Source organism: Mus musculus, chromosome 9 (genome assembly GCF_000001635.26).
Source record: "Mus musculus strain C57BL/6J chromosome 9, GRCm38.p6 C57BL/6J".
NCBI lineage: Eukaryota > Metazoa > Chordata > Mammalia > Rodentia > Muridae > Mus > Mus musculus.
In genome coordinates, this window is record NC_000075.6 from 104,511,719 (window position 1) to 104,583,807 (window position 72,089).

The 72,089-nt window shown below is 42.8% G+C and overlaps 1 protein-coding gene and 1 long non-coding RNA gene across 3 annotated transcripts in view; both read left to right on the plus strand.

The window, feature by feature from the left end:
* The first annotated feature begins 35,572 nt into the window (after window positions 1-35,572).
* LOC108167682 lies at window positions 35,573-42,963 on the plus strand. The gene is made up of 3 exons (XR_001779277.1): window positions 35,573-35,968; window positions 41,249-41,396; window positions 42,700-42,963. It is a non-coding gene; the product is annotated as an uncharacterized LOC108167682 (long non-coding RNA).
* Window positions 42,964-54,982: 12,019 nt separating this feature from the next.
* Cpne4 (copine IV) overlaps window positions 54,983-72,089 on the plus strand; it is a 467,844-nt gene continuing 450,737 nt past the window's right edge. The window contains exon 1 of one of the 2 annotated variants that reach the window (NM_001357439.2): window positions 54,983-55,182. In NM_001357439.2, the coding sequence (NP_001344368.1) occupies window positions 55,130-55,182 (53 nt within the window). In that variant the 5' untranslated portion in view covers window positions 54,983-55,129. Of the gene's footprint in view, window positions 55,183-57,936; window positions 58,384-72,089 lie in introns of those variants that run through there. The other variant, NM_028719.3, reaches the window with a different exon arrangement.

The following is a 72,089-nucleotide window of genomic DNA, read 5'->3' on the forward strand; positions in this document are numbered from 1 at the left end:
AACAGCGACAGTGGAATGGGTCTTTGGGTATCAGTAATAAAGCAACAGCTATGGAGGGGCCAGGCACGATGGGCTGCTCGTTGTATCATGTTTGATAACTGAAAGTTAGAACTATAATGTTTTTGGTGTGGTTTGCAATGCCTTCAAACGTAATTGCTATTATTTTGTATGCTGGAGATTGAATTCAGGCCCTCCCATACGCTAAGCATGCTCTCTCCCGCTGGGGTGCATTCCATCTCTAGCTCTTAGGAATGTAACATCTAAGACAATTATGTGGTGTAGGACATAAAGGGACTTCAGTGATGCCAAGGTTCTTACCTCCCACCAGAGGTAATAAAGTATTCGTATTGCCAGATTGGTAAATTATGACTATATCCTTACATTCAGAGCAATCACTAACCTAAGTTCATACACAGACAAAGAGATGCACGCACACGCACACATGCACCTAAGAGCATCCATCCTTCAAAACAATGCAAATAAGTGGGAGAGGAGTGAAAAAATGGAAGAGAAGACAGAAAGATTGTAAGAGCCAGAATAACAGGACATTCTCTGTGAACCCGTCTCTTGTAGAAATGGTTGTAATCAAGATGTAACAATAGCAATATCAATAGATATGGTAAACCTGAATGGGGGAAATCTCACTGATTTACATCTCCGGACAAAGAACTCATGATTGCAGAGAGGAGAGTTAGCTTCTCCCAGGGATGGGTCCCCTAACTGGTTGTCCAATGTAGACTGGTTAGCTCTGAAGCCATCACACACACACAAGCAACAAAAATGGACTGAGCAGTCATTATTTATATATTTGGGCAGATATATATATATATATATATATATATATATATATATATATATATATATCCCCTTCCCGTTCCCCTTGCAGTGTTCTTCACCCCCCACCCCGCCTTGCGTTGAGTCTCTACAGGATTAGGCTCATCCTCTCCCACTGAGGTCAGACAGGGCAGCCCTCTGTAATATATGTGCTGGGGGAGTGGGGGAGGCCTAGGACCAGCCCCTGTATGCTCTTTGGTTGGTGACTCAGTGTCTGGGAGCTCCCAGGGCTCCAGGTTAGTTGACACTGCTGGTCCTCCTATGGAGTTGCCATCCTTTTCAGCTCCTTCAATCCTTCCCCTAACTCTTCCATAGTTGTCCCCGACCTCTGTCTAATGCTTGGCTGTGAGCATCTGCATCTCTCTTGGTCAGCTGCTGATAGAGCCTCTCAGAGGACAGCCATGCTAGCTAGACTCCTGTCATGCATGTCCTTCCAGGTCTAGAAAATGCCTTCCTGAAATTCACAGGAAGAAAGGGAGGGGGAAACAGGACAGGAAAGAGAAAAAAATTTAAAAATGATAGGTTTAAGTCTTAAAATAACAAAAATTATGTAAGAATATATATGAAAATATGTTCTCATTGTGGTTTTAATTTTCATTTTTTACTGTTAACTAATAGTACTGAATCTACATTCATGTGCTTGACATCACAGTTTGATCTTCAGCATACTTTCTATTCATGTCTACTGCCTATTCTCTAGCTTTTAAAACGTTTTTAAAATTAGCATATGTTAATTATACATAATGGGCTTCATTATGGTATTTTCAGACATGTACATCATGTATTTGATTATATTCACTCCACAATTAACCTCTTCCCCACCCTCTCATCCTCCTTTTTCTTCTCAACTAGGCCCTTTCTGTTTTTTCTAGTTTTATTATTATTATTATTATTATTATTATTATTATATTATTTTGTGAGTAAATGTATGTGTGTGTGTGTGTGTGTGTGTGTGTGTGTGTGAGAGAGAGAGAGAGAGAGAGAGAGAGAGAGAGAGAGAGAGAGAGAGAGAGATCCAATGCATTTCATCATGGTTACTTACAGCACATGTGTGAGAAGTGATTACAGATATATGGATAACTCCGGTGGCTATAACAGTGAAGAAAGTTTCCCTTGCTCAGCAGTGATCAACTTCATATAAATCCTCAGGCAGGGGTGAGCTCTCCTGATTAGCCCACCCAGCCTCTCAGATTTGCAGTTAATGATAGCTGCCGTGGCTCAAGCGTGCACTGGCCATGTCGTGCCTGGACAACAGGGTTCCACACCATTCTCTGGCTCCCTCCAGCTCTCAGATGATCGCTTCTCTGATGTTTCTGGAGCCTTGGAGGGTGTGCCTCAGATGTTTTATTTAGAAATGGATGTTTACTAGTCATTTATTCTTAGCATTTTGAAGTCATGAGTCTCTGTAGTTACCTTTGCCCATTACAAAAACCAGCATCTCTAACCAAAGCCGACAGGAGCAGTAATCTGAGGGCATAAACACAATTATTTAGATGAAACTTAGATAGGCATATGATTTCCATTTTGTAAAATAACCATTGTTGCTTCCCTACTAGAGCCTATGATCTCCCTAGCTATGAGATTTTGACCAGGTCAGATATAAATTCCTTCTTGTGGAGTGGGACTCAAATCTAATTTGTTTTGTTTTGTCTTTTTATTATTTTACTTTGGAGGTTTGAAAGTTCTTTGTATGTTCTGGAAACAGAATCCCTGCCAAATCTATAGTTCTCTATTTATCTCCTAGTGTGTGGCTCATGTTCAAGTCTTACCCCCAAGTGTGTACTTCATGTTTTTATTGTCTTCACAACATTTTTCACACATCAAAAATGTTCTTAATTTTGATGTAACACATTTAACATTTTTACAGTTGGCGAATTTAATATCTGTCTTAGGGTTTTCTGGTGTGAAGAGACATCATGACCAAGGTAAGTCTTATAAAGGACAACATTTAATTGGGGCTAGCTTCCAGTTTCAGAGGTTCAATCCATTATCATCATGGCAGGAAGCATGGCAGCATGCAGGTAGGCATGGTGCTGGAGGATCAGAGAGTTCTACATCTTGATTTGAAGGCAACTAGTAGAGAGTCTATCTCTTCTACACTAGGAGCCCTCAAAGCCTGCCTATACAATGACACACTTCCTCCAACAAGACCACATCTATTCCAACAAGACCACACTTCCTAATCGTGCCGCTTCTCATGAGTCAAGCATATTCAAACCACCATAATACCTTTCTCCCAATAATTTGTAAACTCACTAGCTAGAGAGTCCGAAAGACTAGAGATAGCAGCACAGGCTCATAAAGACTGTAGGAAGATATTCTGTGACCAACAATGCTTGAAGAAAAATATACAAGTAAATTCCGCAGAGATAGGATGAACTTTCAACAAATACAGCACAATAACCAATAATTTCTTTTCATTTCCATCACACCCTTGAATGGATGTACCGTATTCTATTTATCCATGCATCCACTGAAGTATTTATCATATAGTAATTAGGAATAAAGTTGTAAAAATAAACATGTGGGTTTTAGAAAGAACATATGGTTTCATTTCTTGTAAGAAATACTTGGAGCCGGATTGCTGGATCGCAGTTAGGTGCACAGTTAGCTTTACAAACAACTGCTGAACTGTTTCCTACAATGGCTGCCCCTTGTGGGATTTCTGTAAGCACTGCACACCGAGTATCATCACCTGCACTTGGTGTTGGGAGTATTTTTAATTTTTCTCTCGTACTGTGAGTGAAGTAGCATGTCTTGGAGTTTGTCTGAGGGTGTGTGTCTGTTCTGGGGATGGAGCCCAGGGACCATGCTAGAGAAGTGGAGCTTCATCCCTAGGCCCCAGTGTGGCTTTCATTTTCAGTTTTCTAGTGTGTAAATATTTCGAGCAATGATTTGCATGGATGACTGTTTAACATCTGGGGCAGTGTTGTTTCAAATCTGTTATTCATTTTTTTGGTGACTTTCTTCTTGTTAATGAATTGTGTGTGTGTTCATTCCGTTCCTCGGCTTAGAGTCCCACGTCAGAGATATAACTTGTGGCTCCTTCACTGGGCGTGTGGTCTGTCTTCTCATTATGTGCTCTGTGGCTTTCACTGGGTCTCACACGTGCACAGCAGAAGTTACATGTTCCGATGAAGTCCAACTAGTCAATCATTTTATTAATATTTGACATTGGAGTTGAGATGTTTGCCTAACCACATGCCAGAATTATTTTCTGGTATATTTTCTTTTCATTATTTTACTAAGCTTAGTTTTTACTGTTAGATATATTATCCATTATGGGTTAGCTTTTTTTCCCACAGTGTGCAAGGTATAAGTCAAGTTGTTTTAAATATGGATTTGCAACTGCTGCTAGTTTGCCGATCTCTCCAGCTATAGCAACACCTTTTTCTCTTTAATATCTTCAATGAGTTTGTTTTACTTTTTGCCGATTCTACCATTTCATTCCTACAGCTTTAGTTTGACCAGTTTAAGTCTTTTCGGTATGCTTGTTTTTATTTGCAGGGTTCTGTGTTTATTCACTTAAACATTCTGGCTCACATTATTGTGTAGAAGACAGCACTTACAAGACAGCACTTACGGTTTCATAGTCTAACTCACGGTGATTTCTAATTTTGTGCATTGGTAACTTTAGGCTATGACATCATATTTAACTTACCTTATTTTTTGAGGTGCCACGACATGGAGTTGCTGCCACCAACTTCCTTTGAACTTCCTTTGAGACTCTGACCCTGGTGGACAGGGTGTAGGCCTTTCATCCTACCTTGTTTTAGGCTTCGTTTGTGTTTTGATGGCTTCGATATTTCCCCCTCAACCAAATGCTGACTTTCGCCTTTTTTCCTATTCATCATTCTGGTTTTATCTTCCTGTTTCCCACCCTGCCTTCACCGAAACCAAACTCTTTGGTGTCCTGCCTTGCTGTGTCATGAGCTCAGCAGTGCTTTGAAAAGATTGATTGTCTGATTCACCCCTGATCTAGTTATACTTTAATGAGTGTACTTTGCAGAATATTTATTGGCCCTATTGCAGACAGCCAGGATCTGTTTTACTCCTTCACATTTTCCTTTTTTTTTTTTCTTTTTTTTTAGTACCGTGCCTGGAAACAGTTGCGAATGTCCCATCTGAGTATTTTAGTTCTATTTAGTGAGGACAAGAAACATGTTATTTAGGATCTAATCCAAGTAAGTCTTGGGTGCCTTTCACTTGCCTTCCCAGATACACAGTCAATCAAATCATCTTTTAGGAGCACCATAGAAAGGAACCTTCTACAATTTGCAAAACACATGAAACTGAAGAAGAACGAAGACCAAAGTGTGGATACTTTGCCCCTTCTTAGAATTGGAAACAATCACCCATGGAAGGAGTTACAGAGACAACGTTTGGAGCTGAGACAAAAGGGTGGACCATCTAGAGACTGCCATATCCAGGGATCCATCCCATAATTAGCTTCCAAACGATGACACCATTGCATAAACCAGCAAGCCTTTGTTGCAAGGACCGTGATATAGCTGTCTCTTGTGAGACTAGGCCGGGGCCTAGCAAACACAGAAGTGGATGCTCACAGTCAACTATTGGATGGATCACAGGGCCCCCAACGGAGGAGCTAGATAAAGTATCCAAGGAGCTAAAGAGACCTGCAACCCTGTAGGTGCAACATTATGAACTACCCAGTACCCCGGAGCTCTTGTCTCTAGCTGCATATGTATCAAAAGATGGCCTAGTCGGCCATCACTGGAAAGAGAGGCCCATTGGACAGGCAAACTTTATATGCCTCAGTACAGGGGAACGCCAGGGCCAAAAAATGGGAATGGGTGGGTAGGGGAGTTAGGGGGAGGGTGGGGGGGCTTTTGGGATAGCATTGGAAATGTAATTGAGGAAAATATGTAATAAAAAATTATAGAGTGAAAAAAAAAAGAAAAGAAAGGAACCTTCTGGAACCACACCAAGGGATGGTAGAGCACAGGTTATCTTCATCCTCCCCTGGGATGAAGAGAGGTAACTTCTTTATACTTAGTTATCATGGTGAAAAGAAAACTATACTATCCCACCGTAAAAAGCTCTCGTAACTTTGGGCCTTTTGCTTCTATGAAAGGCAAATATGGTGAATAGCTGGGAATCTGAAAATGGCTTCCTACAATAGAAATGTAATTCTCCTCCATCTTAGAGAAGCCACAGAGGGCAACCAAGAATGGATTCCAGGGTTGACTCTGGAGCATCGTGAAGTGGTAGTCAGAGCACAGGGCTGAAGCACCGGTTCAGTGTCCATCTTTCCGATAAGCAGGATTTTTCTCTCCATGTGTTTTGTATTTGGTCTTTTCAAGTCTTGCTCAGCACAGAGCTTCTGTTTCTCTATAATAAAGTCAAGCCTCCCGTTCTGAGAAAAGAATCGTTAATCGATTGAGTGTTCATTTGCTTTGAAATTTCTATCGTATCTCTGTTCCCTCTTCCTACGAATGGACAGAAAGGGCTAGCGATTTTAATAAAGATAACACTTTCTAACATTTGCTTCAAGTGTGCTGTGTTGCTATAAATAGATGAAATACAGAGTACTAAAAAAACCACCTACCCTCCAAACAAACAAAACCAAACAAGTAAACAACAAACAAAACCCAAGCAAGATGGATCCTGGGAAAGACCAAATACAAAACACATTGAGAAAAAAATCTTGCTTATTAGAAAAGCGGACACCGAACCAGTGCTACAGCTCTGTGCTCTGCCTACCATTTCAAGATGGTGCAGAGTCCACCCTGGAATCAGTTCTTGGTTGCCTGGATAACAACAAAACCCCCAGTGACCCTACACAGAAAATGTGTGTGGTATTTGAATGAGAATGTCTTCTACGGGTTCCCATGTTTGATACTTAGTCCCCATGTTGGATCTCTTTGGGGAGGATTGGAAGATGTGACCTTGCTGGAGAAGGCATGTCATTGGATGTTGGCTTTGGTCCTTCCAACATTCCTAATGGTCTCTCTCTGTTTTGTGCTTTTGGTTTGAAGATGTGTGCCCTCAGCATCTACTCCCACCACCGGGTTCCTGCCATCTGTTGCCTCTGCTCCTCCATCATGGACTTTTATCCCTCTGGAACCCTAAGACAAATAAATAATTTCTTCTATAAGTCATGGTGTTTTATCACAGTAATAGAAAAGTAACTGATATAAGGTCTAAGACATTGTTTAAATATGTATTATATTTTATCTTATGTGCATGAGTGTTTTGCCTCTAGATGCACAGTCAGTGCTGGAGGAGGCCAGAAGATGGCCAGAAGATCCCCTGGAACTGGAGGTAAGGGCAGTTGTGAGCTGCCACGTAGGTGTTGAAAACTATACCCAGGTCCTCTGTAAGAAAAAAGAATAGCAAGTGCTCTTAACTGCTTTTACAAGCTTATCTTGAATATTTACCACACTTCTACAAGGTTGGAGCTTGATAACCATCTTGGAGTTTGAATCACTGCCTCTTGTTCCTGAGTGTAAACACTTCTGCTCTGTATAACCTTGACCCCATTGAGGGTATACAGAAGGTTCCCCAATCTCCCTAGGGAAGGAGGCACAGCTTTCCTAGGACCAAAGTCTCTATGCACAGCCAAGCTGGAGCCCTAGAAGCTGTCAAAAGGCTTGAATATCCAGAAGAGATCAGAGAGAAAAGCTTACATCCCCTTGGCCATTTCTTACTCCCTCAACTTGACACATAGCATGTGACATGCTATGAACCATGACACCTGTAAGTGGCATATCTGGGGCAAAATTATGCATAAGAAGCTGTTTCGCCCTTAGCATTCAATAGCAATTTTTAACAATCATCTCTGGTTTCTTTTGAGCAAATGCTTTATAGCTTAGTAGTTTTTCAAGTTAAAGAGAAGCATGTTGTCCAGTTTTCTCTTCCTTTAACATCATGGACAATTTATTTCAAATAAAGCCATAGATGTTGTCACATGATAGTTGGGAAAGTTAAACATGGCTTTCTCTCATGAACTGATCTGTGGGGACTGGCCCTATCCAGACAGAAAGCTGTGTCTGGAGATCTGATGTGGCCTTCCCATTGGTTCAGTATAATGGCAACAGTGACAGATGATTTGAGGGCAAATTGTGTCAGGGGTGGGATGTCACAGCAGCTCATACATTGTCAGAAGGCTTGGGCAGTTTAAATACTGCCAACTCATTTTTGTTTTGCCATATCTTTAACTTGTTTGTATTTTTTTATCTTTCTTTACATGAAGCGTTTTTTTCCCACTAAAAATAAGCTTAGCCTTATGCTAAGCAATATAAACATATGACTTATCAAGTTTGGACTCAAGTTTGGAAAGTCATATGTTTGTTTTAAGGAAACATTAAATCATACACATTTTCAATTTAAAAATATTTCTGCCTGAGTAACCCCAAATCAGGAGTCTAGCCAGGCTTCTTGTGCACACAATAATTGGAGAAATACTGGTTTAGAGCAGGGGTCTACAAACTTCCAATGACTACCTGTAGAAACTGTGTTTTATGCACATAGTCAAGTCCTTTTGTTACTGTAATGCCTTGTCTGCCTTTGAGCTATGACAGTAGGGTTGAGTAGGTCCTATAGACATGCGTGCTCCATAGAGCCTGATATGTTTAATAAGTGACCCTTTAAGCAAGGATGGAAGGGACATTTCTTAGTTTGATTTTGTCTACTTCCATGATCAAGTCTTTAATTGTGCCTTCTGAATGTGTATATGGTAGGTGATGTATCTATGTGCATGTGTGTATGTGCAGGTACATATGCACATATGTGTACATGCATAAGCAGGCCAGAGGTTGACTGTGGGCATCTTCTTCCATCACTCTCTATATACTGAGGCAGAGTCTCTAAATTGAACCCAGAGGCCATCTATAAGTTAGCCCAGCTAGCCAGCTAGCTCCAGGAATCCCCTGACACTGGAGTTAGGTGGGCCACATGCATGCCTGGCCTTTTCATGGGATTCTGAGCATGTGACCTCCAGTCCTCCCTCTTGCAGGGTGCACCCGCTGAACCCTGCTCTTTAGGAGTATCTTTCCTGAGGTGCGAATGCTTTGCTTTTTGTGGAGACTGGACTAAAGAGATCCCATGTATGCAGATTGGACCCACACACAGTACCTCTGTTGGCCGGAGGAAGATGCACTTCGATCTGCTTTGGGAGCTAAGCTGTCTCATTATTCTGCAGCCAGCTGGACTGCATGTTTTGCACTTTCCCTCTCTCCCACGATCAGAACAGTAGCGACACAAAGTAAGGTTTGAAACTTGAAAGCTCACTAAAAATATCTAGCACTGGTGTGGCTGCCATGTTATCTCCACATCTAGATACCCAGAAGATATAGGTATAGGCATATTCTGTTGGAGGTAAAGCCAGTATATGTAAAGAAGAGGAAGAAAACCATGGAGTTTTGTGACTGTGTTATGCTGTCTGGAAATTTTGTTTTTCAACTATATATCTCTCTATCTCTATCTGCCACGGCACTCCGGTCAAGTCAGCTTGACAGGCAGTGATGCCTAAAAGCCACTCATGAGGCAAAGAGTTTCAAGGAAGCTCTCCTCCTGGAGTTTTGGCACTCTCATTCTCATACTCTTTTCCCAAGTTAGTCTGGTGTATGGATCTACAAGCTCTCTTTTAATATTTTATTATAAATGCCTCATAAGATTAATTCTGTTATTGTCAGTTTCCCCAGTGTTCCAAAATCTCAGAAGCCACCAAGTTTAGAATCCTGTGAGAAGGCAGCAAGGAAGTTAACCTATTCAGTAACTAATTAAGCATTACAATAGACGGAGCCAGTGGCTCAACTGGTCTGTAGAAAGAGCCAGGGAATCTCACTGAGATAGAAATCTTTAGTACAGGCTACATTGCATACCAAAAGCAAGTTGGTATACTCTCCTGACAAATGGAGATTCTCCAGATAAGATAAGAATTTAGCAAGGCCTAGGAATTTAGGGGTCTGTGACATTGTACTATTCTTGAGGCCTGCCAAGAGCAGAACCCCCTGGTACTATTAACACTAAAGTGTGAAATTCTTGCCTGTCATTAGGCTGATCCTAGGCAGGACTGCTTATCTTTATTGTAAACATTTACCTGGTTCCTGCAATTCCTTTCAAAGTCATTCCTTTGTTTTGTATCTGGTAAACTTCAATGTACCTTGCCTGATGTGACTTCCAACCCCTTGTATTTTCTGTACTATAAAAGTCTGATGCTCGACCTGACTAATACATTCAGATTCTACAAACCTCTCCTGTGTGCATCTGTCTGTCAATTCATCCAACGCTTTGCCCACCTGCCCCAGAGACCCGTTCCACACAGACACAGGGACCCAGAGGGTCTGCGGCATCTATCATCATCTCTATCTGTATCTCTAGATGGTTGAAATATATATTATATATCTAATATATACAACCAATATATCTATCTATCTATCTATATTATACACACACATGTATATGTATATGTATATGTATATGTATATGTATATGTATATGTATATGTATATGTATATGTATATGTATATGTATATGTATATGTATATGTATATGTATATGTATATGTATATGTATATGTATATGTATATGTATATGTATATGTATATGTATATGTATATGTATATGCACACACACACATACATGTAAATTCCTTACATTTAAGCAAGTGAGAACTGCCAATATTGAATACTAAAGCAAAATGGCTATGTGTATGTGTATTAGCAATTGCTCTGGAAATATACTTTATTTCTCATTACTATGGTTACAATCATCAGGTACATTAAGATATTTAGCATGTGTCAATAATGAGATAAGAAGTTATGATTAAACACTTTTAGAGTAAGCCTATTTTTTTTCAAGACAGTTGTGGCTTGGCTAACTGAGTTATGTATCAAATATTGACGTGTTACAGAGAAGAAAATGTGTATGTGTGTGGGGGGGGGCTGTTTGGAAAGTTTTTATAGAGGAAATTTTGTTTGAGTCATGATGGATGGGGAGGAGCTGTCTCTGTAGAGAAGCATTCCAGGCAACAGGAATTGTCCTCACAGGGAGTGTGTGACAGTGATTGGACTTTGCCAGAGGTGTCGGCTACATCATCACTGTCCAGAGCAAGCTTAACCTGTGGGAAGCTTTTGGGAACACTCTCAGGAAAAAGTGCTTCTTTGTTTTGGACACACACACACACACACACACGCTTTCATTTTGGTACACTGTCTCATGGAGTCCAGGCTGTCCTCAGTCTTGCTGTGTAGATGCCTTTGAATATATGAGCCGCCTACCCCTACCTCCAGGATGCTAAGGTTACAAGCATGTGCCACCATCTCTGGTTCATGTGGTGTTGGGGATCAAGTCCAGGGCTTTGTGTACACTGAGCAGGTGCTCCACCAGCTGAGCTGCTCCTTTTTTTCTAATTATCGGTCCATTCGTGTGTCTTATTAAACTACATGTGCCTTCTGTGACATGTGTGCATTGAAGATATAGAAGGTCAGATTTAAAAAAAGGAAATAAGACTAGACCAGTTGCATGATTGCTGGAGGAGTTTCCTCCCTGGGTGACTCCCACACATCTTCCTTCAGATATAGTATATACTTTGATATAGCATCTTGCTGACCTCTCCCTCACAGCTAGCTCTCCATCTCCCCTGCAACATGAGCAAGGGTCCCACAGAACTAGGACCTCAGGTTTCCTTTGGCTTAGCACCTACCACTTTCTTAGAACAGTGTATTTTATTCTTTTGGTGTGGGAAAAACAGACACATTCCTGTTCATTTCAAGGACCCTGTATCCAAGAGCAGAGACGCTCATAGGACCCTTTGCTGACATCCATCATGGGCACAGTTTATTGCTTACCAAGTTCGGCAGGGGATTTTTTTATGGTGCTATAAACAAAAGATACCAAGGGAGTAAGGTCAAGGCAGAAGTGTGACCCTTACAGTCTAACCAAGGTTCATGGAGTAATAATCTCTAAATTTGGCAGAGACATATGTGTTGGCTTCTCATGAAGAAGCCTCTGGTTGTGTAGCCTGTGCATTGGAGGTGGGGTGGGGTGATGGGTGCACCAGCATCCAGAAGATCAGTGTCATCTGGAGGAGGGCTGAGGTGGCTCAGCCACAGTCTAGCAGCCTTCCTACTTGTTAGGAGACTTTTGCACTGTAATAAAGTCCAAATGTTCTTTATATCTTTTCTGAACTCCTTCGGCTTCACATAATTCACAGAATCCCTGAATATAGAAGTGGCAAGTATGTTACTGTCATCTGCTTCAGCTTTTCCATATTTATTTATGTGTTTATTTATTTATTTACATTCTGATTGCATCTTTCCCTCCCTTCTCTCCTCCCAGTCCCTGCCTCTCCCTACTCCCCTCCCCCTCTCCCCACTCCCCTCTCCCCACTCCCCTCTCCCCTCTCCCCTCTCACCTCTCCCCTTCTCCCTCTCCCCTCCCCATTCCCATGGATCTCAAACATCCTTGGCAAATCTAGTTGCAGAAAGACTAGATGTGTCTTCTCCTATTGAGGCTAGACAAGGCAGCCCAGTTAGGGACAAGGGATCCAAAGGCATGCAACAGAGTCAGAGACAGCCCCTGTTCCCAACCTGTCCCCACGGTTAGGAGTCATACATGAAGAGCAAGCTGTAGAACTGTAAAGTATGTGAGGAAGGCCTGTGTGTGCTCTGGTTGGCGGTTCAATCTCTGTTAGACCCTTCGGGTCCAGGTTATCAACTCTTGCACTCTCTTTCCATATAGAAACTGAGGTCCAGAGAGTGCTTTGTTGCAAGATGCTGGTCCTTGATGCTGCACTGTCTCACACTGCCCTGCCCTTCCCCCTTTCTTTTCTTCCCTTCATTCTCTCCACTTCTTTTTGCAAATACATCTTAAATAGCTCCTATGGATTCTACCAAGTAGTTGGGAAATGTCAGTGAACAAAATGGCTTTACGAATTCTACATGCTTTTTTTTTTAATTAGGTATTTTCCTCATTTATATTTTCAATGCTATCCCAAAGGTGCCCCATACCCACCCCCCCAATCCCCTACCCACCCACTGCCCCTTTTTGGCCCTGGCATTCCCCTGTACTGGGGCATATAAAGTTTGCAATTCCAATGGGCCTCTCTTTGCAGTGATGACCGACTAGGCCATCTTTTGATACATATGCAGCTAAAGACAAGAGCTCCCGGGTACTGGTTAGTTCATATTGTTGTTGCACCTATAGGGTTGCAGTTCCCTTTAGCTCCTTGGGTAATTTCTCTAGCTCCTGCATTGGGGGCCGTGTGACCCATCCAATAGCTGACTGTGATCATCCACTTCTGTGTTTGCTAGGCCCCGGCATAGTCTCACAAGAGAGAGCTATATCTGGGTCCTTTCAGCAAAATCTCGCTAGTGTATGCAATGGTGTCAGCATTTGGAAGCTGATTATGGGATGGATCCCTGCATATGGCAATCACTAGATGGTCCATCCTTTCGTCACAGCTCCAAATTTTGTCTCTGTAACTCCTTCTATGGGTGTTTTGTTCCCATTTCTAAGAAAGGGTAAAGTGTCCACACTTTGGTCTTCGTTCTTCTTGAATTTCATGCGTTTGGCAAGTTGTATCTTATATCTTGGGTATCCTAAGTTTCTGGGCTAATATCCACTTATCAGTGAGTACATATTGTGTGAGTTCCTCTGTGATTGGGTTACTTCACTCAGGATGATACCCTCCAGGTCCATCCATTTGCCTAGGAATTTCATAAATTCATTTTTTTAATAGCTGAGTAGTATTCCATTGTGTAAATGTACCACATTTTCTGTATCCATTCCTCTGTTGAGGGGCATCTGGGTTCTTTCCAGCTTCTGGCTATTATAAACAAGGCTGTTATGAACATAGTGGAGCATGTGTTCTTCTTACCGGTTGGGACATCTTCTGGATATATGCCCAGGAGAGGTATTGCTGGATCCTCTGGTAGTACTATGTCCAATTTTCTGAGGAAATGCCAGACTGATTTCCAGAGTGGTTGTACAAGCTTGCAATCCCACCAACAATGGAGGAGTGTTCCCCTTTCTCCACATCCTCGCCAGCATCTGCTGTCACCTGAGTTTTTGATCTTAGCCATTCTGACTGGAGTGAAGTGGAATCTACATGCATTTTGAGGACACACACACACACACATACACACACAGTGGTAATTATATCATGTGATACAATTGAATAATTGTAATAATTGAGGAAAAATTAGAGTGGAATTACTAAAGGCAGGAGAGAGAAAGAATGCAGTTTCAACAAAGTGCTCAGGGGCCGAGATTTGTTCTAGAGATGATATTTGAATGAGGGCTGGAGTCAGAGTCTGCTGTGTGAGAATCTGGGAGCAGTGTATTCTAGGTAGAGGGACCAGCTGGTGTAAAGGCCTCAAGGTGGGAGTGTGTCTGGTGGGAATAGCACAGAGCCCACAGAGACTGGTGAGAGCAAAGGATGGTTGCAGAGTGGGGGATGAAACCAGGGGAGCAGCCAGCTTACAATCCCGTCATCACTGGTTGTAACAGAACCAGCTATTTTTCTAGGTAGGAGAGGAGACCACTGCAGGACATTCTGACAGTGGAGTAACACAACTTGATTGGTGTATATGGAGAGTAAGTATGAATGTAGATTGTAAGAGGACAATTAGAGAATCAGGAAGTCCAGGTGGGACTCTGCATAGAAAGAGAAGAGATTATGTTTTACATGAGTATTGAGGCTGTGCAGTGATAAAAAGAGAGATGCCATGAATAATTCCAGAAAATTTGACCTCCATAGCGGGAAAGATGGAGACACTATTAGCTGGGACTGTTAAATCTTGTAATGGATGGATGGAGTGGGTTTGAGAGACAAAACCAGTTAAGTTTTAAGCACATTGGCTGGGGAACATCGCTGAGATATTCAGGGCAAGGTAAGCAGAAACCAGATGCCGAATCCTGGAATTAATAGAAAGCTTTTTGCTGAAGACATAAATTGTAAAGTGTATGTGGAGTGCTTAAATCCATGAGACTAGATGAAATTTTCAAGACAACGTAAAAAGGAGAGAGAAAGAAAGCAGAGAGAAAGAGGCGACAGTGATTGTTAATCTTGAATGTCAACTTGATGGGATTCGAATTGTCATGGAAATGAATCTCTAGGTACATCTATGAGGGATCATCTGGATTAGTTTAACTGAGGTGGGAGACCCTTCCTGAAAACAAGTGATAATATTCCCTGAGTAGGTGTTCAGGACTGAATTAAAGGGAAAAAAAAAAAAAGAGTAGTAACCTGGGGCATGCACATCAGGGCTCTCAGCGTCCTAACTGTGGACATGTGACCAGCCTCCCCTGTTCCTGTTGCCATAGCTTGCTAGGCAGGATAGACTGACTGTGCTCTCTGGAACCATAAAACCCTTCCTTTCTAAAGTTGTCTTGCTGAGTATTTTGTTGCAACAACGAGACAAGTAATTAACATAGTGACCAGGGTCCCAACTCTGGCACATCACAGTTTTAGAAGTTCAGAAAACAGAGAAGAATGGAAAGAAAACTCAGATAGTAAAACCAAGGAAGTAGCAGGAAGCCAGGAGGATGTGCTGACCTTGAACACAGGGGGACAGTATACTTAAAACAGAGGCAGTGAGGAGTTTGTGAACGTTTCGGATGGATCAAAGGATATGTCGACAGAAGGCTTCATCTAACATGCCTGGGAGATGTAACTGGGAGAACGGCAGTTGGGAAAGCTGAGTTGGAAAGGATTTCTGCAATACCAATGGCCCCAGCAAGGTCAGAATCCACGTAAGATGAAGCAAAGCTGAAGCAGCCTTACAAAGCCTTTGTGCTGTGGAGGGAAAATAATTCCTCTGGCAGCAGCATCAGTAATAACAATAACTACTATTAATTGTAACTGTACTGATGACAATAATTATAACATTAACTAAATTTGCCAGAGAACCATCTATATGCCAAGGACTTTATAAAAAAATGAACTCTTTGATCTTGAGACCCACTGAGTAATGTAGGTGTTTCAATTCTTATATTTTTAGAAGTCAAAACTATAGTTAAGAGATATTAATTTTATAGAGATCTCATGCATATTAATAATGGAACTGGGATTTGAACTAGACAGATCTGATACAATAACATATGCTCACCCCGCACCATCCTTGTTTTTGCCCTGGGGAGCTTTGAATGACTACTGTGAACTTCAGACCCATTCTTGGGAGATGAAGGTGTTGGAGGTTTTGGGTGTCAAGGATTCTCAGGACTGAAGTAATCAGCTAATTGCTGATGGTTCTCTTTTCAAATTTTTTGAACTAGAAATTTCAGGGTGACATGCAATCATACAGAGTGGGTGGATTATCTGTTCCCTGGGGAGAGGAGCTCCCTTGGGGAAGGTTTCAGTTCAGCTGCCCTTTGCTGCTTGGGTCTTACAGCTGGAGCCTTGAACGCTGCCTGGATGGATGGAAATAATTCATCCTGTCTCCTTTCAATCCTGGAGCATCCTAGATGAACTCTTTTCTAGACTGCAAATGATAATTCATGAGAGCTATGTGAAATCCATGTTCGTGAACACCCCACCCTTTTTTCTATTCGCTTTGCTTCAGACACTATTAGATTTTTTTCCTCCCTGCTTAATTATAGCCTTTTAAGTCGGTATTTCAAGTATTCCTTTTTATCAGAGGCTTACATAGTCTCAGGTTGAATAGCATTACAGAATTTGTGATGAAGAGCAGGAGTTTGTACTTTCTACAGATTTCTCTCTCTTAAGGAATCCACACTTTATCGACTGAACTACGGCGTTTTGTAATGAGTGGAAATTTCCACATTCAGAGTCCATTTGGCAATGTCTGTGGGTGCCTTTTCTTATTTCAACCAAGGTACTGAGTTGAGGGTAGAGATCATGTTAAATATTCTATATCATAAAGATGATTCTTCAACAAAGACTTGACTGAGCCAAAAATGTCAAAAGTGCTGAGATTGAGACACTCTTCTGTAAAGCATCTTTAGAGGATGTTACATCCGGAAGTTTTCATGACTGCAAAGCCAGGGACATTACACCCCCAAACCTCAATGAACAGGCGTCCTTTCTCCCACCACAAGCTCTCAAGTACATTGCTGGTGCAATGTGATACCAATGCATTCTGATTTTTACGAGATCAAGTGCTAGACAGACTGTTAAGTAGGTGAAGATAATGGAGTAGCTGAGATTTCTCCTTAGGTCACTTGGCTAGGTTGTTGTTGTTGCCTAGGTAGTTCTGTTGGCTGGATATGAACTCTACTTTCTAAGGCTGCCAGAGACAATGAGTGCATGTTCCCCTTCATTTTCTTTTCAGTGACACGGGTCAAGTCTTGTTTTCTTGAAACCTTTGTTCTATAAAGTCAATCTACTATCCCAGTCTGGCACCTTGGGTGGCAGCTGCAGGAGCAGGAGCAGGAGCAGGAGCAGGAGCAGGAGCAGGAGCAGGAGCAGGAGCAGGAGCAGGAGGAGGAGGAGCAGGAGCAGGAGCAGGAGCAGGAGCAGGAGCAGGAGCAGGAGGAGGAGGAGGAGGAGCAGCAGCAGCAGCAGCAGCAGCAGCAGCAGCAGCAGCAGCAGCTCAGGGACCATTGGAATGATGAATATGTCTTTCTCTGCACATATGTAAAAACCTAGACCACAGTGGCTGGCTTTTCCCAGCAACAATGTTTAGATTATTAGAATAAGACAGTCTCTCTCTCTTTCACAATCTTCAGGTTTTTAAACTTGGTTTTTATAAATCTTCTATGTGGGTATTTTGCTGGCATGTATATGTGTGCATCATATGCATGTAGTATCTGAGGCAACCAGAAGAGGGAGTTAGATCCCCCTGGAACTGAAATTACATGTCTCAGCTCCCATGCAGGGCCTGGGACCTGAACCTGGGACCCTCAGGTTCATTTAATAGCCGAGCCACCTTTCCAGCCCCAATCAAATAGTCTTTACATTAAAACTTCTCTTGAAGCAGAATACAAGTAACTCAGAATTAGTGTTTAGTATTCTCCTTGGTTAGAAGGCAGTTTTGAAAAGGGAAGAAAGAAACTGAACTGGTTCTCATGACAGTGTGTTGATTGGACGGCAAGGGTGTTGGGTAACAGTTCATTTGATTGTTGAGTGCCCCTTCAGAATACAAGTAGATGACCAATATGTTTGAAACCTGAGACATGGAATCATCTTTTAACATGTTGAATTTCTTGTATAAGCGTGGGTGTTCCAGTAGATGAAGTAGGGAGAACTCAACAGTTTGTGCATCAACATGGGACCATTTCTGTCATCACATTTGGTGACTGTATACATTTTCTTCATGTGCTTCAGGTAACAACTTTCTCCTGTGGGCTTTGCCTGGATCTACAGAAGTCCTGTCAGAAGAGATTCCTAGATACAGATCTTCTACTTTGCTTACTGAGGGTTCTGGTTATTTTGATTTGACTCTTACGTACAGTTTCTCTTTCTCCTAATTGTTGATATTTAATCATTGTTGAAGACAGTTAATCATTGGCTTGCTTATTGTTCTATTGCTGTGAAGAGATACCATGACCAAGGTAGCTTATAAAAGAGCTTACTTAGGGCTTGCTCACAGTTTTAGAGGGTGAGTCAATGACCAGTGGAGCAGGGAGCATGGCAGCAGGCAGGCAGGCAGGCACTGAGGAAGTATCTGAGAGCTTACACCTTACCCACAAGTTGGAGACAGAGAGAAAGAGAGAGAGAGCTAACTTGAATGAAATGGGCCTTTGAAACTTCAAAGCCTGTGCCCAGTGGCACACTTCTTCTAGCAAGGCCACACCTTCTAATCCTTCCCAAACAGTTCCACAACCTTGGGACCAAACATTCAAACATGAGCCTTTTAGGAGTCATTTTCATTCAAACTACCACACTCATGGCCCAATCTAAATAGTGAAGATCTTGCATCTGTTACGTCTCAGCTCTACCACTGATTGTGGAAAAAGTTCACTCACCCTATGCTGTATGGTTGTCACCTATAAAAGAATAGGAACTTACCATGGACTTACAGGGTGCCATCAGAGATACTTGGCTATAATTGATAAAGCTGAGATTTTCCTAGGGACTTCTATATGCACAACTTCTTAACACTTAATCTGTGACAATGAGTGACACAGGTATCCCTGGTCCCATGGAGCCACACATGGTAGCTAAGACCAACCAATGGGCTATTAATACCTGAGCATTTCTCCTTCTTCTCAGTTTTCATCGTCAAATCTGCCTTTTATGAGGGGACATTCAGGATCCTTCCAGAGTTTGTCATCTACACTGGTGGGAGACAGCCTCTGAAGAGAGAAGCTCACAGTGTGACGGTGTCTCTGCAAGGGACTTGCATGTGAAGGGGCACAAGCTTGAATCCAGGTTCCTACATTTCTTGTTAGTAAATAGGTCTCATCATTGGAAAAACAAAATGGTAGGAGAGAAATTTAACAGGTGCAAGGTTTATCCTGGGGCATTAAATAACTCACATCCTATAAGAACACCACGTCACACATGATTGATTGCTAGGGCCAGTCATTCATTTTCTTGTTTATCACACATATATTAACTACCCATCATGTGCCTGAAACCCAGCCTAATACATTTCTCCTGCTTCTGTGAAATTCTTCAGCCATTCCATTTCCAAGGTGCATACTGTGTGTCACGGCCAGATGTGAGGCCAAGGGGTTGAACAGGAAGGCTTAATTTTCAAGCTGTGCTGGTGACTGGGAAATGACCAGGACAATTAGATTTACTCTTTTTCCCAGTGGCCAGCTGTACAGTGTGAGCTGAGCTCTTGTAGAGGTGGCATGAGCATGGAACTCAGGTCAGTGTGTCAGGAGCCCCCTGTTGAAAAGACAAGTGAGTCAGAGCAGGGAGTCAATACCTTGACTTGGCTCATGGCTGTACCATTTAACATTCAGCAACAACAAAGGTTATATTTGTTTCTTATTTGTGTCTAGGAGCACACATGTGATGGCATATGTATGGAAGTCAGAGGACAACATGCAGGCATCCATTCTCTCCTTCAACCACATGAGTCCTGTGGGGAGAAGAGAGGATTGAACTCAGGTCATTAGACTTGACAGCAAGCACCTTTACCCACTAACCTGTCTCACTGGCTCAAATTCAGAGCATTTAAATGAGTCTAAATAATAATTTTATACTTATTATAACCTCATTTCTAAGCACATTCTTGTAAATAAAATGAGATTTTACACATATAAAAATATATCAAATGGCACCTACCTATATTTTACTGTTTATACACAGATTTACCATAAATAATTATATATATACATATATATGTATGTGTATATGCATATAAATGTATATATATATATATATGTGTTGAGTAGGGCATCATGTAGCCCAGGCTGGCCCCAAACACTCTATGAAGCTGAGAATATTATAAAACTGGTCCTGTGGACTGAGATTCTCAGCTTGCTGAAGTTGGGCAGATGTTTCCTTTATGGCAAGACATCTTCCAGGCTGTGTTTACAGACAGGTGTGTCTACACTGAGGCCAGGCTGAGGGTTGATTGGACAGCACCACAGATGAGAGTATCTGCTTCTTGGATTGAGCTAACAGCTTATAGAACGGAGCTGATTTTGGAAGCCAGAAGAAGGTGAAGTTGAGCACAGAAGATTGTATCAAGATAATAAGGCACCCAATACTGCATAGTATGACAACACTGGGTGGGATGGAAGGTGGATTTTATCAGGAAATAATGGCAGCACCTTAACAGGTAAGTCCAGCATAGGGTGGAAAGGGGTGGCTGGGGTGACCTAACCATGGCAGTTAGTAGGTCACTAAACATGAACATAGAGACTAGGATGCTAGTTACCACCTAAAAGACAATGGTGGGTAATGGAGTGTTGAGGCCAAGGGTAACCTCCTGGACAAGCTGGTGATCGAGAGGTCAGAAAAGGCCCTGCAGTGGAATGGAGTTATTGTGCTGTGGTCAGCTGGGTAGTCTAGACTCCAGACTCTGAAGACACTGATAATGCAGTTTCTGCTTTGTCTTTGTTGAGGGTCACTGTGGCATCTTTCGGATGTGAACACTGGTTATGAGGACAATTTTAATCTGTTTCTCTTGTCTTCCTGTTTTGCGTGCATCCTCTGAAAGTGAGCAACTCCATGTCAACCCACGGGGGCTGGCTGGCTGGGAATGCATAGCAATCCTCCTGCTTCAGCCTCCCAGATACTGGCCTTACAGATATGAGCCACCATGACCAGTTAGACCACTTATCTTTTCCAAAGCTGTTCCCCCAGGTTGGAGCAGTATTCCATCAAGCACAGTGTTTACCCAGATCATGGCAGAAAAACTTTGTGCAACCAGGACTTGGAAAACAAAAGAAAAGGCTTTGAATTTAAGGGGGCCTCACTGCTGTCTGTCCCCATTCTGGTTAAATACTCTGCTCTGCAGAGGCCCTGCATGCTGAATGGTGGACAGAGCACAGGCTAGGAGGCCGCCAAAACCAGACCATGACTCCCAGCTGAAGTGTATGTTAACAGAACTTGGGAACCAGGATTGTTTGGTGTGTTTCTGGAATAAGAAGCGGATATGTTCTGTAGCGTGAAAACGTGGTACAAACAAAAATTGCAGTTCTGAGTATAAGGACAATTTAAATATGTATCATTGTTCATCTGCCACCTCCAACCCTAACCTTGTCCATAATTGATGCTCAAGCAAAGAGATGTGTTGAGATGCCCAATCTCCTGAAACTAAGCCCATGAAAGGATCATTCGCTCAGGTGCCTATAGGCCAAGGAAAGGGAGGAGACGGCCTATTTTCCAGTCTCTTAATTAGGGCAATATTCTTAGAAATAGGGAGAGGGAGAGGGAGAGGGAGAGGGGGAGAGTGGTCCGGAGTGGGAGGAAGATGGAGAGAGGGAGAGAGTGAGCTCCAGCACGGGTCACACTTAGTTTTTATCCACAGAGTGCTCAGCAGCATTCTAGAGTTTCCATCGTGCTTTTATGTGTGCTGATATCATTTGAGCAGCTGAGCTTTTCTATTCCCTAATACAGTTTTTATAAAACAGAGTCCTCAGGCAGGAGTTCTTTATCCTTAGCCGCACCCAGAAAGCCACGTTTTCATGGACACCAATGTAGCTGCAGCCTAGACATGACTCAGCGGCACAGAAGGAGATCTCACATCTCTACAGTCCTACCACACTGACGCTTCTTCCCTTTGTCTGTTCCCTCCTCTCTATGCTCCTCAGCACCTCCCACATTACCGCATCCATCAGGCTGAGGTCACAGGATGTCCATACTACTTTTATTATGACTTACTAGGCGTCAGTAGCATCGAGGTGAAGAGGGTCGTCTAGAAGGCTTGAAGGCAGCCTTCTTCTTGGCTGCTTAACTCACTGTCCTGTGAGATGCTGCTGGACCCCGTTTCTGTCTGGTGTGAGTATGTGATCGTCACATAGGGTCTCCAGAATGGCTACCTTAACCCTTTGGTCTGTCCAGCTTAACTTAGAGGCTCTCCTTTCTTCATGCCTATTTTAACTTGTGTGTTGAGAGGAAATGTATAGGTCTACTAAATGCCTCCAAGCCACTCTCCCCATCGCTGTGTGCTTGTCTTTGCCACTCTCATGTAAGCATCAGGGCAGACTTTGCTGCACTCCTTAGCTAGCCTTAGTGTTCATCCACAGCACTGAGTTTCCTGCTGCACCCGGCTGCTGCAGTCAAAGCTTTGATGAATGGGTTTGCTCTCATGTTCTGCTCTGTTTCTGTGGATTTGTTCCATGGCAGGTGTCCTTGTTATTAAAAAATTGGTGTGAGAGGGAAAAATGTTGCTCCATGGGAAGGACACCGCATGATTTTTAAATTTTTTGCACATTGGAAGCTTCGGAGAGTGAAAAGGCACATGGGGGCTGTTTCATGATTTCACAGCTCCCAGTTAAAGGACAGGAGTAAGCAGCGGGGAGGAAGTTAAAGGACACAAAACTCCAGGTGGGACAGTGATGGTATGGGGTGACTTTCTTTTTATCCATTTAGAGATGGTGTGCTTTGGGGGACTATTGTTTGAGTCTCATTTGTCTCATGTGTAAAATTGAAATAAATACACCGACTAGCATTTGAGAAGAAAATGTGTGATTAGCTAGCTATACAGTGGTGTGGATAATGTCCTTGATAGTTCAAATAGAAATGGCTTTGGCAGTTTCCTGGATTTCTGAGTTGTTTTTCTGTTCGTCTCTCATCCTTGATTAGATGCTCCATAAACATTTAATGTGGAATGCTGGGCTTTAGCAGGCTCCTGGCAGACCATCTGCTAGGTGATTTCTAAGAGTTGTTCAAGATGGGACAAAAATGCAAGAGACCAAGGCACACAGATGTATAAATCAGCATGCGTGAAAGCACACACTCACACCACATGTGTGTGCGCACGCGCGTGCGCGCACACACACACACACATACATGCATACACATACACACAGATCACACACACATGCACTTACGTACATATACACTCACACCGCAACCACATGCACACTTACATACACACATACACACACACCACACATGCACACACACATTCATGCATATGTCTGTGCACACTCACAGACACCTGAGTGTGCCTAGACATTACACAAGTGCACACAGACTCCTCTCTCCCCTGAAAATCAGAACTGTGATTTCTTCAAGTTGTGCGATGAAAAAAAAAGTTTGATTTTTCCCACGGCTAATTATAACTCCACCTGGGAAAGCAGTGCTGGCACCTTCAGAGCTGGAGTCTTCAGGCTGACTCAGGAGTTCATGGCAGAAACAGGACACCTCCGCAGAGAGGGTGGCCTTGTCATAGAAAGTAGGGCTAGGATTCCAAGGAGAAGAGCTTTGTCATCTTCCAGTGATGGACTCTCTGGGGACCAAGCCTTTAGCATTGTTTCCACCAGTGTGGTTTTCTCTATCACCCTATGGGCTGGCTGAGAAGACAGCGATACCCTATATAAATCCTTGGGATGTTCTGTCATCCTAAAAAAGGCAAGAGCCAGCCTTTAGGACCATGCGCCCGGCTCTTAACTGTCCAGAAAATTGTTACTCAGGAACTGCGAGGAAAGGCCCTATCTGAGAATTTTACTGCTTAGCTTAGTCCCGTATGGTTCAAGCCAGATGAGCATATGTATGTAGGCAGGCTCCAAAATTCTTTCAATTCTTTCAGATTTATTTTTTTAAGGTATATTTGAGTGCAATGCCCTCAGAAGCCAGAAGAGGGCAGCAAAGCCCGTGGAGCTGGAGTTCCAGAAGGTCGTTTGCTGCCTAACATGGGTGTTGGGAACCAGACCTTGGTCCTGTGCAAGAGCAGTACAAACTCGTGCCAGCTGGTTTTGTGCATCAACTTGACACAAGCTAGAGCCATGTGAGAGGAAGGAGCCTCCGTTGAGGAAATGCCTCCATGAAATCCAGCTGTAAGGCATTTTCTCAAGTTGTGATCAATGAAGGAGGACTCAGATCATGGTGGGTGGTGCCATTCCTGGGCTGGCAGTCTTGGGTTCTATAAAATATGGTGAGCAAGCCATGTGAAGCAGGCCCAGTAAGAAGGCCTCCCAGTAAGCAGCATTCCCTCCATGGCCTCTGCCTCAGCTCCTGCCTCCAGGTTCCAGCCAACCTTGAGTTCCTGTCCTGATTTCCCCCATTGATGGACTATGATCTGGAAGTGTAAGCCAAATAAACCATTTTCTCTATGACTTGCTTTTTGATCATAGTGTTTCCTGGCAGCAATAGAAACCCTGATTAAGACAAAGCTCTTAGACATCTCTCCAGGCTTCCTTTCATTTTTCATCAGGCAAATCTTGGGTACTGGGGTTCAAATATGAGTTGGAAAAGTTAGCTGTTTAATTACAGTTGCTCTCTACCTTAGTTTTTAGACTCTTCGTAAAATGGAACCAGACAAGCTCAGATTCAAATCCCACAACATAAATGTGGATGGAGATGAGCATGGTCTGACTGACGCTCTGCGGTTGTGCCTTCATCTGTAGTGTGGATCTTGGTCAGCACAATCCTCAGGGTTCTCATAGAGCAGCAGAGAAATAAATACTTACATCTGTCTGGGCTGTTGTGGGTGCTGTTAGTTTTCCTTCCCCAAGCCCCATCACTACTCCTGGCTCCCTGTGGGGTTTCCTTCCACTCCTGTTTTTTTTTTTTTTTTTTTTTTTTAGAGTGTTTAGGAGTCTTTTAGTTGTTTGTTCAACAGTCTTTAGGCTAATCTAGATTATATTAGTAGCTGCTGGTATGTTTCTCATGAATTCATTGCACAGAATAAATGGTATGTTGCAGGTAAAATAGCATGGGGCTTGGCTAACAGTAGGTGAATATACATCAGCTAAAAGGGTTTTTTTTTTCCTAATGAAGGGGAGAAAAATTAAGGGACATACCTTGAGCCTCATATTGACTTCACCTGCAAAACTGTCTTTTGGGGGCAAAGAGTAAGTCAGAGTCTGAACTGTTCATCTCCAGTAATCGATTATCTCCATTCCCTGACACTATAGAAAATTCTCCAGCCAGCTATAACCTTGACTGTATTCTGACCCAAATTGTTAATTGGATTTGATGAGACCATTCTCCAAGATAGTAAAGTGTTTCTAGAAATTTCTCCCATTGCTGGTTCTGTACTCAGAGAATAAAATGAAGACAGGGATGGTATAGGGATAAAGGTAAAATGGGTGACCAAAGAGGAAGCATGTCTTCATTTTAGCCTTTTCTGGCCACAGCCAAGAATGTGTCCCCCAAGTCACCCATAGCAATGTAGGACAGCACATGCTTGCAAATTACAGCTCTAGGTGCCAATTCCTCAGACTCTTGATTTCTTTACTTACTGATAACATTGAAATTTTGGGGTTTTCATCTCAAGAGAACAAAAAATTAATAACACCAATAAAAAGGTAGAAAAGCCTATATCTAAAAATATATTTGTGGCTAAAGAAGCATGTAGATCTTTTCACATGTATATAGAACTGGCCTATTTAACAAGAGAATACTGTTTACAAATGCTTTCTTTGGGGGGCATCCCTCAAGTTCAGTATGTAGAGAATAAATGTGTGTCATATGACTAGTGAAAATCTTTCTTTTTCCTTTTTCTGCACTATGGAAGTAAACTTGCCATTTTAAACAGCAGGAGAAATGAGCATTGCCTTTTGCCGGCTAAGGATGGTTTTGTTTTACATCACAGAGGAGAGAACATTTACAGGTCTACCTCAATGGCTTCTTGGCAGGTAGGAATTGAGTGAGTTTGTTTTCTCCCAGGGCATCATTTGAAGGAAAAAAATGGTAGAAGAGACAGAGTTATTCTGCACACTAAACCAAAACCAAAGCAGGGCTTTTTAATGTGACAGGGCCACCTAGAAGATGGTCTGTGGGCGAGAGGTAAGGAATAGGAGGAGATGGACAGAGTGAGGAGAAGCTACAGAGGACCAGATGTGGCAGGAAGCTGATGCCAAAGAGAAGCATCATAGCCAGCAAGAGAGCAGCAGAAGAAAGGATGCTTTGTTGTTGTTGTTACTTAGCACAAATGTCATAGTTTTCAAGTTTTAGATGAATGGTTGTAGTCTCCATTCTATAGCTTCAAACCTCAAGTTTTGTGTAACATAGGAGAGTTCAGAAAGGAAGACCTAAGATCCAGGAGAAGACCACCCAGCATCATTCTTAGGCTGATGAAATGTCTATCTGTTCAGGACTGTGATGAGGCAGGGGAGTGCAGACTAATGATAATACACTATTGTGGACCTAGCACAGCCTGCTTGCTGATTCTCTAAAGAAGAGGGCAGAATACTCCCTCCCCACTCCCGATGAAGCAATTGCTTCTGGGAAGAGGGAGTCTAATTTCTATGATCTGTTTTGGTGAAGAGAAATTACAGTTTCTGGTTTGTTTCTTGGGAGGAAGAGGAGGGAAACAGGGAGGCTGAAGGTCAGACTGACTTCTGAGGCCTTTTGATTCAAGAGCTAAACATGGGGAACTTCTCTGTACTGCCACATTAGAAGCAATCTACGTGAACAATATGCCAGGTTAGGGGGAAACTAATTGTGCGGATAAAAAGAGGAGCCTTTTATAAAAGATCAGTTATATTGCACCTCATATCCTGGAGATATGCTATAGACTTCTTTCCAGGGCTTTCCAGACCTTTCCCCCTCCCTCCTTGTCTGGACTTCAGGTGGGCACCTGCTTAGAGCAGGGAGTGGGGAGTTGGCCTCAACTTTATTCATCTTAGGTCATGTCACTTGTCACAGCTTAGTGTACTGATCTACTTTCAAGCCTTGTCCTTCACTAAACGTTTAGCCTGCTGAGAAACCAAAACCTTAATCAGGAAGAAGTACCTACACTTAGCAATATATAAAATACACATAGACCGAATGCTTGTGTGCATCAAAATTCCCGTATTCGAATCCCAACCCCACGTTGTGATGGCATTTGTAGGTGGTAGCTCATTAAAGCAAGTTAAGTAAATGTGCAACCCCAGAGTACTCCTTCACACCTTCCACTGTGAAGGCACAGCCAGAAGCGACCCCTGATGACAGACATTGAATCTGGCAATGCCTTGGTCATGGGCTTGTCAACCTTGAAAAGTATGAGAAACAAAGTCTGGTTTGCTTATCATCCATTCAGTGTATGGCATTTTGTTTGCACAAAGTCCTAACTGATTGGATACAGGAGCCCTCAGTTAAGATTAAATGAATGAGATTCTGTTTCTTGGGGTAAAGTTGCCATGCTATATCTCCTGTTAGATGGCTGTGAATTCAGGCACATGGGTGCTGCGTTCTCTTCAGACTGTTTATATCCCAACCACCATCTGAAAGGTGCTTCCTACAAAGCTGTTGTCCCTCTCACTTTACCCTCTCTAGAAATTCTCGAGCAGACATGCCTAGAGATCCATTCCCTGGGTGATTGATTCTAAATCCAGACATTTTACCAGTCAAGATCAACCATCAGATCCTCTTTTCTAGAAAAAAAGAAGGAGGCAGGGTTGTTCTCCAAACACAACTTTGTTGGAAAATGTGCCGACTCTTTTGATTTAGAATTGAGCCATATCTTGAGTTATACCCAGGGATAGGTGTCAAATTAGGAACTGGTTCATGGTTGCATTATATGTAATAAGACTTTAAAAGTCATCCTCTCTGATTTAGTGCTGACTAGGTGCAACAGTTCATACCCTCCTTCAAGAATCCCAGAGGTCCATCCGGTCATTGCACATGCGTCCAATCCTCCAGAAAGCCCAGTGTGGTTGTCAGGTACTGTTGCTGGCTCCCATGCACTCAGGCTGTGCATGGAAATTTACCATCGATGCTTTTCTTTTCTTTTATTTCAGAGGCAATTGTATAATCTACATTTCATTCACCAATGGGAGAGGACTGTAAAATTAAAGTGAGATTTGATAATTAGTAATGGGTTTTTTAATATACTTATTTTTTTCTCACTTTCTGCTTCAGGGGCAACCTGAGATGTACTCTTTGACTCTGGGAGAATTCTTCTTGATTTATCACCACATTCAACCATATCATGTAGAAGCACTGAAAAACATGCTCAAAGGAGAGTTTCAACAAACTGGGAGAAAGCAGGTGTTGTATGTGCCCAGCCACCTGAGAATCGGGACTTCAAAGTCATCCTTGCTACGTAGTGAGTTTGAGGCTGCCTGGGATACATGGGATGCTATATTGAAAGAGGTGGGACTGAGGGACTTCTGTCTAGGAAAGGACTTTAAAAATGATACATCATCTTTTATAAGGCACAGATATGATAAGCAGAGTGGCTGCATAATTTCAAAGGATATGAAAAGTCCTAGTACAGACTCGTTTGTCAAGTTCCCTAAGACACTGAGAGAGCTAATTTCTGGGTCTCTAAAGCCAGGCTTGATTTCAGGCAGGACCCACGTGAGACTTGTACAAGACAGCCCAGGATTGAAAGACTATTCCTCTACCTGGAAATAGCTGAGTCCTTGCTGATGATGCTCTGCAGAGTGACTGGAGGAGGCAAGGTGGTGGGGCTGAGTATCACATGACTGACATCAATGGAGGTTGCCATGGTCTTCCAAACGTGAATGGGTCATACTAAGAAGCTAAAATCTTGACAGATTGATCATGTCCATGAATTAAGTTTGTTGTTATGGATACCAATAACCTTAATATTCTTAAAAGTGTTTCATAGGCTCATTGTAAGAGACTAAGGAAAAAAACTGGAAAGTTTGTGTGTGTGTGTGTATGTGTGTAAGATACCCTCCAAGGGTTCTAATTCTTTAATTATTTCATGGCAGAGGTAACTGTTTGTTTATACTTGCACAGCACCCCAGTTGGCCAAGAAAATCTTGGGTGAGAATTTCTTAAACTCAGATATCTGTAGATGTAGGAGGATCCAGTTCCATGCTGTTTAGATTTGTCAACTCGATACAAACTAGCATTACCTGCCAAAAGAGAGACTTGATTGAGAAATTGCCTATATGATTGGCCTGTGGGCAAGTCTGTAGGGCATTTTCTTGGTTTATAATTAATGTGAGAGGGCCCAGTCTACTGTGGGTGATGTTACCCAAGGACAATTGGTCCTGGGCTATATAAGAAAACATGGGGAGAAGCCAGCAAGTAGCACTCCTTTATGGCCTCTGCTTCAGTCCCTGCCTCCAGGTTCCTGCCTTGAGTTTCTGCCCTGTTTTTCTTTGATGATGGACTGTGTGTGATATGTGTAAGCCAAAACAAACCATGACCCCCCCCTCCCCGCCCCCAGTTCTCTTTTGGTCATGGTGCTTCCCACAACAACAGAGAAGTAAAGTAGGTAAACTTAATTCTTTAAAATTTATACTGGGGAGTAGGAAGCCAAAGCCTGATGGCTTTGTTTCTTACTAAATATATGGGGAAGTTTTCTTGTCGTCTCAGAATTCAGTAACTTAACTATGATTCTAATAATTTTCTCACTGTTATTACCTTTTACTGGAACATTCTGAGTATTTTTAGAATATAGATTGTTTTTTTTTTTTACTTTATTTCAAGAAAGGTCTCTCTTCTATATATTTTAATCCATTTTCTGAGCCATTATTGAATTCTCTATTTTGGTATGATAATATGCCTTAGGCTGAGTTGTTTGCTTTTCTTTCCTTTTCTTCCCATCTGTTCCCGTCTCTTTTCTTCATTGTTTGAGGCCATCGGTCTTTTTCTGTCTGTGCCCTCTGTGATTATGTTCTCATATATTTGTAATTGTTTTCAGCTGTGTCTATTATACTCAGATGTTCCACCGTGGGATGTTATGGTTGGTGACTGATTTTCTTGTATTTGCAATCTCCATTTTCATCTCAGCCTCTCCCTTTACCATCTTGTTTGTGGTCTTGTTGATGTTCTCTGTAAACCTACAGAAACCAGATGCACAGTGTCCTTACTACCTGGGGAATTTTCTTCTATGTTATGTTTTTGTGAAGTTTGGGGTTATTTATAACTTTGACCTTTTGGCTCTCCTTTAGCACTCTCATTTGGTTGAGGTATATTCTTGTGATAACACATCATTTCCTTCTGATTTTGTTTATGAGCACCATGGACAGACAACCGAAATTCCCATTTGTCCTAACAGTATAGATAGATTCTGCTTGAGTATCCACTCTGTCAGTGAGTTCTTTTTTTTCTCTTCTGAGCTGCTGGGTACATGTGTTTTGTGTGTTTCTGTATTTGCACATGTGTGTGTGTGTGTTATGTGCTCACATATGTATGAGATGGTGTGGTGTGTGTGTGCAGGTGGAAGACCGAGGTCAATGCTGAGGGTCTTCCTTTATCCCACTCCATCTTGGTTTTGAGACATACTCTCTCAGGGAACTTGGAGCTCATCAGACTCTATAGGCTGGCTGTTCAGTGAACTTCAGGGCTTCTCCTGTGTCTGTGCCCCATCCCTTGTCAGAGCTGAAGTTACAGAAACAGGCAGCTGCATTAAGTTTTTAAAATATGTTATGAGATCAAATTCGGGTTCTTATATAGCAGGCTCTGTATAAGTCATCTACCAATCCCCTGAACTACTTTTAATTGTGATTTTTTTAAAAATTATTTTTAAGCAGCGTAGAGTTCTGGTAAAGATTTTGGAGAGTTCTGCATGAGTTGACCTATGGCCTGTAAAGGACCTGGCATCTTTCTTCCTTGGAAGCTCTTTCAGATATCCTGTGACCCTCTCTGCCCTGGGGATTGTGGGTGGACATCAGTCTACAAGGGCAAATGGAACAGAGAGTGCAGACGATGGGGGTGGGGTTTGGGGATGGGGGTGGGTTCAGAAGCCCTGTGGATTTGTGCAGTACACACTGGGACCAACTGTGGGGGAGACAGATTGCTTTACTTGGAGTCATTTAAGGATTATATACTTTTGGGGATGGAGGTCAAAACATCCATGATGGGCAAAGGTCATTGGCTGAAGGTGTAAGGTACTGAGATGCCTTATCAGCCTAGAGAGGCATTCCAGGAATCTCAGGAAAAAGGAAGTTGAAACTGTAATCTTAACCAAGGCTATGTGACATTCCTGTATGGGAGTTAAGCTCAGAGGAGGGGAAGCCCTGCTAGTAATGGGACTCTTCTATGTTGCATCCAGAGAGCCTAGAAGACTCTCTGTGAGACTTCGACCTTAATTGGCAGGGCAACAATATCCTGCATCACAACTTATGATCCTTCCCTGGTTAGAGCTGCATATTTTCTTGCACAGATGAGTGGGACGGAGTTATCATCTTTCTTTGCATCTGCCTTCCAAGTCATCACGGACCATGGTAACACGAAGTTGGTCATCCTGCTGGTTCATCTCATCATTTCTGCTCACTGGCCTTTTCCTTAGAGCGGTGTCTATTTTTGTCAGTAGAGGAAAAAAACTAAAACAGTGCCTGAAAAGTTCACCCCTCTTTCATACCTCTGAGGAAAAGGTGAGTTCTCACCTGGAGATCTGGGCTACCACCTATACCTCAAGCAAAGAATTTTGCCACTTTTGTGGGTGTCACTGCTGTTGCTAGTTTTCTTTTCTTTTTCATTTTGTTTTGTTTTTGTTGTTTGTTTCATTTAAGCCTCCCGTGTGACTGGGGGTGATAGACATTCCATTTTATATTCCTGTCTCTTCTTTCTCTTGGTGGTGCCAAGGCTGAGTGCTAGCCATCTCCCTGTTCCTTGGGGGAGCCTCCCCCACGTCTCCCTCACTGCTGACTGTGCGCTCCTGGGGCTGTTAGGATTGATGCTCAGGTTTGCTGATTCATAGTCTTTACCCAATACGCTGTGAAAGGCACAGAAGCTCCTTGGCTTTCACTGGTGCAGCTGCCATTTTTAAAAATACTTTATTTAATATTCATAATGCATAAAATGTATATTGATCAAACACACTTTCCATTCCTTCATTTCCAATTCTTCACCTGTCTCCTTCAGCATATAACTCCCAACTCTGTGTGCTTGCTTGCTTGCTTCCTTCCCACTGAGTCTACTGAGCTACTGCCTGTAGTTTGGGTATGGACTATCTACTGGGCCATGAGTAGCTTCACAGGGCCTGCATCCTTGTGGAAAACTTTCTCTTCCTCTCCCAACAGCCATCAATTGTCAGCATTTCCTAGAATATGGGATATGGGTGAAACTTTATCAGTCCCTCAAACATCCGTGCTGTTACTTTGGCTGACTTGATTTTGTGAAAGTCTTGTGGATTCAGTGCTAGCCCCTGTTAGTCCATGTGTGCAACTGTGCTGTCCTGTCTGGCAAAAAATGGTTTCACTGTAGGCATCTATACACAAAGTGCTTTACCCCCTGAGCCACGTCTCAACCCAACACTAAGGTTGGTGATGCAGTTCCCTGTGGGAGTGCCAGATATTGAGGAATACACTAACTGAAAGTTCTGCCATAAAATTAAAAAAAAATGTTCTTTAAAGAATATGCACATAAAATAGTAAGAACAAAACAAAAATTAAAAAATGCTTGAAATCAAAAGGTATGGGAAAAACATGAGATTTCCCCCCCAGACTGTCCACACCTTTCAATTAGGGTTAGGTTAAATCTAGCCTTTTTCACATGAACACATGTGATGTTGGCCAAGGGCTTTAACCTCCTTAAAGTTTAGATATGAAAAAAAAATCCCTTATTATGCAAACTCATGAGGAGAATAAAATGAGAAGACACATTTACAACATCTATCACCCACAAGAGCTCTCTCTGGTGTGGGAAATGGTTGTTCCTGTCCCCCCACAACTCTTGTCCCACCTTCCTTTCTGATATGCAGACCTGGTCATCCTAGTTGAGCTAATAGGATAGAGAACACTTGGCTCAGGGATGGAAGGAGTCTGGGAGCCTGAGACAAAGGTTGCATTTCATGGAAACCTTCTTACCCTTTAACATGAATGAGTGGAGATTAAGTGGTAGGCAGGAGGTAAGACATCTGCTTTCAGATCTATTCTCTAGACAGTGGGTACAGCTTTCCTTTAGAATTCAAGGTGTGTGAAATACAGGACACCATCAAGGGCAATTGGAGACTAAGCTAATTATCTTTCCAAGGTAATTACTTGACAAGACCCAACAAGGATGTATACATACTAATAAAATGTAGATACCTAAAGCCAAGATTCTTGGCTGAGGTAATAGGAGTGGGTGTATTTCCTTCTGGTTGCTCACAGCCATTGCAAAGAAAAGGGATGTCAGGTTGAGAGCTACATTTCCTTACTGAGGAAGGCAGGGGCCTGGATGAACTAAAATAAAATTTTTTGCAATACCTCGAAACTTGTGCATAAGTGGGGGTATGGCTGTGATGACCTCTGCTGGCTGAGAGCTCATTCAAACAGTCATTGGAAGGTCATTTGAGGGACAGATAAGGGGCCACAATGACTAGTTTGTAGCTGTGGAGGTGATGATGCAAGGTGAGTTCCTGTGGAAACATTTCTGCCTCCTTCATATGGGGAGATGATGAAGGGAACCAGCTATGGATAAGGGCTCTTGCTCTGCGAAGCTACCCTTACTTTCCCCACAGCAGTAGCCTGGGAATCATAGGGAGAGCTGCTGTGTACAAAGACTCACAGACTACAGCAAACAGAACCATTCATTAATCAAATCTTAGATAACAGGAGACAATCATGACCAATTACGTTTATGGTTAACCAGTGGATCACCTGGTGACCCAGTTTCTTGTTTCCAAAAGTATATGACTATAATCATAGAATTGCTATTACTAGGATTTGGATTTTTTGCTGTTGTTTGAGACAGGGCCACTAGCCCAGGCTGGCATCAAACTCTAGGGTAGCCTAGGATGACCTTAAACTTCTAGTCTTCCTGCTTCTACCTCCCAAGTACTAGAATTACAGATGTACATCACACAGCCATTTTATATGATGCTGATATCAAACTTAGGGATTCATGCGTGTCAGGTAAACACTTTACCAACATAGTCTATGTCTCAGTTGGGTTCTTAATTCAGTTTGAACAAACACCCTCAATGATAAAAGTGTTAAAGATGTAAAGTATTATAGATTATTTTATGGGGCTATACTACACCCTTAGAAATGTTTTGTCTTTCTTAGCATATGGATTTAGTGGGTTCTCCTGAAATTTGTATGTTAAAATTTATAGACTAGACTCTTATAATGTGGTTGAATTTAGAGATAGGGACCTTGAAGAGTTAATTAAGTTGAAATGTGGTTATGAGTATGGGCTCTACTTCAATAACACATCTGATCATGTTTTCCTCTGCTAATTGTCTTTATAAAAGTAGGGAAGTAGACCCAGAAGTGCACACATAGAATGGTGGTGAGCAAAACATAGAAAATTATTTTAATGCAAACCATGGAGAAAGGCCAAGAATGGATACTTCTCTTAAAGCCCACATAAGAGCCCTGATCACATTTAGCTTTAAAAACCAAGGCAGCCAATGGCTGTTGGGTTTGTTCCCAATCTGATCTGCAATGCTTTATAAATGTAGCTCTCACCAACTGTTGAGGCTTGGTCTGTTGCTATGTATTGTAATGCTAAATTCTGGCCCTGGATGCCTCAGGGACAAGGGGATCCTCATGTGCATCAAGTGATGCTATGTAACCTTCCCCCCATCCCCAAGTAATCCCTGATTGGTGAATAAAGATACCTACAGCCTATAGTTGGGTAGAAGAGAAATAGGTAGGGGTCTGAGGAGAGAGCATGAGAAGAGAGTGGAGGATGGAGAAGATGCCATGGGGTAAGGGGTCATGAGAACTGGCCATGAGGGCTAGTTAGTAAGAGCGGCCCAGGCAGAACATGGCAAGTCATATCTCAGAGCTACTGGCAGGGAAGGAGACATAATATCATAGAGGGTAGATATCTGTCTAGCTCTGTTGCTGATTAAAGCTTATTATAAATATAAAAGTTTTGTATCTTTTATTTGGGAACTGAATGATCAAAGGTGGGGAAGAAACCCACGATTGACATTAAATGTTTACTACAACAATCAATGAGCACACTCGTGTTTCAGTGTTCCCACTCACACTGGCTTCTTGGGTCTTGTGCCCTCTCCCCTCTCTTGACCTTGAGTCCTCTCTGATAGCTACCCTAACGCATGCCGTTCTTTCCATGGTAAAGTGCAAACATCTGGAGCAGCAATATTGAAGGTTGGGAGGGATTTTTAACTCTTGGAAGTTCTGATTGGATGAGAGGGACAAGAGATAAATTCATTTAAATATTAACTTCCCACCGATAGCCACATGATAACATAGCCACTACTTTCATTGAGAGTGTGGGAGCCTCCTGGGGACCCCGTGGTTGGTCATAACAGCCAAGAGCAATGTGGGGAAGGAGTCAAATTGATCAAAGTGTGATGTCATAATGAACCCATTGTTTTGTGCAATGAATACACTCTAATAAAAAGCTTCAGACCTTGGAGCATTTCAAACATCTTAGTTTTGGAGTCTGGATGCTCAATCTCCATAAGCAGTTTTTGCTCCCCACTTTCATAGAACTTTAAGTTAACTTGTCTGAAATAAGGAGTAGAAGGGGAGTTATGACAGCTGGATCTTAAGTCATGCAGACCAGACCCTCTAGCCACTCCCTATGCCCTGTAGGGTCATGAAGTAGAATAGAAAGCTTAACCTAACACAACAGATTAATGCATTGCTCTGGCCACAGAATTGGTTTTTTATTTGCCACATGACCAAAAGATCCAGTCAGGGTTCATGAACCACCCTTGGCAAATTGCTTCTGCTCCTCCAATCCAGTGCTATCTGCAAACTCATAAGCCCAGCTTTAGATCCACAGCCCAGGATCTCTCTGATTGTGAGCCACCTTTGCTTGGTAAGTAACTGCTTTCCTTCCCAATCGTCCCTCCTATCACATGGTCAACTCTGCACCCATAGGCATAGGTCCATATTGGTGACCTTTGAACTTGCTCAAGAGACATCTTTAACAGGTAAAATGGTTCTGCCATCTCTCATCCCTCTACGTGCTGCTATTTTGCCTGGTCTGATTAAGTCACTTATCAACCAGCTGAACTCTGGTCACACAGCTCCTACATTGTACCAATCGAAGGAAGAAAGGAAGGAAGGATTATCAATTATCACATCAGATGTATAACCAAAAAATGATGTTCACATACCCAGGTCAAATCTCAAAAACAATATGAATGGCCAAGACAGCGCATCTTCCATCAAACCCACTACTCTCCAAGAAGTTTTCTCTAATGAAAACTACCTATGAAATGGCTTCCCGCAGCTCCTGCCAAACCTTAGCACAGCTGACACTGTGTTGGAAGCACCATTCTGACCTTAAAACCCAGCACGTAGGCCCTAACCCCTGCCAAATGGACCCAGTCTATTAAAGACATGGTCCATACTTCCAGGATCCAGGAAAGCCCCTAAAAGGACTAACCTTGCTTTTTTTTTACTTCTGCAGTTTCACCTTTTGCTAACTGTTCTCATTACTGAAGTATGTCAGCAAGGATATAGTGTTTGTGCATAAAAGACAAAGAATAATGAGGCTTGGGGCTACATGATTTGAGCAATACAGACTTTCTAAGTCAGCTTTAAGGATAACCATGTGTGTTCTCTGGTGGAATTGCCTCAAAACACCTAGATGAACCTCAGGGCACAGAATGTAAGAGAATGACCCCAAATGTTATCAAAGAATTGAAGGCACATCTAAACATACAGTCAAGTGAAGAAGAAAACCACAGAACGGGAAAGAATCTGTGTCGGCTGAGCATGAGGTAGAGCATGAGCATGAGGTAGAGCATGAGGTAGAGCATGAGCATGAGGTAGAGCATGAGGCTGAGCATGAGGCAGAGGACTAATATCCAGGACGTCCAAAGAACTGAAAGAAGAGTCAAGGAAACCAATGACCCAATTAAAAACAGGACTAGACATTTAAACAGAGTTCTTAATAGAAGAAAAAAGTGACCAATAAATACCACAACACGTGTTCATCACCCTTGGCAGGTGGGGAAATGCAAATTAAAACAACTTTGAGATTTCCTCTTATTCCAGTCAGAATGATTGAGATCAACAAAATAACTGAGAAAAGAAGATAGCAAGGCTGTGTTGTTGGTGGAAATGCAAATTGGTGTAGCCACTGTAGAAATATGTATGAAAATCCAAAACGAACAAACACCAACAAATAAATAGATCAGATATCCCACCCATACCATTCCTTGGTGTACGCCCTTACCATCTTATTCCAGAGATTCTTGCTGGGCCATCTTCACTGATGCTCTCCCCTTACAAGAGCTAGGAGATGGAAATGGCCTAAACGTGCTTCAACAGATGAAAGGACAATGAAAATGTTTTTCATTGACACAATGGAATACCATTCAGCAGTAAAGAAAAAAAATGAAATCTCAAAATCTGCAGGTAAATGGATGAACCTTGAATAGAGTATATTGCAGACCCAGAAAGACAAATGCACATGTTCCCTTCTATCTGCAGTTCCCAGCTCCAGACCTCCAGACCTGTGAGTATCTACATGATGCTGAGAAACTCAGAAAGTACAAAGAAACCATCGGTGGTGGTGGTGGTGGTGGTGGTGGGAATATGGGACTGGGACTGGGTTGAAACAGCAATAGCAGGATGCAGCTGATGTGAATTAGCTGTGAAAAAGTGACAAGGATCCTGAAGCTATGACAGAAAGGGACAGAGGTCAATACAGAAGGAGATGGAGGAAGAATGAACATACATACATACATACATACATACATACATACATACATACATTCATACATACATTCATACATATATATATATACATACATATATATGATATAGATGATATGTGTGTATGTGTATAGATATATGTGTGTTTCCATGTGTGTGTCTATTAAAGGAAGTTACTGTGCTTGGGCTTATCATTTTCCCTTTAAGAACTAATAGAAAACTCCAGCACCAAACACAAGAAACATCCTTTCAAATGGTTGGTCAGTGTAGTCCACATGGCTCTCAAAACAATATAGACCATTGCTATTTCCCTTGTTTATGCCTCAGAGGTTGAAGGTAAGCCCTTTTTGCTGAAGAAACCACATACTTCAGACACAGGACTTAGATAATTCGAGCTGCATGAGACCTGAAAACCTCCTTCCTGAGGTCTAGCTTCCATGGTACCGGAAAAATACTATGTAGGCTGTCAAGGGAGTGAAGCAATTGAGAATCCTCCCCAGCAGCAATACCATGAACCATAGGAAGGACCAGCATGGCAAGATGTACATGGAGTTGCAAAAGGTGCATGGTGGTACCCAGCAGCTACGTGGACGTAAGGCCCCCTCAACAGGAGGAAACTAATCCCTGGTAGTAGACCCCTCACTAACTTCCCAAGGCCAGTGAGCTCATGGATCTTAGAATAGAATCTGTTACTGACAGTTTGCTAGGCAGCATAATTCCTTGCTACACTAAATCTTATGCCTATACCCACAGGTTAAGTGTAGCTACCATCTCTCATCAAAGAAGCCTCTTTAGAGCAAATAGAAACCATCACAGAAAACTACTACTGGACCCACGGGAGAGAGATCATGGGATCACTGGAGCCCAGCCTCAGTGGATACATCCACATCAGTGACCCTTCATCGACAGCCCAGGGAACATGATGGAAAAGGGGGTGGAAAGAGGCAGAAGAGCCAGAATACCAGGCAAACTGTTGCGAAATGTCACAATGAAGTAGAGGAAGTAATCAGTTAAAACCAAGAAAAGAAGTTAACACAAGTCAGGGAACAAGGCTGCCAGGATCAGGCAAATGGTTATTAAACAGGCTTTGACAGATGGACACAATCAGAAAATCTACACAGGAGCCAAAGGGGGAGCAGACAGATTGGAGAGAAACGTGACAGGCGTGTAAGCCCGTCTTAGGTCAACTTGACACAAACTAGAGTTATCTGAAAGGCAAGAACCACCTCAGTTGAGAATTTGCCTCCATAAAACTCAGCTGTAAAGCATTTTCTTAATTAGTGATTGATGGGGCAGGACCCAGATCATTGTGGGTGGTCCTATCACTGGGCTGGTGGTCTTAAGTTTTATAAGAAATTAGGTTGAACAAGTAATGTGGAGCAAGCCAGTAAGAAGCGCCCTTTCATGGCCTCTGCATCAGCTTCCGCCTCCAGGCTCCTGCCCTGTTTGAAGGCCTGTACTGACTTCCTTTGGTGATGGTGGAAGCCTATGCTGAATAAACCCTTTCATCCCCAACTTGCTTTTTGGTTATGGTGTTTGTTGAAGCAATAGAAACCTAACTAGGACAATAGGAAAGAAGTGGGGACAGTCTGATAGAGCCTCGCAGAGAGAAAGGAATGGGGCTGAGTGGTCATCCCCAGAGTGACAGTGACCTAGCTTTAAATAAGTTAGAGCTGCATATGTAGCAGAGGACTGCCTTGTTGGAAAGTAAAGGGAGAAGAAGCCCTGGGTCCTGGGGAAGGTCCATGTCTCAGTGTAGGGGAATGCTAGGGAGGTGAGGTGGAAGTGGGTGGGTGGGTGGGGAGCACTCTCATAGGAGCAGGTGGAGGAAGGATGGGATAGAGGGTTTCCAGAGGGGAAATGGGTAAAGGAGATAACATTTGAAATGTAAATAAATAAAGTATCCAATAAAAAAATAAGTTAGATTGGCAACAGCAAGCCACTTGACATCACGAGCTCGTTACAGCAAGATGAACACAGTTGATTTTGACAATGTTACTGATATAAAAAGCAAAGATAGTTTTCTCTCACCCAGCTCATCTTCAACATCAAATAGATATTCTTCACACAGATGGGAGTGTGCTCATTGCAAGTCAGCAGACAGCTAGGAAAGCCACTTAGGTTTATATCATTTAAATAGCAGCAACATTTTTCTTGTGTTTTGTTTTTCTTCCTCTCTCCACTCTCTTAGCAGTGGTTGTAGTGGAAAGAAAGGGGACCTTGGACTTAAAAAGTCCTGGAATGGAATTCTGGCCATGCTAATTTACTGCCTGTGAGGCCCTGGGGGAAGGAAGCTATGTCATGTTTTTGAGCCTTTATTTTCCCCCTCTTCATAAGAGGGAGATTATTTTGTCTCAATTAGTTATTGCTTTTATCACAGACTACTTTCAAAGTTCAATGGTTGGGCTAGTGAGAGGGTTCGGTATAGAAAGGTGCTTGCAGACAAGCACCTGACCTCCATCTTGGGGACCCAGATGGTGGAAAGAGAAAACGGACTGTTCTCTGATCATCATATGTATGCTACACACACACACACACACACACACACACACACACACACACACACACACACACACACCAATAAATTAATGTAATATTAAGTTCAATGGCTTATAAAGGAAAAAAATGTTCATTATGCCCTCATTCTGTGCAGCCCCAGTGTCCTGTCCCTTTGCATCAGGATCAATGTGACATGAACTTAGATGGAGGGAAGATCTAATTGGGTTAAATTTCAGAGGTTTGTGACTCAGCTTCTTTTATGGAACATAATTTATAGAATAAAGATATATTACAAAGGGGTTTTATTAGATTGGCTTTCATGCTGTATGGGCTGGTCAGCCAACAATGGCTGTGTGAACACTTGAGAGGCTGTGAAGCCAACATGAGGCTCCATCTGAGGGGGAAGGCCTTGGCAGCCCCAGTCTGGCATTGAAGGTTTGGAAGATGTCTGAAGAGCCCACTGGTTCTCAGTTGATGTTAGGAGGGCTGAAGAAGCTGGGCTGAGGAATCAGTGGAGGATAGCCGCAGGGTAAGACACAGTGTGGATACACTTGCAAGTGAGTGGTGAAGGCAGGCAGGCAAAATGCAAGAGCTTTTACATCCGACCTCCTTTATATCTGGGCTACAACTGGAAGTTGCCACCAAGGGGAGGGTTCTTCTCTTGAGTACTCCCTCTGGGAACTACCCTAGCTTCCCTTCCTAGAGATGTGGCTTAGTTGTTTCCAGATCCAATTAAGTTGTCAAACAAGATTAACCATCATGAGCAATATCAAAAAATCATGGCAAAGAGAACACAGCAGAGCAGAGAAATTCACATCATGACCACCAGAAAGCAGAGAGAGGGGACAGAGGACTCAGTGCAAGATGTAATTCCAAAGATTTGCCTCTAGAGACCCCTTGCTCTAACCAGAGCCCACCTCCTATCTTTCAGCACCCCTCAGTAATGCCATCAGATGAACAGACTGAACAACAGATGGGGTCAGAGCCCTCGTGACCTAAATCATCTCTGGAAACAACATCATAGGCACCTTCAGAGGTGTCTTATCTTCTAGGACATTCATTTCCTCAGGCTGGCAAGGGTAGGTAGAACATTGTGCACTGGTGTGTTTATGGCCAGTTGAGGGCTGGCTGGGGTCTTGGTCTTGCCTGGGCTTTCTCACACATGTGGGCTTCCACTGCACTGGCCCAGACAATTTTCTAGACATATACCAGGTACCAAAGTTAAATCAGGATCAGATAAACCATCTAAACAGTCCCATAGCCCCTAAAGAAATAGAAGCAGTCATTAAAAGTCTCCCGAACCCCCAAAAGCCCAAGACCAGGTGGGTGTAGTGCAGAATTTTATCAGACCTTCAAAGAAGACCTAATACCAACACTCTTCAAACTATTCCACAAAATAGAAACAGAAGGAACACTACCCTATTCTTTCTATGAAGCCACAATTATGTTGATACCTAAACCACACAAAGACCCAAAAAGAAAGAGAACTTCAGATCAATTTCCCTTATTAATATCAATGCAAAAATTCTCAATAAAATTATTACAAACCAAATCCAAGAACACATCAAAATGATTATCCATCATGATCGATGAGGCTTCATCCCAGGAATGCAAGGAATGGTTCAATATATGGAAATCCATCAACATAATCATTGTATAAACAAACTCAAAGGAAAAGAAAACCCATATGATCATCTCATTAGATGCCGAGAAAGCGTTTGACAAAATTCAATCTTCTGCATGGTAAAAGTCTTGGAAATATCAGGAATTCAAGGCCCCACCTAAATATAGTAAAAGCAATATACAGCAAACAAGTAGCCAATATCAAACTAAATGGAGAGACACTTGAAGCAATCCCACTAAAATCAGGGGCTAGACAAGGCTGCTCACTTTCTCCCTACCTATTTAATATAGTACTTGAAGTTCTAGCCAGAGCAATTAGACAACAAAAGGAGGTCAAAGGGATACACATTGGAAAGGAAGAAGTCAAAGTATCACTATTTGTAGATGATATTATTGTATACTTCATTGACCCAAATATCCCACCAGAGAACTCCTAAACCTGATAAACACCTTCAGTAAAGTGTGGCTGGATATAAAATTAACTCATTTCTCAAACAAGAAAGCCTGTGTGTGTTGTCATCATGGTGGCTGAGTGGAAATGCACAGGATATTTCTCAAGCCTAGGCTCAGAACTGGCAGAGCACTGCATCTGCAGCTTTCTGCGGAGCAAAACAGATCACTACGCCCTCTGAGAATCAAATGAGTGGAGAAGAAGGAGACTTCCTTCCATGAAAGGGGCTTGGGAGGCACGGTGGCGCAAGGGGCATTGGCAGTGGTCATTCTTCAGATTCTTCCATTCTTTGCTCTTCATTGTTGTAGAGATTTTATAAGAATAAACCCGGAGTTGCCTACGGCAGCAGCCTGCACACAGACGCGCAATCCTTGTGTCAACATCTCCCTTCATACAAAAAAGCTAAGAGCAGGACCAGACGCGATAGATCGTCCAGGTGCACAGCGATAGGAAGCTGCGACAGGAAGAGAACAGATGAACTTTTCAGCGCGTGCCTGAGCATTGCTTACGCCTGTTTCATCAGGCAAGTGTTTTCAAAAGAGATTTCAAAAGAGCGAAATTATAGGCCTCGCTTTTAGCAAACCTTGGCAATGTGGTGTCTCTCTTGCTCTCCTTTCTTTCCTCCCCCAAGAATACCCTCTGGAATGATAGGACTTCACCTTCTCATCTCTAGAGGAACAATGCGTTATTTTGGTCTGCCTTTGATCACCAGTGATTCACTTTAAAGGCAGCGCTGCTGGGAACGCGCACAGGAAGTTGGGCTGCAATCAGAAAAATGACTATGTAAAAATGGCCTCCTCTATCTTTCTGCTCTTGTATTTCCCTAGGAGGTTTTTTTTTTTTTTTCCCCCTCCTTCCCCTTCACTTCCTAATTCATTGGCCCGTGGAGACCCAGCCTGACTGAGAAGGTAGACTGTGTGGTGTTTATCTGGCTGTTCTCGCCATATCCTCTCTGAGTTCTGCCAAGGAATTAACTGGAGATTATATTATTATGTAATTTGCCAAAACAAAATTTGACTTAAGGCTGCCAAGCAGCTAAAGTAAGATTTTATTTTATTTTATTTTTTACTTTAAAAAGTAGTCAGAAACGATGCATTAAATTACGATTACAATGATGGTAATTTCACAAAATGTATTGAAAACCTGAACATTTGTCAGAGCTCTCAATGCAACTGCCTGAATTTTATGATTCAAAGGAAGCAAGTGAAAAACTTGTGTTTTTTTTAAAGCTGAAAGTTGAGAGCCAGCAAGATGGCTTATTGCTTACAGGCAGAGTTCCGTTCCCAGGAGCCACATGACAAAGAGAGAAACTATCTTTCAAAGATGTCCTCTGAGATCCACATGCGCATTGTGGCACACGCCCACCTACTCACACTCAAAAAATCAATAAGAACATGTAAAACCTATCTGAATGAAAGCTGGATTTGTGATAGTTTTAGATCTGTGGTGAGGGTTTTAAAGACAGGCAGGCAGAGGGGGAGGGGGTGCCACCTAATCGCCACCCATTTCCCCTGGGCTGACATGACATCATCAGGGAGGAGTTGTTATAGTTAGTTATGTGGCCAACTTAACTAAGCCCAGACTCCATGTGACTCTTGCTTTTCCCTTGAACACTTTCGCTTTGTTCCCAGTACAATCTAGGGCATTATGCTTCATCTAATGATCACATCTCCCTTCCAGCCTCTGCCCTGTGATGCTTTCTCAGTCTTGATTTTAATGATGTGGACAGCTTTGAGAAGGGCTAGTGGGGATGTTACAGAACATTTGGGTCCTGTTGATATTTTCCTCATGGTTATACTGAATTATGTGGGGACTTTGGGATGAATATTACAAAGTTGCTCTTCTGGACATTCTTGTCACCACGCTGGTGGCTTATGACATCATGCTGGTGGCTTATAACATCATCATGGTGGTGGCTTATGACATCATTTTTGCAGCTTATGACACCATCATTTTGGTGACTTATGACATCATGCTAGTGGTTTATGACATCACCTTGCTGGTGGGTTATGAGGTACATCCTTGCCAGTGGCAGCACTGGGTCAAGTACTGAAAAATTGGAAACCAAGGCTTCACAGCAAGAGATTAGCTTAGCACGTATTCTTACATCACCTTGTTTTTTTTTCAGTTTTTAAAATTAATTAAATTGTGTTTATTGACAATTTCACACAAACGCATGATTTAAATGACGTCTCTTATCCCCACAATCTCCCATTTCCCTGTTACTTCTGTCTTTCTCCCTGTTCCCTACAAATCTCTTTCTCGTGCCCTATCTATTCCTTTTGTTTTGTGATCTGCAGAGTTTAACTGGCGCCTTCTGTGCAACCATGGGTTGCGAGCTCTCCTTTGGAGCCTGGATACACAGGGGAAGACAATAGTTCTTCCCCCAGATTCTCCCACTTGCTAATAGTTTGGTAGTATGGTAGAGGCCCATGAACCCTTCTGCTTCCTCTGACTGTTTACAATGTCAGTTTTGTGCCAAGCAAGCCCAGTGCACGTAACCATAGTTATGAGTTCATGACTGTAATGTTCGATCCCGTCTAGAGTGTGGCATCTCACAGCCCTTTCTCTCCTGGCTCATATATACTTCCCACCCTTTCTTCTGCAGTGTTCCCTGAGCCTTGGAGGGCGTGGTGTAATTGTCTTGTTTAGGCCTGAGCCCTCAGTTTTCATGCATCCCCAGCACCTTGAGCAGCCATGGATCTCTACATTCACTGCACAGGGAGGCTTCTCTGATCAGTGCTGGGAGCAGCTTTGGTCTACAGGTACCAAGTAGACATTTAGAATGCAATTGGATGTTACATCAATTTATTTCAACAGCATGTGTTAGTTTCTTTCCTATTTTTGTGTCAAACTACCCTGGCTGGAGCAACTTAAGAATACACAGCATTTAATGGGGCTATGGTTTCGGAAGATGAGAGTTTAGGATGGCAGAGCAAAGGCACTGTAGCAGGAATAGTTGAGAGCTCACATTTTGATCAGTAAGAAGCAGAGACTACATTGAGAATGGCAGGAGTCTTTGAAACCTCAAGGCCCCCCAGGGACACATCTCATCCAGCAAAACCTCACCTCATAATCTTTCCTGGATAGTTTTACCAGCTGAGGATATCCTCATTCAAACCACTACACAATGATAGCAAAATTCCCACTTGGACTACGGCCTCCTCAGGCACAGCTTGTTAACCAAGGTTCCAATTCCAGACATGGGTTCTCTCCTACAGAGTAGGAATGCAGATCCAATCAGAGGAGTTGCTTATGGTTTCTGCAGAGCAAACAGTTGTGCTCCTATTGTATAGGTGGACACAGCTTGCCTAGAAGTTTGGTTTCTTGGGTCATAGTGTTCACAGCTAGGTAAGACCATGGAGTCCCCTCTCACCTCAGCCCCTTGTATATAACCCACTGTCTGACACTTTGCCAGTAGTGAGGGAGTTTCCAGCTCACGTCCACTTTGCTATCCTACATCTTGTAACCAGAGTATAGATAAGAGCAAGCAGTATCTACAAGTTCTGGTAGGAAGCCAAGAGGGCAGACAAGAGCCTACATTGTCTTAGGGGTCTTTGGGGACCCCATTCAGGTATTTCACAGGGAATTGTGTTTAGTAGCCCTCTGTGTCTGAGAATAGCTCTATATCGTCATGCCCAGTAGTTCCATTTATTCTCTCTTTTGTATTTTATTTGGGTTGTAAGATAGCAGGTTTCCATAGAGGTTTTTAATCCGCCTTTTATTTTGGTTAATTTCCCTCCTACAGCTTTATCTCTTCAATTCCCCCATCTCCATCCCTGCGTAAACCTTCCTAGCCCAATGTTCTTGCTCTCTACTTCCCCTCTACCCATGGTCTCCCGTGCTCCCTCCCTCCCTCAGGAACCATCTTCCATTATATTCCCTTTTTAGTTCCCTGGCCTCCATAGACACTCCATGCTGAACAAACAAAGCTAAGGAACTGAGGTTATGATCCACAAATAAGATTCAATGTGCAGTGTTTGTCTTTCTGGGTCTGGGTTACTTCACTATCTTTTATTTTTTAGAATCCATTTACATGGGAATTTCCTTATTTCAAGTTTTCTTTTCAGACAAAGAATATTCCGTTGTATAGATGCCCCACATCCCTTAGCTATTATGAATAAAGTAGCAATGACTATGTGTGAACAAGTGTCTCTGTTGTAGGATATAGATTCCTTTGGATACATGTCAACAAGCTATACTTGGGGTCATATGAGAGTTTCATTTCTGGTTTTCTGTGAAAGCTCAAGACTTATTCCCAAGGTGGCTATAGTTTACACTCCCACCAGCAATGCACAGAGGTTAACTTTCCCCAGGTCCACACTAGAATCTGTTGTCATCTGTTTTCTTTTGATTCATCTTCCTCTGCCTCTATATATGAGGGCTGCAAGTGTGTGCTACTGCAGCTGGTTTATGGAGTTATAAGAATCACTCCTAGGGCTCCGTGCAGGCTGGCAAGCACTGGGCTCACTTAACTACATCTCCAGTGTCACCGTTTATTTTGTCCTAGCTGCTTATTGAGGTATTCTCTAGCTGTTACAAGTTATGATTAATTTTAATCCACTTATGATCATCAGTATTTATTGCTCTAAAAGGCATATTGCAAAGTAGGATATGAAGAGGTTTCTTAATATTTACTCATTCACGTGGTCTTAGAAACTCCACATACTACATCCTCTCAACCCTACTGGGAGGACATTTTCATCAATCCTATGATGAGGGCATTTCCATCCTGAGCCTGCCTTTGACTCTTGTTTACTGTTCTTTGGTGTTTCTCATTCCAATCAAACCTACAGGGTTAACCATTGCAAAGGGCAACCTGCTCACATCAGGAAAATGCCACTCCTCTTGGGTGAGCCACATTACTCCTCAAAGGCATGCTCTGCATAATGAGGTTAATGGTGCCTCCTAGACTTATTGTTGAGAAAAAGTATAACACACATCCAGATAACACACAGGAAAGAATTTGTGCTTGGTGTAAGGGAAGATGCTGGTCAAACCCGAAGAGTCATTAAGAAAGCAAAAATTATGGGAATGGTGGATCATACTGGGGAAGGGAACATGCCGAGGAAAGTCCCCTTCTTCCTTTGAATCTTTGTGTGCACACAGGGACACCCTCCTCCATAAATAACCTCCTGCATGTTGGTTTCCATTAGGAAGAAGAACAATGCCTCTTTTCTACTGATGTTAATGAGAGCTACTGTCTCAGTAGTCTACGCATGGTATTCAGTTCTAGTCAGAGCCTCCTTTGGGTTTCAATTTCCGAGGTTCTAAAGACCAAGATGATGCTCTGTGAGTCTTGGCATCTAAATTGGCGTTTGGCCCAGACTAGATGCTCAAGCTATCTAATTAATGAAACCAACAAATCCTCACTACCAATGACTCCATCTATCTTTTGTCCTCCATTCCTCTCTACCCCCTTAACAGATTTGGCATAACTTCCTCACCCTCTGTTGTCTGAGCTGTTATGATGGGCTATTAATGATTCTTTCCACCTCTGGCCTTGCTATTTCTTCTGCCTGCTTTGAGTATTTGTCCACCTAGCTTTCTTTGCTGTCTCACTCTTTTATTTACATCACAGTTCAGATGCTGTCTTACTATGGAGAGCTTTGGGACCATCCTTCAAGGACTTCTTTCTTTTTTTTTTTTTTAAATTAGGTATTTTCCTCGTTTACATTTTCAATGCTATCCCAAAGGTCCCCCATACCCACCCCCCCAATCCCCTACCCACCCACTCCCCCTTTTTGGCCCTGGCGTTCCCCTGTACTGGGGCATATAAAGTTTGCAAGTCCAATGGGCCTCTCTTTGCAGTGATGGCCGACTAGGCCATCTTTTGATACATATGCAGCTAAAGACAAGAGCTCCCGGGTACTGGTTAGTTCATATTGTTGTTGCACCTATAGGGTTGCAGTTCCCTTTAGCTCCTTGGGTAATTTCTCTAGCTCCTGCATTGGGGGCCGTGTGACCCATCCAATAGCTGACTGTGATCATCCACTTCTGTGTTTGCTAGGCCCCGGCATAGTCTCACAAGAGAGAGCTATATCTGGGTCCTTTCAGCAAAAACTTGCTAGTGTATGCAATAGTGTCAGCATTTGGAAGCTGATTATGGGATGGATCCCTGCATATGGCAATCACTAGATGGTCCATCCTTTCGTCACAGCTCCAAATTTTGTCTCTGTAACTCCTTCTATGGGTGTTTTGTTCCCATTTCTAAGAAAGGGTAAAGTGTCCACACTTTGGTCTTCGTTCTTCTTGAATTTCATGCGTTTGGCAAGTTGTATCTTATATCTTGGGTATCCGAAGTTTCTGGGCTAATATCCACTTATCAGTGAGTACATATTGTGTGAGTTCCTTTGTGATTGGGTTACCTCACTCAGGATGATACCCTCCAGGTCCATCCATTTGCCTAGGAATTTCATAAATTCATTTTTTAAATAGCTGAGTAGTATTCCATTGTGTAAATGTACCACATTTTCTGTATCCATTCCTCTGTTGAGGGGCATCTGGGTTCTTTCCAGCTTCTGGCTATTATAAACAAGGCTGCTATGAACATAGTGGAGCATGTGTTCTTCTTACCGGTTGGGACATCTTCTGGATATATGCCCAGGAGAGGTATTGCGGGATCCTCCGGTAGTACTATGTCCAATTTTCTGAGGAACCGCCAGACTGATTTCCAGAGTGGTTGTACAAGCTTGCAATCCCACCAACAATGGAGGAGTGTTCCCCTTTCTCCACACCCTGGCCAGCATCTGCTGTCACCTGAATTTTTGATCTTAGCCATTCTGACTGGAGTGAAGTGGAATCTCAGTGTTGTTTCCACACACCTATGGTCACTTGATCTTTGACAAGGGAGCTAAAACCATCCAGTGGAAAAAAGACAGCATTTTCAACAAATGGTGCTGGCACAACTGGCGGTTATCATGTAGAAGAATGCGAATTGATCCATTTCTATCTCCTTGTACTAAGGTCATATCTAAGTAGATTAAGGAACTCCACATAAAACCAGAGACACTGAAACTTATAGAGGAGAAAGTAGGGAAAAGCCTCGAAGATATGGGTACAGGGGAAAAATTCCTGAATAGAACAGCAATGGCTTGTGCTGTAAGATCAAGAATCGATAAATGGGACCTCATAAAATTGCAAAGCTTCTGCAAAGCAAAAGACACCATCAATAAGACAAAAAGGCCACCAACAGATTGGAAAAGGATCTTTACCTATCCCAAATTGGATAGGGGACTAATATCCAATATATATAAAGAACTCAAGAAGGTGGACTCCAGAAAATCAAATAACCCTATTAAAAAATGGGGCTCAGAGCTGAACAAAGAATTCTCACCTGAGGAATACCGAATGGCAGAGAAGCACCTGAAAAAATGTTCAACATCCTTAATCATCAGGGAAATGCAAATCAAAGGACTTATTTCTTTTTTTTTTCTTTTTTTTATTAAGTATTTTCCTCATTTACATTTTCAATGCTATCCCAAAGGTCCCCCATACCCACCATTTCTAAGGAATGCTTAGCTCACCACCTTTTTCATCTCCTTCATAGGATTTGTCTATGTTTATAGACACTCTTTCTTCTTCGAGATTCCCAATCTGTGGCTTTCTCTTTGTTTTCATTCTTTCCCTCTGACTTAATTGATGATAACCACTACCTTGTCTGTCATTGTAGAGATACAATGACATTACGAGGTTGGGCCTTTGAGAGTTGATTATGCCACAAGAGATTCACAAATCACTTTATGAAAAATGAAGATGTTTAAGAAAGAGGCCTCACATGCAGGTCAGTCCTCTTGTCCTTCCTCTTCTCCCATCAGATGAGGTCATAGCATTCATCCCCTTTCTAGGAATACAGCAATAGGCACCATCTTGGAAGCAGATAGAATGGGACTTCTCTGGATGACAGGCCTTCCGGGCCTTGGTCCTGGGTTTCCCAGCCTCTGGAGCTAGACGGGATAAATTTATATGATTTATAAATGACCACATCTGTGGTGCTTTATTGTAGCAGCAAAATGAACCTAGAGCTGGACGTGATGGCTCCTGTCTATGATGCCAGCACATAGGAGGCAGAGACAGGAAGGTTGTCACAAGCCTGAGGACAGCCTGGACCACACGCTGAGTGCCCAGTCAGCTTGAGATGCAGAATTAGACCATGTTAAAAAAAATCTAGAGACAATTATCAGGGAACATCCTATGAGAATTCTAAATACTCGTCTCTGCCCTTTTGTGTAACAGAGGCAATAGATTGGTGGGTTGTGTCTCCTAACAAGAATTGGGGATTATTGGTGAAGGTCAAGGGGGTAGAGAAAGGGGGAAACAGAGTTAAGGGTGTCTTTGCAGGACCCTTCTAACCTACACCTTCTGGAGAAGGATTTTCTTCTCTTCTTGAGTGAAACAGGGTTAGATATAGACTTAGGAGAAAGGGTGGGATAGGGACCTGGGCTTACACTGAAAGGACATAGTGAAATCTTAGGACTCACTAATTAATGACACCAGATTCAAATTTGGGCTGAATCCCCAATTCTTTTTTTATGGTTTTTTGAGACAGGGTTTCTCTCTATAGCTCTGGCTGTCCTGGAACTCACTCTGTAGACCAGGCTGGCCTCAAACTCAGAAATCTGCCTGTCTCTGCCTCCCGAGTGCTAGGATTAAAGGCGTGAGCCACCACGCCCGGCTCTGAATCCCCAATTCTTGTTAGGAGGTGCATATATTCTCTTTTCACACTCTCCTCATATGTTTTTGCTATACCAGGGATGGATTAGATATAGGTAGCTGGATAGAGTTGGATATCTGTAGGCCTGAGGGTGGAGTGGCTTTAAAATAAGTCTGCACTCACTACAGGGCATTTATTTGACTTCCAAATACTGATTTAATCACTTTTATAAGATATCTTTATAAAAGTATTCAGAACACTTATTGCTCGTTTCTTAATAAACACTTCGGACATTCAACAGATTTTTCTGCAATTATCTGGGTCACTGAGAACATTAGTTGTTTTCTGATGTTCTTTGTTTGGAGGGAGGGGTTTTCAGTGCTTCCAGTATCGGGCACTGAACCCATCGCCTTAGGAATGTAAGGCATTACGATTTGGATTTAATGCATCTCTCATAGAGGCACCTGATTGAACCCTTGCTTTCCTTCGGCCATGCTGCTTCAAGAGTCTGTGCAGTAGGAGGTGGAGCCTCGCTAGAGGTGAGAAGTGAGGGGTGGGGGCTGAGGGTCAGAGCCAGGCCTTGTTTCCTGCTATCTCTCTTCTTTCTGATGCATGGGCTTGTGAATAAGTAGCTACTCCAAGCTCCTGCCACCGTGGAGTGGCCATGTGCCATGTCTTCAGACCATTTCCCCTCAAAGGAGGGTCTAAAGAAATCTTTCCTCCTCAATGATGCTTCTTGTCAAGTATTTAATCATGAAAAGCGTAACTAATGCATAAGGTGAGTTCTGTACCACTGAGCTACACTTCCGGTTCTCGCTGTCTTCACCATCATCATTGCCGCCGCCGCCGCCGCCACCACCACCACCACCACCACCATCATCAAACTGCTCTTGGGGAGAGTGTGAGGTTAAGTTCTTTAGTGACATTTACTTCTTGTCTTCTCTGTGAATTCTGTGTTCCATTTATACAACTTTCTTATTACGTTAGGATAAACTCATGAATTAGAGTGCAAGTCTATGTGATTTTTTAAAACTTTCTTTCTTTCATGAATTGAGAAAGGAAAAATATTTAATTTCATTTTGGATTTTAAACTCTTTCTCTCCACATTTCCCATCTTCTGTTCTTCAAGTTGTTCTGTTTCTATTCCAGACTCCAGTCATGAGAGCATCCTCCCAACTCACATAAAATTTCACATGCCTACTGTACCCCTAAATATAAGAAAAGCTCAGACAACCCCACAATTTGAAGAAAAAAGCTTGTGTGTGTGTGACTGAGAGTGTGTGTGTGTGTGACTGAGAGTGTGTGTGTGTGACTGAGAGTGTGTGTGTGTGTGACTGAGAGTGTGTGTGTGTGTGACTGAGAGTGTGTGTGTGTGTGACTGAGAGTGTGTGTGTGTATGACTGAGTGTGTGTGTGACTGAGAGTGTGTGTGTGTGTGTGTGTGTGCGTGCGTGTGACTGAGAGTGTGTGTGTGTATGACTGAGTGTGTGTGTGTGACTGAGTGTGTGTGTGTGTGACTGAGAGTGTGTGTGTGTGTGACTGAGAGTGTGTGTGTGTGTGACTGAGTGTGTGTGTGTGACTGAGTGTGTGTGTGACTGAGAGTGTGTGTGTGTGTGTGTGTGTGTGTGTGTGTGTGCGTGCGTGTGACTGAGAGTGTGTCCATTCATGCAGATGAAGATAACTATACCTTATTGTGGTAGAAAAATATAACACAGCAAGTGGAATAAGAGCCTCAAGATGAGCAAGAACAAACCAGAACGAACCAGAATGAACAGCATGAATACGTGGAATTTTATTAGGCAATGTGGTAAGGACCCTTAAGTTCCAGATCTGAAACTCACCCTGGAGCTACCTAGTTGTGTAGACTTTGCCTGGTTCATTTCCCTGAGCCTACGTTTCTAGTCAGGAACAGTGATCTGAGTATCTACCATGTTGGGTTGTCACGAGATGTCACCATGCTAACGTTGATGATACTTCCCCCCCCCCCCCCCGGTATCAATGCTATTTCATTTTTCTATCTGCACTCATCAACCTCCTTTCCAGGAAAATTCATAGCTGCTCTTCAGCCAAGCAATAAACTAGAAGACATTCATTCTCCCTGTTGCTAAAGCCCATCTGCACCCCTTTTGTCTCTTTTGACATTTTGAAAGGAGTGCTCCCTAATGCTCTCTCATGGTGTGCATGTTACTTCATCTCCTTTAGCCCGAATCTTGCCTTCAACTCCGACCGAATAAAGGAAACCAGGACAAATAGCCTTGTTTGTCTAAAACCATTAATAGAAAGTTGTCTGTGTAATGTTCCGGAGGATACATCAATTAGAAATAATATTTGGTTCTAAGGAATAAAGAGCTGAAAATAATGGATTGAATCAATGGAGGGCTTTCTTTCCCTCATAACAAAGAAACAAACCTGGACTTAATGGTCGTCTTCCTGGTATTGAAAGCTCAGGTTCCTTTTATAATTTTGCTCAGACTGCCTTAGCAAATGCTACTCTGACCCCCTGCACTCTGGGTAGAAACAAAAGAAGGCCAAAGTAGTAAGTGTATGCTCTAGTGGAGTCAGCCCCCTTCCTTCCTTCTGCACCGCTCCTGGGCAGCGCCCCACACCAGTCCTCAGCAACAGAACCTCCCACAGTGGTGGCGATATTCTAGGTGGACTCTTCAAGATGTTAGCTACTAGCCACTTAGGACTTCCTGGCACTCAGTATAGGTTAGGGGAAGTGAAGAAGTACATTTTTAATTCTACATAACAAATGCAAATGGGTATATGTGCCTGCTACACTGAAGAATGCAGGGTTAGATCTGACTCATATAACTAACCCATCCAAAAGTAAGGTTGGAAAATGTAGACTTGGGGGGCTGGGAACATTACTCCCTCTCACACAATTATGCTTTTCTTCATAAGGAAAAAAAAAACAGAATAGAGGAGGGAAAACAGTAGAGTCTACAACAGGGTGCTAGCTGCATGCCAATGTGTGTGTGTGTGTGTGTGACCTCTGCCTAAATTTCAGGGTGCTAAGTCTTGGGGTTCATTCAAGAACCTTCTGCCTATGATGTGGAAACTGGGCTTTAGAAAGTGGCTGAGAGTCTCTCTTCAAAGATATTAGGGTGACCTGCTATGTAATAGCAGATTCAATTAATGGCCTTTCAAACGCCACCCACAGTGAACTGTGAAATCTCAGGAAGGAAAAAAAAAGCCTTCAGCTCATGGGTTTTACAATTTAGGGAGGGAAAGCGAGAGAGATTTTGATGCCACCTATTGGCAGAAACAAGTATCAGGTGGCCCTCCATAACATAGCTTGTTACTGAGTATTAGAGGTATCACACAGGTCATGCAGGGCCCTTGTAATCCCCACCTCAGCTTGGAACAAGTGTTATGCATTTTCCCTTGACTCTCCGCATTTTAGAAAGACTTCTTTGGAAAAGCCCTCTCTGCTTTCCAGCAACACAACTCACCTCAGGAATACATGGAACTATGAAAGGAAAGCATATCCTCCAATTCCCAAAATTACACGAAGTGGGGGCGGGGGGGGGGGAACGGGACAACCCACACCTCATACCTTTGAGCTATAAATAACCCTGAGGTGAAATTCAAGGCTTTTCTTTGATCCAAGGTCTCAGAAATAAATCCTGTTATTTACAGCCATCGCTTGACTGGTTGGATGTATAACTATCCTACAGCTCGAAAGGAAGGAAAAAAAGAAAAGAAAAGAAAACAGAAATTCCTTTTCAAAACAAAATGCTCACCCTGACTCACTCAGGGAAGGAGCCAAGGTTTCTGATGTAGGGCACTGTCTCTCCGCCTGCTTTTCGCCTTCATCATCTGCTACCCTTAAAAAATGCTACCAACCACATGGGGAAGAGTTCATATCCCTCCTCTCTTGTTTCCTGGCTCCCTTCCAGCCTTTGACTTGTCATACTGATGGGTGAGATGCCTTTCATACTGGCATAGGACACAGAGCGGATGCCTCCCTTATGTTATCCAGCAGACCCAGGGAGTGGAGCCGCTCAGTACTGGAGCCTCCTTTCAGCTTGGGAACATTGGTGCCACCAAGTTCAGCGGCCTGGCTTTTAGATAACCTTCACCATGGCTGTAGAACCCAGCAACCCAGAGTCCATGAAAAGGAGAGTTGGGAGGAGGTGAGTGGCATGGGGAAAAGGAAGGTTTTGATTTCACAATCGTGGAGGGGACTCCGGCTGGTGGGCAACCTGCCGTGGGGGCAGTGATGAAGAACAGAGGTTATTAGCTGGTTATAAATCATCGTTTGTACAGTCGAGCTGTTGATTTCATAGGAGAGCTGGGAGTGAATTCTGCTTATGTGTCTTGCAAAGAGCCTCTTTGAATTTGCCTTCAGTGTCATGGAGAGAGAGAGAGAGAGAGAGAGAGAGAGAGAGAGAGAGAGAGAGAGAGAGAGAGAGAGAGAGAGAGAGAAAGAGAGAGAGAGATATCCTGGCATAAAGCTGCACACGTGTTCTGCGTACTGGCTTGCAGGCAAACTGTTTGTTTCTAATTAGGGAGCCGAAGCCTGCTGGCAGTCACAAGTTTTGGTGTTGTGTTTAGTTTGCATGCCTGTGCTTTTGGCATGGGGGAGGGGGTAACTGCATTAGGGTTTTCTCGATTGGTTTTGACTTTGTAACTTCTCCGTGGTCCACTTTTAGTTTCTAGGCGCCTTTAGAGCCTGCTTCAAGTAATACGCAGCAAGAACTGAGCTGTGGTCTAGTTATCTCAACCACCTAAACCTGGTTTGTGGTAGAAATGATAAAACTACTTGGAAAGGCTGTTATACAAATTAAATGGGCTGATAAGTAGAATTGACTAAGAGATTACTGGAAATAGTATATGTTCAGTAGATCATAACTGCCTTCCTCTTGCCTATAAAAGAAGAAATTTGCTTTAAACATTCTAGAAAATATTAAAAACATTTTTAAATTTAATAAGTATGCATTTGCTGTCTACTATGTGGAGACACTCTCCTAGGTTTTGAGGCTCCAATCATGAACAAGTTAAAACAAAACAAAACAAAACAACCCCAGAGATATCACCTCCACAGAATTTAAATGTTAGAGTTCACAATCGACATGCAAGAAACATAAATAAGGCATTCATTTTCTTTATTTCGTCCAACACAAACTTCATCTCTAGGGTTAGATGCTACTGAATAAAATCTAGGAGGAATTAACAAACATATTGTGGATTTTACTTTCCCAGAATGCATCCTTCTTTCCCTAGGAGGAAACCCTGAGTGTTCCTGGGAGGTCAGTCCTTCCAGCTGTAGTCTGTGTGACTCAGATGAAGCCCCAGTCTGTTCCCAGGAGTACTGTGAACACATTTCCTGCTCCAAACACCAGGACCTGTCCTTTATTGTAACCTCACAAGCCAAAGCCCCAATAATGATTAGCTTGCGCATAATCACATGACCTAAGTGTTCTCAGTCAAGGCAGACCATGGATTTGTGTGTAAGCTCCATGATACAGCTAGATTCTCTCAGGGTTATTTTTTCTAGCCTTGTAGCTAATATGGCATCTCAGAACAGCATGTGAGGCGACTGGAATAAGAAAAATGTTGATTTTCTGGAAACTGTTTCTTCTCAAAGATCTTCTCCTTTGATTTCCAGGATCATTTCTGAGCCCCCTTTGCTTTCCCCTGTCATTTCTCCTTCTCTGGCCTTTGAAACTGGGAACTGTGTAGTGGTCTAAAGCTTATAACCAAAGCCTTCACCTTACAAGAGACCTTGTTGGGTAGTACTTCAGCAAGCAGAGAGGGAGACACCTTCCTCCCTTGCCTGGTGTGCTTACCCATCATTTCTAACTCTGTGCGACCCCCAGGTGCAGAGAGATCCTTTTATTCATTTGCTTTATGGATTATAAAGTCTAATTTGATTCTGATCATGGGCATACCCAGGGTGGATTTGGTTCTCCAGTTTATCTACTTCTGCGGAGACAACTAGAAACAGCCTGACGTGCCTCCTCATTGTTTCTTTGCCTGAATGTGACTTCGAATAAATTTGTGACAGAAAAGTCATCACTTCCAAACTACCCCATAAGGGAGAGAGATGTCACTTAGCAGCACTGCAAAGCAAAACATCAAACCCCCTATTTCTTGTGTAAATGCTTTGTAGTGTGTTCAAAGTGTTTTATAATATGTGACAATGGTTACTCCCTAAATAAGACCTATAGTTTTTGGTTTGGGCTTTTTGAGACAGGGTCTCTAACCTAGGGCGGTTTCAAACTCCCTTTGTAGTTGAGGGTAACTTTGCCTTTCTGAGCCTTCTGCCTCCACCTCCCAAAGTCTGGGGTTTCAGGGATGCAATGCCATGTACAAATGTACAAATGCCTGGCTTTGTACAATGTTACGGTTTGAATGCAGAACCCTCTACATGTTAGGCCAGTGCTCTAACAACTGTGGTTCAACCCCAGCCAAAAACTTTATTTTAAAACATACATTCCCCAGGTATGGTGACGTGTTTGTATTCAGGAAAATATTCTGATATGAAGAGAAAAATAGCTGTTCACTCATTTAATCATGCATTTATTGACATGTAGGTACCAAAATAAGTATTCAATGTCACCCCCATTTTTAGTGAGAGTTGAGCGAATCAAGAAGTTTTCTTGAATGTATGCAAAAAAAAGTATAGCCCTTATTCTCTCCTCTCAGCTCTTGTGGTTTCACTGCTTTATCATAGAATAAGGAGAAATTAATCACGTGCCTCTCAGGAGCTGGTGGGAATTGCAAAGCTGAGCAGGGAATCAGGGCTGAGGGCGCGGCAGGACCATGGAGAGCGCCAGGGCCGCGACCAGGGCGGGGCGTCGCTGAGTCCCCGGAACCCCCCAGGGGGCGCTCGAGAGGAGGCTTAAGAACTAGTATCTTGCTGGGCTGCTGGGCGCAAGGGTTTCGTCAGAAGGTGGAAATCTCAGCTAGAAGCTGCCATCTCCTGGCTCTCACCCCTCCCTCCCTCCCTTCCTCCTTTCCTTCCTCCCTCACTCCTCTGCTCCCTCCCTCCTTCCCCAGTTCCTTCCTCTTTACTCAGCGAGTTCCTGAGCCCAGCAGCTCCTTCCACGCCGTTCACCCTCTCCCCCAGCCCCCAGCCCCCAGCCCCAAGAATGGAGTCGGGGTTTCCAGAGCGACCAAACTCTCCTCCCAGCATCTTTATCCTCCTCGGCTGTTGCTAAACTACCCCCAGTGGACCAAAGAGGGGGGAGGGAAGCCCGACTCTCCTAAGACCTCTTTACAACTACATCACCCAGGACCTCCACTCCAAAGGCGGATTTTGCATCCTGGGGGCGTGACAGACCTGTCCCGGGCTGAATTCTCTTTCTAGTCTCTGAGGCTGGCACACCCAGGTGAGTAGATGCTAACTCTGAGTCCTGTGTTCTTGCAAACTCGTCAGGGCTGCTGCGTAGCCAGACCAACTTTTGAGAAGCTCTGGGTTTTCGCCCAGCCTGGCTTGTTTGTCATTGCTGTTGTTCTGAACAGCGGCAGGAGCAGCAGTCCTTAAAGGCAAAAAAACTTTCAGCCAAAATACCTGCTTTTCCCGCATAACTCTACTCGCCCAGGTGGAGTGGTAGGGAGGCCCCAGGCGGGACGACAGAGGGAGGGCTAGGTTAGGCTCTGGAAGTCCTGCGGGCTTGAGGGAGGATTATTATTGTTTTAGAAATGAGAAGGGGGATGGGACCATAGTCGGGGCTGGAGTTGCTGCTTCCCATTTGACAGCAAAAAAGGTGTGGGGCATCAGTAGTGTTAGCCAATGGCTTGATCCTCTGCTGTTTGAATTCGGCTTCTGCAAGAGGTTCTAATAATATTTAACTGCGTCCATGACACCGAGGCTCACAAGTAACCCATAGTCTTGCTCGCGGCTTTATTTGGCTCGGTCTCCAACATTTTTTTCTTTTTGTTAAATGAAATAGCAGGGTGGTAAAGGAGGAACTGGAAGTACTGGGAGTCGCGTCTGACTAGAGAGCTAAAACTCGGTATCACGTACTACGAAGGATTGCTAGAACTCAATCCAAGGGAGTCAGAAAGTGGTCCACACTGAGTTGAGCTGAACAGCAATGGGTGGGAGTGGACAGAATCCAAGGAATAGTCTTAGGAAGATGAACTCCATCTTCCTCTTAGTGTAAGTGGGCTTGGGGTGGGGGTGGGGGCTAACCTCATTATGCATTCCAGATTCTACTGGGGGGGGGGGCTTCCAGGATTTAGGGAAGATTACCTATGGAGAGTCAATGAGGTGGAAGCAGGACTTGCTAGGGTGGGGATGGGCTGGAGACAGGGATAGAGTCCTGGGAAAGTTGATAAGAGATATCTGTCTCCATGCTGTGGACCCACCCGCTCCTAGAAGGTCCATGCCTCTGGAACTGAAAAGCTTCACACTTGGTCTTTGAAACTCTGCAGACCAGACCAGGAGCTTCATCTTCCTGCTGCTTTGCAGAGTTTTGCCAAGCTCAGCTCTGGTTTCTCTTGGCTCACTTGTTTTTCTGTTTCCTGAACAGCATTTTGAGCTGTTACAGAGCACTTAAGTGTTCTTGACTAGTGAGCCATCTCTCCAGCTCCGACTTAAGTGACTTAAGTGTTCTTAACTGAGACTAAACTCCGACTTTATTTAAACACAACCCTAAAACTACCCTTGCACCAGAGTCCTCCCCACTCCTAACCCCTGCTTGCTCCTTCATAGTCTCTACTTTTGAAGGCATTTGTGGGTTTTGCCACACTGCAATGTAAGCCCCGCCCCTTCAAACTTTCTTTACAATGTAGGTCGGTGGTTTTGTATCCGTGGCCTGTTTTGTAGTTCACAGTAACAGGTTAAACTTCTTAGCCACAGCTGCTGAAAAGCCAGAGGCAAAGAGACCACTTTATTTGATGTCTTTCAAGTTTAGGAAGACCACATTTTTTTAAGCAGAAGATAAGATAGGACTCAAGAGGAGCTTCTCTGTAATTAGATAAGTTCTGATGTTTCCATTTCTCTACCCGAGCTGCCCCTGGGTCAAATTCATTTGATTTGCCTGCCAGGTGTGAAAGAGGGGCTGACAAAAAATCCATCTAGCAGATCAGGGCTCTGAGTCGAGTTGGTCAAAGCTCCTTACACACAGTGAGATGGATAAAAGTAGAGAGGAGGCTGGGAAATACAGTTAGGACACCCATGTGTGTTAGGCCAAAAATTTCACATTTTCTTTTGATGGAAAGATTCTGACAGTTTCATGGGTTCAAATTCAAACCACGTCAGAAGTAGGTGACTCCCCCTGAGCTTTATATAAAACCATCTGTTGGTCCACAGTGGGAATGGATGCAGAAGCCTGGGCAGTTGCTAAGAGCCATATGAACAAAGCTGCTTGTGATGAAACCAACCCTTCACTCACATGGCCCCATGTAAGGACTCCCATTGCCATAAAATCCTGACTGGATTTTACTTTTCTAATACTCTTACATTCTTGGGCACTGATGACAGCTTTTTAGCTCTTGAGATAGCAACTTTACCAGAACTTCTAAATTTTTACTCTAGAATAACTGGTTTGGGATGTGTGAGTTGCTTCTTAATTGTAAAAAAAAGGAAAGGAAATAACTTCCTGTTTCTCTCCACATGGGGCTATGTGACAGTTTACATTTTGTTTAGATTATCAGCTTTGTCTTAAGGGGACCCTGCCTCTCTAGATTCTGGATGAAAAGTTTCTTATTGTAAAGGATTTTTTTCATGTGCATGTGGAAGTCCTGTTGTAGTCAATGGAAACAAAGCTGGTATCTGTTTTGAGGTGTGTGTGTGTGTGTGTGTGTGTGTGTGTGTGTGTGAGAGAGAGAGAGAGAGAGAGAGATTTAAAAATCTAACTGTTTGAGTCCATTATTATGATCCTTACCTTTAGCTTACCTGACTGTAAGGAATAATCACAGGAGAAAACTGGGTCAGTGTTGGAATCCCTTTTCACATCTGTATTAGAATCCACCTTTTTTGATTCAGCTGAATGTATTTATAAGCTTTGTACCATGACTTGCCTTTCCTTGCCTGGAAGGTTAGGACCACCTTTACTCACACAGAATAAGAGTCATACACTTTTGAAATGGTTTGCATCCAGAATAGAGACTGAGCAGAGCAGCCATTCTGAGGACATCTACCTGGCTGGTGAGCTGTGAGTTTTCTAGTGGAAAAAAGATCATGTAATTAAAAAGAATGTGGTCAGATTTGCATTTCATGGATCTTGCAGAGGAAGAGGGAAGCAGATTCGTCCCTTTTATTTGATCTTTCCATTTTCGTCTTGTTAATATTTTAAAACAAAACAAACAAACCCCTTTGGATCCATGGCAGTAACCCAAGTCACATTTCCTTGGCAACGGTAGTGACACACTGGAGTTACGAAATAGCAAGACAGAAAATTCTAAGTGCATTCAAAATAAAATGCCACTCAGTTTAGGACCATCCTCGGGCGCATTAAAATTGATCTCCCACCATTCAGTCAGAGTTGCTTCTTTCCAGATCAAACACAGATGGTTAGAATTGGTCTTTAGTTTTTATTTTTAGAATCCATGAATCTTATTCCTTTGTTGTGTTGTTGTTGTAGGAGGCATGTCATGAAAATAATTAGCTTGGTATTTCAGATCCATTCTCCTGTTTGGGTATGTAGAGGTTGGTGTTAAGTTCAAGACCAAATGTGTTAGTGTTGCCATGGGCTCTCAGCCTTTCCTATACTAGTATTCTCATTTCTAAGGGGTTTCTGTTTGTTCTATGAATAAATATAATATATCATGTAACATACCTTATGCATATAATATAACATATTACCTTGAGTTGGTGAATTCCAATAATTCCTTGATCTCTCTGCTAAGTTCTTTGAAAACCACCAGCTGTTAGATCAGAGGACATTGAAGGCCTTGAGGTGGATCTTGAGAAGAAAGAGACAATAGGCAGATAGTATGTCTTTTTCCAGTTTTGTGCTTTTACTGTGCCCAGGGGTGGCAGAGCTTACTTAAGGAGCTCTGTGGTAGATTTACTTCTAAACGGCGAAGAACAACTTAGCACCGTGGATCTAGGACTCTCCAAACTGGATGAGCTTAAGGTTAACCTACTGTTTCATTGGTCAGATGTGGGAATGAAAAGTCAGGGAATTGACTTGTTCAACAACCTTCTTGATTACTCCTCTTGTAAAGAGACTCCAGTTCCCTGTAGACCATTACTGTGGTGGCGCCAATCCCTGGCGCCATGAATTCTGATCTTCTCCATGGACCAGGAGTTGGAGATGATGGGAGGGGACAGGGGGGACTCCCACCTCCACTGTGGTGTTTAGAGAATCAGGCTTGGGAATTTATTACATTTTCTCTTGGAGACACTGCAATATTTACCCAGCAGATGTGATTAAATTTGTACAAAGTCATTGTCTGCAGCCATCTCTGTTAGTGTGCACACATTGTGAAGAACTGCCCATGCACAGACTTAGATTTCTATTTTAAATGTCACACAGAGTCAATAAAATAAACAGAGAGATTTTCTAAGTGTTCACAGTTCTAAGAATCCGTGGGGGAATCTTAACTCTGCTTTAAGTTAAAGGTCTATTTAAAATGAACAAGCTTTCTTAAATGTTGTTCTCACATATCTGGTTCAGAACACAATATATCTAGCTTCATTATTCTTATTTTTTAAAGAAAACAAAGGATTCTCCCCCCCCCCCCCCATGCCTCCTGCCCCTTGAAAACATTAGAGGGGAATACAGCATTTCAGTTAGACCCTAGAAACCTTCTCTGGCTTAAAGTGTATGGATTAAAGACATTTCTCTCTCAAAGATCTAGCAGCCCTTTTGGGCTACTTTATTGATTCTTGAATGGGAGTGGCGGAAGCTGGCTAGCAGGGCTCTCCTCCCTCAAACCCCCAGGATTGCCTCGTCCAAGCTGGGTTACAGAAGGTTAGCATTAGAGTGGACCGTCGCTAGAGGGCGCCGAAGCACTGGCAGAGCCCACCTCTGGGGGACCATGAGCCTTCTAGGTTCAGGGAAGTTGGGTGATGAAGCTTAGGAACTGTACCTAGGGGTGAGGCATGGGATTTTTTTCTCTCTCCTCTGTCCCTCCAGTCCAGATTGCACTATGTCTCATACACTCAGTTGCTCAGTAATATGGAGCCACAGGCTCTGCTCCAAAAGCAGTTTTGAAAGTCACTGGGCTGGAGAAACATTCAAAACAAAAGGGAAGCAAGAAGGATGACGTACGATCCAAGGCGAGAGCAAGAGAGTCATAGCTTTGTCTCTGTAAACCTGGAAGGGGTTCTTTACAAAACTCACCACTGTTTGGTGTTTTAATTTCCCTGTTATCAAAGAACTAGGTCCAGGAGGGTAATTCAGAGAGGGAAGAGAGTGGTCAGGTCTCACCTAGCAGGCATTTAAATCTATCTGATTGTCTATCTATCTATCTATCTATCTATCTATCTATCTATCTATCTATCTATCTATCTATCTATCTATCTATCATCTATCTATTTACCATTCTATCTATCTATCTATCTATCTATCTATCTATCTATCTATCATCTATTTATCTATTATCTGTTTATCTAATCTATTAATCATTCTATCATCTATCATCCATTATCTTCTATTATGTCTTTGTTTTTTTTTTTGTTTGTTTGTTTGCTTTTGGTTTTTTGTTTGTTTGTTTGAGAAAGTGTCTCACAGTGAAGCCCAGGTTTGTCCTCAAACTCTTTATACTTCTACCTTGGCCTTCCAAGAGCTAGGGTTATAAGTGTGCTTTGACATGCTCAGCTATCCTTCTGTACCAAAATGTGTGTGTGTACACACGCACACATGAATATTTAACAGTGTTAATATTCATAAATCCAATCAAGTTGTATTATTGCCTCATGTATACTACCTTCATCAATATCATAATAAAATAAATGTTTAAGCAATTGACTTAATGCATTTATGTGGGAAATGATTTAGAAGGAAATTCAATAGAAATTTAGCAACTACCCACCAGGCATTCTAATCACCGATTGGCGTGTCTGAAACAATCAATCAAACTAGAATTACTGCTTTACAACATTTGAAGGTAGGGCTGGAGAAGAGATGGCTCAGTGGCTAAGAGTACAGGCTGATCTTCCAGAGAACCCAAGTTTCACTCTCAGCACGCACACAGCTATTCACATGAGTCTGTAGAATAAGAACCAGAGTCCCCATTTTAGCACCTGCAGGTTCCAGGTATGAATGTGGTTCACAAACATACATGTAGGCATAACATCCATAAATGTAAAATAAATTAAAATATTTTCAATATTGAAATGTGTATATATATTATATACACTTTAAGATGTTATTAAAATAAGAACAGTGGATTCCAGAAACAATATCTAATCATTGTCATTAAAATGGCAAATCAAGGTTTGCCTTTGTTAGCCAACACCAGGGTGTAGGACACTCTTCTTTCCTTTCATGTTGTTGACTCAACAGGTAACTCAGAAGCAAAGGTTTAGATGCAAAATGGAAAAGTCCCACTGACTTGCATCTGACATTGCATCCCTGTAAAACCGGGTTCAAGCACCTCTGACCTCGTGGGTTAGTACTGTGTAAGAAGAGCGCGGAACTCAGGAGAACATCCTTCCGTTTTCCTAGATGAGGAAGCAAAGACTCAGGGAAAAAAAAACCACCCCAACAAAACAAATAACAACTACAACAAAAAACAGGGCCAGACTTCTTTTCCACGGCACCTCCTCAATTCTGTGATTTCTACTGATTATGAAAATTCTGTGATTTATATTGACTATGAGAAATATCAGAGAAAAGGGATGATAAGAGAAAATATGGAAATAGTAGATTTGGAGACAGCTGTTAATATGGACCATAGCTCCTGGCCTGATTTAATTCTTTCTGTTATTTTTTTTTTTTTTTATGATACTGGGATTGAACCCAGGACCTCACACATGCTCAGCAGGCACTTACCATCAAGCTATAAGCCCAGTTCTTCTTATATTTCATTTTGATTTCAGATGGGGTCTCTCTTAGTTTCATAATCTGGCCTTCAGTTTGTGGTCTTCCTGCTTCAGCCTCCTAAATAGCTGGGATCTCAGACTTTTACAAGCAGGCTGGGTCTGGCCTAGACTGATTTAATTTTAAAGAGATAGGAAAACACTTTCTGTGGATTCAGGAAATGTGAGATCTTGACAATCTCATGAAGTTAAGAATACCCTGTGTCTCGGTCAGGTCACTGTTGTATGGCTGTGAGGAGCTACCATGTTTAAGGCAACTCTTATAAAAGCAAGCATTTAATTGGGGGATTGGCTTACAGTTTCAGAGGCTTAGTCCATTATCATCATGGTCCAGCACATGGAGACACACGGGCAGGCATGGTGCTGGAGAAGTAGTTGAGAGCTACATTTTGATCTTGAGAGTGAGGGGAGGGGAAGGGGAGAGGGAGGTTGTACCTGATACACTTCCTCCACCAAGGCCACACCTACTCCAACAAGGCCACACCCACTCCAAGGCCACCTCGTAATCCTTCTAATCCTTTCAAAGAGTTCTGCTCCCTGATGATTAAGCATACAAATATATGAGCCTATGAAGTCCATTCTTGTTCAAGCCACCACACCCTTCTCATATTCTAGACGAGAAAATGCTTCAGCAAGGTACAGATACACATGAACTAGTTGGTACCCAGGTTACACCAGAGGGTGGGTTCCTCAGCCCTGGTCCTGTGTTCTTCTGTCCTTTGCACATCCTTCTATCCTTTGTAGTATTCTCTGAATGTGTTCACACACATTCTGTCTTGCATAGAGGTGAAATAAGAAATGTCAACCATTTAGCAGTTCCTTCAGAAACATGAAGGAGTTGTTTGTGTATAGAGGACTCTAGTTTCTTCTCTCTCTTCTTTCCTCTTGTTTAGAGGAGGTACCAAGAAGTCACATACTGTGATTTGGTTTGATAAGGACAAGTAATTAGTTGTGGAATTTCAGTATAATAAAGGATTAGGCCGTGACACTAACAGACATAGTTTCCACCCTGGCTTAACCACTCTGAGTGTCTGGATTTGGCTGAATTGCATAACCTCTTTATTTTTATTCATTCATTTTTAAAAATGCTGACAGACTAAAGGTAGTATAGAGGAGAAGTGGGCCCATGCTCAGTATGTGCTAAGTGTTGGCTTTCTCTGATTTCCATATTTTTGACTTAAGCTCTTCCTGAGTTGGTTTAAGGAGATAGTGTTTTTTGTATGTATGTTTGTCCATGCATGGATATGTGTTTATGTTTCTTTGTCTCTGTCTCTCTGCCTCCTCTCTCTCTCTCTCTCTGTGTCTTTAACCATCTCTCTCTGTCCTTCTGTCTCTCTCTGTCCCTGTCTCTGTGTGTCTCTCTGTCTCTCTATGTGTGTCTTTCTCTGCCTGTCTTTCTCTGTATCTCTCATTCCCTATGTAACTTTCACTGTCTTTCACTCTGTCTGTCTGTCTCTGTCTGTCCTTCTGCCTGTCTTTCTTCTGTCTGCCTGCCTGCCCCCCCCCCACTTTGTGTGTGTGTATTTAGAGGACAGATGCCAATATTAGTGTCTTTCTTTCTCTGTCTCTGTCTGTCTCTGTCTTTGTCTCTGTGTGTATTTGGAGGACAGATGTCAATGTTAGTGTCTTTCTCAGTCATTCTTCACCTTATTTTTGCAACAATCTCTTACCAAACCAAACCTGGAACTGATTTCTTTTGCTCAATTAGCTGTCCAGCAAGTCTCAGGGATCCTTTTGTATCTGCTTTTTCAGGATTGGAATTGTAGATGCTTGCCACTGTGTCTGACTGTTTGTTTATTTACTTATTTTAAATATAAGATTGAAAGGATCTAAACTTATATCTTCATGCTTATGTGGGAGCCATTTTTATCAATCAAGATATCTCCCTGGCACCAAAATACTAGTTTTTTAAAGCAATTTTATTACCTGCTACTCACATTTACCTTATATAAAATATGAAATTATTCAAATATATAAACATAAATTCATATACAATTAGTAAAAGTAATGTATGGATTAGCTATGGTTAGTCCTGCTTTACAAATGACTTTTTTTCAACATCCAATGTAGCTAGGAAAGAAAAGAAACCAAACTGAGGGGTTGAGGAAGTGGTCAGTGTTTAAGATTGCTAAACTGCTGTTGTAGAAGACCTGGTTTGGTTCCAGCATGCACATCAGCATGCACATCAGGTTCATATTAGGTGCACATCAGGTGGCTCACAGCCTCCTGTCATTCAAGCTCAGTTGGCTCTCTGGGCTTTGCATGTATGTGGTGCATATAAGCTCATGCAGGCATGCGTATGCGCGCACACGCTCACACACACACACCCCCCGACACACAAATCTAAAAAGATTGAGATGCTCTCTATCTCCTCCCTTGATCCCTTCCTACATAACTTCCTTCTTTCCATGGTTCTAGGGTTCTTCTTTCCCCCATTCCATGATTCTAGAGCTTCAAACCAAGACTATGTACCTTCTAGGCAAAGCACTCCACCACTGAGATGCACCTCAGTTTTCTATTCCTTTTCTCTTACCTATGGTATCATTGTTTTATAATGTGGGCATGTATGAATATACCCACTCCCAGGGCACACAACACATATGCTGCTATCTGTGGGTGCTAACATCTTTGGATTCTCATCCCTTTTTATATTGATGCATTATTTGCACATCTTCTACATTTCTAGTTACTTACAATACCAAATGTAATCATTTCATATACAGTCTATGCTATGATCAACTGATTTACATTGTGCTCCTTTTTTTTTTCCTTTTGGTTTTTCGAGACAGGTTAGCTTAGTTCACAGAGGTGGAGGGAAGGCCCCCTGTTCTCCATCTATTGCCTGTGTGTGGATATTCCTTTAGCTAGTACGCTGTGTGCAGGTTTGATGTCATCACTTGAGATCCAATCTGCACCAGTTGGATTTGTTTAAAATACTCTCATTATTTGGGCAGTAATGGCACAGCCAGATGGTGGTGGCACACAGCTTTAATCCTGGCACTTGGGAGGTAGAAGCAGGAAGATCTTTGAGGTTAAGGCCAACCTGGTCTTTAGAGGCCCAGTCTCAAGATAAGATAAGATAAGATAAGATAAGATAAGATAAGATAAGATAAGATAAGACAAGACAAGATAAGATAAGATAAGATAAGATAGGGTAGGGTAGGGTAGGGTAGGGTAGGATAGGATAGGATAGGATGGATAGAAAAGAAAGAGAGAAAAGAAAAGAAACAAAAATCATCACCACCACTACCACCAACATCAAAACTCCCATCCCTTGGTTGTTTGTTCTAAATTATATGGTAGCTGTGTGAAGTGTATGTAACCCTATCTATCTATGTCTGTGAATAGAATAGATACTGGACTTGAAGGTCACTGGATTTTTTTTTTTAAAGACTGATTTCAACCCTCATAAACATCCCACTCTATGGTTCTGCTTCAGTTCCTGCCCTGCTTGAGCTCCTGCCTTGGTTTCCCTCAACAATGGACTACGGTTTAGCTGTGTAAGCCAAATAAGCCCTTTCCTCCCCTACTTGCTTGTGGTCATGGTCTTTATCATAGCAGTGGAAAGCACACTGAGAAAGCTCTGCAGGGCAGTGCTCTGTACAGTCAGATAGTCAGATAGGATTGCTTGACGGTGATGGACATAAATTCTGAGTGGAATGTTCCCAGGTTTAAAATCCTGGCTCTGTTTGTCCCGTTGAAGTGCCGTAGATGCAAACGGAAGATAACTATTGTGCCAAGATAGCTGGGAAGCTTGTAATTATTCAGACTGTAACTATTCTTGGCTGTGGACATCTTTCTCAAAAAGGTACCCTGATGTGATTTCCTAATGGTAGTGGTTTGCTGTGTTGCAGGGGAGTTGGAAAAGTGGGGAGTGTGTTTACAAAGACATCAGCAGCAACAGCTTTTCACAGTTTCTCAGCAGCTAATTCCCCTCTTCTCCTTTGCCTCGTCTCCCTTTCCTGTGTTCCCAACCTCAGGCACAAGGATGACTAAACACCCAAGCTGGGCTTCTGTAAGTTCAAGCTTCCTATTTCTGTTGGCTCGAGCTTTATTTCAGATGCAAGGGCATGCTTAGTACTGGCCTTAGGAACACAGCCAGAGTGCAGAAACAGCTCCTCCACTTTACAAGACCAGCAACAGAGAGTTACTGCATTGGACTTTAAAAACACCTTAACTTGTATCCACAAGGTATCCAAGGCCACCAGCCATAGTAAGCACAGTGGGCATTGTCCTGTCACGAGAGTCCAAAATAGGGCCCAGAGAGATGGCTCAGCAGTTAAGAGCATGAACTGCTCTTTCAAAGGGCCTAAATTTAGTTAGCATACATATTGAACAGCTCCAGGGAAACACGCATGCACACATGTACGTATGCATGCCTGCATACACACACACACACACACACACACACACACACACACACCATTAAACATAAAAAAATAAATCTTTTAGGAAGGAAGTAGAAAATGTTACTAGCATAAAATACAATTTTCAAGCTGTGAATCTCACACTTGAGCAGGTTCAGGATCTTCTAAAGGAAACCTGGGCCTTCACCTTGGCGCTCTAATTTAGCATACTTGGCCCAGAAGGAAAATACTTTGTATTTCTGTTTCCCAGGTGATGCATGGCTTCTACTTTAGAGACCATACTTTGAGAGCTGGTGCCTTAAATACTTACCTAATATAAACCACTTATGCGTCCTCTCTCCTGTGCTTCAACTGGGTAAAACATTAGTGGTAAACAAAAGAGAAAACAAAGGACCTAGCATTTGCTGAGCACCTATGGAATTTACAGTGTGCCAGGTACCTTCCAGGCTATTGTACATGCATGTGCCAGGTACCTTCCAGGATACTGTGCACACATGTGCCAGGCACTTTCCAGGATACTGTGCCATGCTGCCCAGTGGTCCAGGATTATTTACCAAGTACCATGCAGTGCACTCTGCAAGGCTCTAGGGGACATGGAATGGAGGTGAGGGACATAGCCCTGCCCCCACAGTTCCTCAACTTTATCCAGGAAGACACACAGAGACAACTAATCATGAGACAGTTGGACTTCTCTGCACAAAAGGGAAGCTCAGAGATGCTGAGTAACTTGCTTGCAATGACACTGAACCCTGGCGGCATGAGACAAAAGCAAACACTGTTTTACCCCCAAATGTACAATCCTCTCCTTAAAACAAGGCTGCTCAAACATTCGAGTTTCAGGACCCCTTTCCATGCTTGAAGTTAGCAAAGACCTCAGTGAAGTTTTGTTTATATGTGTTGCCATGTTAATATTTACTGTATTACAATTAAAGGCACCTGCCCTTTGAGGATTGCTGTATTAAACACTGCTTCAAATCATAATACTTTTCCTAGACTCTGAGTCCTCATTTTTAGTGACCTTTGGAACCATTAAAGCCCAGACTTTGTTTTTAAGCACAAGGCTCGGACTTAAATCTTTGCTTGCCTGCATAATTTACTGATTATGAACTTTCTCAGCAGGAGGCTGACCCGCTTTGGAACTGTGCTTTGGGTTATTAGTGTTTGCTTGTATAAAGGGAAGGTAAGAGTTAAAGTGTCGATCACAATTTGCAATATGGTTCTGCTATCCATTGAAGGAATTCAGTCCTAGTTAAGGCGCTTAGAGAAGTAACAACCCACACAAGTTTGTGACATGCATTGCCTTCATGTCCCCCAGGGTACATGCCGCGGCAAGGGAAGCCAGGGTAGCTGTCTGGGGGATCATTTCTGCTGCTTCAGGACATTGAGAGAAATAGATGAATGGTGAGCCTTGTGAGAACTGGAGGTTTTGTTTTGTTTTGTTTTGTTTGTTTGTTTTTTCATTGCTGCCAACTGGTTTATGGGTTAATGCCTGAAATGCTACAGCTCCCCATCATTTTAATTCCTTATCTGATGGCAGAGAGGGATTCCAGCAGATATCTTCCTTTGACTCGTAATGGTCCGTGGCTGTTGAATGGAGCTGATGCTCTGGCTGATTCTGAATGCTTTGTGGTGTCATTAAGTGAGAGTGAGCAAAGCCAGCCCAGTCGGAACTGATATCATTCAGTGTGGTTCTCAATTGATGATCAATGGCTTCGCAGTTCCTTCTGTCTTTATAGAGAGAAGTGAACGTGAGATTCTTTAGCCATAATGGCTCCTTGGATGAGAAGTTAGGGAGAAGGGGCGGTGGCAGTCATCTGACTGTGATCTTTTTGACACAGAACATCTGGATTGCTGGCCCCTGGGGCAACTTTTAAAATGTTTATCCAGATGTTTTATGTCACAGGCACGATCCATCACACGAATAAGCAGACCCACAAAGGGTGATGCTACATGGCTATTTGTCATTGTTAGTAGAAGCTAAAATTCACCAGTTGACCTCAGGCTGTTTGGATCCCTTGGCATGGCACCTGTGCGTACAGGGGGAAACGCTAGCAGGGACATCCAAGAATAATCATTCTGGCAAGCCACACCTCCTTGTCATGTCACATCAAGCGGGAGTCTGGGATTTGTCCTACGAGGGCCATCTCTTTACAACTCTTTTAACTGAGTGCCTTGAGCTGTTTTAAGATGCGAGCAGCTTGCTCAGAATTCTAAAACCTCTAATCAATAGGCTCAGGTGAGCAATGTACACTCTCCCTCTGAATGACGAGCTCTCAGATTTGCAGCTAGGTTGCGTGAGAAACCCCTTTTTCCTGCAGGAGATGGCTGAGCCCTCCTTCCCCTTTTCTATTTGCCCCTTCCCGATTAGATGTGCTTCCTCACCCTACATATCCCCTCTGTTTGGGGAAACCCAGAAGTGAAGTTGGAGCTGTCAGCAGAAATGAATGGGAGTTGTTTTCCATGGAGATGGGGACAGGGAGAGAGAAGTTGTGTGGCACTGGGTAATAACAGGAGAACACCCATCGTCCCTAAGCTGGATCAGAACGCTCAGGGAAGCGCAATGCTTAGTTACTTACAAGGCACTATCTCCCCCTCTAAGCCTGGATGGCCCAGGGACAATCCCTTCATGATTCCTATTCCTTACCCATGTTTTAAACAAACCCCAGTGGCTGGCTGTGATATAAACTCTAAATGTTCTGTTCTGTATCCTAGAGAAGTTTTAGGTGAAATA